The 72089-nt window shown below is 36.1% G+C and overlaps 2 protein-coding genes across 2 annotated transcripts; both read right to left on the bottom strand.

The window, feature by feature from the left end:
- Positions 1 to 26538: 26538 nt before the first annotated feature.
- Positions 26539 to 29548, bottom strand: LOC120079521 (GDSL esterase/lipase At3g27950). Its single transcript, XM_039033731.2, has 5 exons — positions 28904 to 29548; positions 27742 to 27942; positions 27437 to 27609; positions 27074 to 27341; positions 26539 to 26987 (listed from the first exon to the last, which is right to left on the bottom strand). Exons 1-5 carry the CDS (start codon positions 29169 to 29171, stop codon positions 26743 to 26745), a joined length of 1155 nt encoding a protein of 384 aa, XP_038889659.2. The 5' UTR covers positions 29172 to 29548; the 3' UTR covers positions 26539 to 26742.
- A 2299-nt stretch (positions 29549 to 31847) lies between these two features.
- On the bottom strand, positions 31848 to 36749 carry AO (L-aspartate oxidase). Its single transcript, XM_039034897.2, has 8 exons — positions 36299 to 36749; positions 35662 to 35802; positions 34534 to 34888; positions 34181 to 34423; positions 33941 to 33997; positions 33748 to 33828; positions 33323 to 33384; positions 31848 to 33065 (listed from the first exon to the last, which is right to left on the bottom strand). Exons 2-8 carry the CDS (start codon positions 35793 to 35795, stop codon positions 32057 to 32059), a joined length of 1941 nt encoding a protein of 646 aa, XP_038890825.1. The 5' UTR covers positions 35796 to 35802; positions 36299 to 36749; the 3' UTR covers positions 31848 to 32056.
- Between the last annotated feature and the right edge of the window lie 35340 nt (positions 36750 to 72089).

The following is a 72089-nucleotide window of genomic DNA, read 5'->3' on the forward strand; positions in this document are numbered from 1 at the left end:
TAACTATTAACTATAGATAGGACTTCTTTACAACTTCGATTATTGGAAGTTGGACTTTATTTTTCTTGACACTACGTGGAGGATATATATTCTTATGTTAGTTGAGCTTACTCATTTGAACATTAGAAGTTGGGAGTTGAATGACGCTCTTGAGTCGATAACTTCTTTACAACTTCATTTAATGTGTTATACATGATATATTTTAATATATAATTCTCAACTTGAACACATTTCTAAAAAAGAAAAAAAAAGTTCTCAACTTGATTACCACTGAACTAATTAAGATATGTACCATTGATCAGGAAGAGCCAAGGATTTTAACCCCCACCTTTCAAATTAAGGCTACGTTTAATTTGAAAAGTGACATCCATTTGATTACATTTAGTGTTGTTTCTTTGTGTTCCATATATGTACTGACATCTGAAGCCCACTTCCAAAACTATAATAATGGGCTAATGATTCTTAATTTAATTGCATTTGAAAATTATGTCGATATGATTGTGGTTACCGTCATTGTTACTATTATAGTATAAGAATTATAAATTTGTAGTCCATTATGATTGATTTATGAATGAAATCTCATTCCGATTACATCATTTTTTTATGAATTGGTAAACGTGACTTAAGTGTTCAATTAGAATGGTATTTTATGAAAATTGTTAAAAAAAATTGAGTGGATTTAAAACTGTTTGCAAGAGTAGGTGACTTTTTTTATTTATTGTAGGCACAGTGTTTTCTCATCAAAATGTTGCGCTTCTTTGACAAAAGCAATATTTTTTACAATTTTTTTAATTAACCACACTCTATTCTAATTAAAAGGATTATGGAGAGAAACATTTGATTTTCTCTTTTGCCTATTTTATTTGATAGTCATTGGAACATGTTATGTAATTTCACGTTTAAATCATTAAAAAAATCTCATTTTATCTTTAATACGTACTTCATATTAAATAAAAAGAAAAGAAATTTTTAAAAATCACATTTTATTCTCTAATATCTAATTCACGAAAAGTATTTTTTTTAGAAATCACATTTTATCTTTAATAGTCTCTACTTCTCTTTAAATAAAGGGAATTTAAAAAAAAAAAAAAAAAATCATATTCTATCCTCTATACTCTTATTCACAATTTTTAGCTAACATTTTATCTCTAATATCTACTCCAAGTTAAATAAAGGTACAAAAAAAAAAAAAAAAAGATAAATCACATTTTATTCTCTAGTTTTCTTATTCACGATTTTTTTTTAAAAAAACAACATTTTATTTCTAATAATCTCTATTTCACATTAAATAAAGGAGATTTTTTTAAAAAAATAAAATCAAATTATGATTTGAGATCTAATTTTTCTCTAATACCTAATTTCAACCTCTCATTTTCCATCAGTATCTCCTCTCTTTTTTTTTTTTTTTTTTTTTGAGAAATGTAGAAATTTTGTTGTAGGTAATTTTTTAAAATTTCGTTAATAGCAACATCTTTCCTAATTTTTATTTTCCTTCTTTAAGAGGTTTAATTTCTTTGTTTCAAGTATCTCTTTTATCTTATATCATCCCTCTCCCTCTCTTTTTCGTTTAGCGTATGTCTTCTTTTTGAATTTTTCTTCACGTTTGTATTTGTATTAATTTCAATATAGCGAGTACAATCTCTAACACATAGTCCTTTATGCTTTCAAAATAAACTTTAATCTTTAAGCTGGTTGATCTTCTTGGATGATCGACCTTTGGGCTTATTGATTTTCTTGGATGATCGGCCTTTGGGTTTGTTGATTTTCTTGGATGATGACCTTTGTGCTTTATGATCTTCTGGGATGATCGACCTTTGGGCTTGTTGATCTTCTGGATGATCAATCTGTGGGCTTGATGATCTTCTCGGATAATCAACGTTTGGACTTGATGATCTTCTTGGAGGAAGAGTGTTCGCACAAGGCTTCTGGAGAAATGTATTTCATGGAGTTGAACTTGTGTCAATGTAGATTTGACGCGAATGTGGTTTGATCTATAGTACTTAATCCTGATTCTCTCTTGGTTGAATGGATAGTTGGATTCTTGGAAAAATGCTTGTATCTCCAAAGGACTTCAGTTTTCAAATGTGGTCAGCTTCAGGAGTGAAAGAGTTTTCTGATTGTAGAGAATTTTCTTTAGCCTTTCTAGAGTCTTAAATTTTTGATCCCACAAATGAAGAGAACCCCTCTATTTATAGAGTTCTCTGATGGGTTTCGTCGACTTGGACTTGGATGGTCCATGGACCTGACCTTTGGACCCAATTAATTGAGTTTGAGCCTAATTTGACATTTGGGTTAAATTAAGTTTATTTTTGGGCTTAATTGGACCTTAGCCCAAATTATAATACCAAATTAGACCAAATAAATTTTATTCAATCCATTGGTCATGATGAAAACACGTGGCATCATCAAAGTTTGCTAATTTATGTCTTCTATTTTAATTTAGGACACATGTCACACTACAAGAATTTAGGTTTTTCCCGAGGCAGGAAAAACTGTCGGAAGATCTCATTTTTCCCGATGTTATTTCATGGCGTTGAGAGAAAAACAAATCCCGATGGAAAATTCACCAGCATTGCCCAATGTTTTTTTCTTTGACCGTCGGCATAAATTGCGTGAAATTAAGATTTGTTAGCCTCTTGCGACGCAAAAATTTAAGCGTCAAACGATAGTACCTAGCCCGATGGACTAAACTAGGTTTCCAAGTTTAAAGAAAGCTTGGAAAGTTTTAATTAGAGTAATCCCAATGGTACTTAAATAAACAGTCGGGACAACCTACCTATCCCGACGGTGTTCAAGCGCAAAAGCGGAGTAAAGTTAAAAAAGTTTTTGGAAAAATTGTATTAGTGTTATCCCAGCGGTTAGGGGAAAAACCATCGGGATAACATTATTTTGCCCGACGTTTTCAAAAGTGTCGGGAGTTGGTGAATATAAATTAAAAAGTTATCGAAAATTTTAAAGTTATCTCAACGGTATGTAAAACAACCGTCAGAATAATGTACTTCGTTGGGAGTTTTTAGTTGAGTTATCTCGACGGTATTCGTAACAACCGTCGGGAGAGTGTATTTAGGCTGATGGTTATACGATCATCAGGAGAGACTTAATTTAAAAAAGAAGCTTTGGAATTTTTATTAGAATTATCCCGACAATGGACCAAATCATTGTGAGGATAAGCTACTTAGCCCGACGGTTTTCCATACAACTATCGGGAAAAGGTCCTTCGATCGACGATTTTTTTAGCGTCAGGATAGGGTCGTTTAAAACCTACTTCTCAGTCGCCGCCCACAATTTTCTTCCTTATTCTTTCTTCTCCTTCATTCTCTCTTCTTCCAGTCTGCTCGCTTTGTGCTTCTGGTGTGCCATCTGTCATCGTTCGGAGTGTCGATTCTCGCCGTCCATCGTCATCTACAACCAACTTTTGTGTTTTTTTTTTCTTCGTTTTCTCAATTTTTTTCTTTTACGTTTTTTGTTTTTTGATTCTCGCCGTCTGTAATCGTTCGCAACCATGCTATAAAAAAATTCATCCAAAAATTCATCATCAAGCTTCCTTTTTATTCAGATCTCGTTAGCTTTAAGTAGTAACCCCTAGGCTTTTTTTATTCCTTTTTATTCAGATATGAAATTTAAGTAGTACCCCTTAGGCTTACTGTTCAACAGGGTAGAATAATTCACCAATGAAAAACATGCACACATCAATTGAATCCTTCGATGGTCAAAGCCTTTAAGCTTCGACATAGATAAGAATCCATAATTTCATTAGTCACAAAAATGTAGTCAATAATTTGCTTACTATGAACAACAAATTGATTGAGAGAAATTATTAAGGGGAACACTTGCTTAAGTCTTTCCCATAAAACCTTAAGCCAAAATTTTGTATATACAAATGATGAGGTTGATGGGTCTATAGTCGGAGACATTTTAGCAAGCCACCTGCTTGGAAAACAAGGCAATATAAATGGATTTTAGTGACTTATTCACAATATTGTACGAGAAAAAATCATGGAACAAGTTGGAGTTTTGTTACAATCAAGAAATTTAACATTATTGTATGCTTTTGCTTTTGGGAATTGAGTAATGAGCTCGTTAGCTTTAGTTGATGTTGATTTTATAGTCGTAGAAGGACAGATAATTCAGTGAGTTGATGATGACTTCATAAATGACAAGGAAGAGGATGTACAATCATCTTCTGATAGGAGTTTGAGTCTCGATAAACATCTTAATGATACAGAATAATCATGTAAATATGTATCTTCTTTTTCATTTCACAACTTACGTATTGTTGTATAACATATATATTTTTGTTTGCACAGGAACAATGGTAGGTCACACTAATGAGAAGGCAGTAATGAAGTATTTAGAGTCCGAGCATATCGGCGCCTCATCCTCTGTGGGAGATAATTCAGGTTATTTTAGATCCACATTTTATTTTCACAAAAAAATGTATAATTTGTATATAAACTAATGTTTAATTAAACTAATGACGTATAATTTCTTCAGAGGTTAATTGTACGACTAATAGGATGGGTTACTCTCGGAATGTTGATTTGGATAAATATGTCCAAAGATATGGGAGAATTCCTATTAAGATCAACCCTTTATGGGAGAAACTAATTTGTAACAATGCAACAAAGTTTAGTAATGCCATTGGTACCAACGTTTAGGAATCCTTTTCTGTTCATTATGGACCATGGAGAGAGGTACCAATAGAAACTAGAAAGCTAATTAAAAGTAGATTAATGATAAGATGGTTATTTGATATTTTACAAATTATACATATGCGTCTGCATGGATACTAATTAATTTTTCTTTTCTTTTTAATTCAGAACTATTTCTTGTTTCACTTGTCCAGTCAACTGGTCAATGATTTCATCGATGCACAAATGAAAAATTCATTTAAACAGTACTGGGGGAAGTACACAAACACTGTAAAAAATATGCAAGTCTTGAAGAGTCACGAGCACACCCACCTGATCGACTTAAAGACGCCATCGAAGATTGACACTTTTTATGCACCAACTTTGAATCCACTAAATGGAAAGTATGAACTTGTGTGTGTGTGTGTGTGTATGTGTGTGTTTTGTTTACTTACATTTCAATTACTCGTTTCCTCTTAATTTCTCATTTTCTTAGAAAGTGACAAAGACTAATCAAAAGAATTGTTCAGTTTTAAAGTTCATTCATACAACTGGTTCTAAGAGTTTCTTATGCATACGAGAATCCACGGTAGAAATAAAAGTATTTCTATATTTGATTTCTAAGAAATTATTATTGATATCTTCTATGTGAAATTGTTTTACAGAAAGGACTCGACGGTCAAACAATGGGCCTAGTAGACTTATTTAAGCATACACACGCTAAGAGTGACAACTCGTTTGTTAATCAGGCCCTAATGATGCATAAGTAATTTTTTATTCCACAATGTAACTTTATTTATATACAATTGTCACACAATTATTAGCCCTAATTATTGATGTAGAGTCAAATGGTCGAACTGAGAGAAGCTTCAACCCAGGAAGGATATGAACCAATATCGGAAGAAGAAATATGCGAGTAGGTGTTGGGCATAGGAGTGAGCCTTGATAGGACACCAAAGTGTAAAAGAACAAAAAAAAAAAAAATCATTGTCCAGTGCATTCTCCTCGAAAGTTATAGAGAAGCAACAATAAGAGATAGAAATTAAAGGCTAGATTGACTACATTGGACGAACTGGTTAAATAAGACAATCTGAGATGGATGATATGAAAGCTATGATCTTACAACTCATGAAAGATAAATCAAACTAGGTATGAGCTCTTCAACTTTCATAGTAAACTAATTAGAAGACTGTGTATGTTGTTATCCTCCAGTTATGGTCACAATATAAACGTATAGTTATGTAGAGTATAGTTAGTGTTCTAAAGTTGAGTTTGAAGTTGAGTTTATGGTTAAAATAAGTGGGGTTTTAAGTTAAAATAAGTAGGGTTTTCAATTGAGTTTTAAGTTCTATATTGAGATTGAGAATATTTTTTAGATGGGTATATGCTATATAGAGTAAACTTCATTTGATTTTTTTCATATTCTTATGTTGGGTTTAAAATTGGTAAAGGGGTAAATGTACAATTATGTTTAAGTTTAAGTTGGGTTTTAAGTTTTATATTGGGTTTGAGTTTGATGAGTTGGTTTGTTTCGATTTTTAATGTTTTTAGTTGAGTTTTAAATTCTATATGAGATTGAGAATAATTTTGAGATGATTATATGCTGGGGGTAGGGGGGAGAGGAGGGGATGATTGTCTAATTATGTTGAGATTGTTATTTGTATATTGAGTTTGAGCTTAAAATGTGTAAATACAGATTTGTTTGAATATTGAGTTATTTGTATATTGAGATTGAGAATAATTTTTAGATGGGTATATGCAATAAGTGGGAGGGAGGGGAAGGGGGTAATTGTCTAATTATGTTGAGATTGTTATTTGTATATTGAGTTTGAGTTTAAAATATGTAAATACAGGTTTGTTTGAATATTGAGTTATTTGTATATTGAGATTGAGAATAATTTTGATATGGGTATATGTAATAAGTGGGAGGGAGAGGAAGGGGGTAATTGTCTAATTATGTTGAGATTGATATTTGTATATTGAGTTTGACTTTAAAATGTGGAAATACGGGTTGGTTTGAATATTGAGTTATTTGTATATTGAGATTGAGAATATTTTTGTGATGGGTTGGTGAATTGCAGACATCCAATCCTCAATGAGTTATTGAGTTATTTGTATATTGAGATTGAGAACAACTCTCCTCAACGAGTTGTAAACATTCAAATCTTTACTGAAAAGTAAGGAGAAGAGGGTTGGTGAGGCAAATGTTGCCTCAACTTCAAAGAAGTTTCATTGAGGTTCGACCTTTGGGACTAAGTCTGCACCTTCTACTTCTAACACTACTAAGTGGAAGAAGAAGAAGGGTGGTAAGGGGAAGGGGAAGGCGCCTGTTAACCCACCGTCTGTCGCCCAGTGGGGAAGGCGACCAGCGCTCGGAGACAAAGGAAAGTCTTTGCATTGTAACCAGGATGGGCACTAGAAGATGAATTGTCCTCGCTGGATCAAGGAGAAGAACAAAACTAAGGCTAAGGCCAAGGCGAAACAAGGTAAATATGATTTACTGGTGTTAGAAATTTGTTTAGTGGAGAATGATGATTCTGCTTGGATTATTGATTCGGGCACCACTAATCATGTTTGTTCTTCTTTTCAGGGGATTAGATCCTGGCGATAGCTAAAGACTGGTGAGATGACAATGTGAGTACGCACAGACACGTCGTCTCAGTTGTGGCAATGAGAGGAGTCCAATTGACTTTACAGAAGAAATTTCTTGTTTTACATGATGTGTTTGTAGTTCCTGAGTTGAAAAGGAACTTAATTTCTGTAAAGTGCTTGTTACAGTGTAAATATGCTCTTGAATTTAATTTGAATAAACTGTTTATTCATAAAGATGGAGTTGAAATATGTACAACAAATCTAGAAAATAACTTGTATGTGCTAAGGCCGTTAGTAACGAGTTCCATCCATAACATAGAGATGTTTAAAACTGTCGTAACTCAAAATAAACGTTAACGGGTTTCTCCAAAAGAAAATATCCAATTTTGGCACCTTCGATTAGGGCACATCAATCTCAATAGGATTGAGAGGTTGGTGAAGAATGGACTTCTAAGTGAGTTAGAGGAAAATTCTTTACGGTGTGCAAATCTTGCCTTGAGGGTAAGATGACTAAAAGACCTTTTACTAGAAAAGGTTATTGAGCCAAAGAGCATCAAGAGTTAGTGCATTCTAACCTCTGTGATCCGATGAATGTGCAAGCCAGGGGAGGCTATGAGTATTTCATCACCTTTACTGATGATTACTCTAGGTATGGGTATGTTTATTTGATGCAACTGAAGTCTGAATCCTTTGAAAAGTTCAGGGAGTTCAAGGTTGAAGTTAAAAATACATTGGATAGATGGATTAAGACATTTCGATCAGATCGAGGTGGGGAGTTTTTTATTTGGGGTTCCAGGATTATTTGATGGAACATGGCATCGTTTTCCAACTCTCAGCGCCGGGTACACCTCAGTAGAATGGTGTAGTGGAGAGGAGAAATAGAACCTTGTTGGACATGGTTCGATCGATGATGAGTTACGCTTCCTTACCTGACTCGTTTTGGGGTTTTGCAGTGGAGGCTACAATGTATATACTCAATTATGTTCCTTCCAAGAGTGTTGCGAGAACACCTTTGGAGTTGTGGAACGGGCGTAAAGCTAGTTTACGTCACTTCCGCATATGGGGTTGCCCAGCACATGTGCTTGAGGCTAATCCAAAGAAATTGGAACCACGATCGAGGTTGTGCCTATTTGTAAGCTACCCCAAAGGTACACGAGGGGTTTACTTTTATGATCCAATGGAAAACATAGTGTTTGTGTCTACGAATGCTACCTTCCTGGAGGAGGATCATATTAGGGAGCACAGTCCACATAGTAAGATCATGTTACGTAAGCTTTCCAACGAAACTACTGAAACTTCAACAAGAGTTGTTGAAGGGTCTGCTTCGTTAGCAAGAGTTGTTAATGATAGTTCATCTAGTAAGTCGGCTCCACCTCAAAAGTTGAGGGAACCTCGACGTAGTGGGAAGGTTGCGAATCCACCTGTTCACTATCTAGGTTTCACGGAAATCCTGGCTATGGTAGCCGATGGCGATGTTGAGGATCCATTGTCTTATCAGATGACAATGGAGGATGTTGACCAGGTTGAATGGATCAAAACCATAGATCTTGAGATGGAGTCGATGTACTTTAACTCAGTATGGGATCTTGTAGATCAACCTGATGAGGTAAGGCCTATAGGTTGTAAATGGATCTACAAGAGGAAATGGGGTGCCGATGGGAAGGTGCAAACCTTCAAGGCTCGACTTGTGGCAAAGGGTTTACCCAAGTGGAGGGAGTAAACTATAAGGAGACTTTCTCGCCTGTTGCCATGTTGAAGTTGATCCGCATCCTCCTGTCCATTATTGCTTATTATGATTATGAGATTTGGAAAATGGACGTCAATTTTCTCAATGACAATCTTGAGGAAACCATTTATATGGTGCACCTGAGGGATTCATAGCCCAAGGTAAAGAGCAAAAAGTTTACAAACTGAATCGGTCCATTTATGGGCTGAAACTGGCATCTCAATCTTGGAACATTCTGTTTGATACTACGATCAAATCGTTCGACTTTGACCAAAATGTTGATGAGTCTTGTGTCTACAAGAAAATCATCAACAGTTTAGTAGTTTTCCTAGTGTTGTATGTAGATGATATCCTACTCATTGGGAATGATGTAGGACTATTGACTGTAGTTAAGAACTGGCTAGTGACCCAATTTCAAATGAAAGATTTGGGAGAGGCTCAGTTTGTTCTTGGTATACAGATCTTTCGGGATCATAAGAACAAAGTGCTAGCGCTGTTTCAAGCATCGTACATTGACAAGATGTTGCTCAAGTACTCGATGCAGAACTCCAAAAAGGGCCTACTACCGTTCAGGCATGGAGTTACACTGTTTAAGAAAAATATGTCCTAAGATGCCTCAAGAGTTTAAGAAGATAAGACGGGTCCCATATACATTTGTCGTTGGCAGTTTGATGTATGTGATGCTCTGTACTAGACAAGATATATGCTATGTTGTTGGAATAGTCAGTAGGTATCAGCTTAACCCAGGCCAGGGTCACTGAACTGCAGTTAAGAACATTCTTAAGTATCTTCGGAGAACGGGGGACTACATGCTCGTGTATGGAACTAGGGATTTGATCTTTACTGGATACATGGATTCTGACTTTCAAACTGATAAGGACTCTAGGAAGTCCATTTTAAGGTTAGTATTTACTCTTAACAGAGGAGTAGTAGTGTTGCGAACCACTAAGCAGTGGTGCATTGCCAACTCCACTATGAAGGCTGAGTATGTAGCGACTTGTGAAGCTGCTAAGGAGGTCGTTTGGCTCAGGAAGTTCCTGATTGATTTGGAAGTTATTCAGACATGTCTAGGCCCATCACCATTTATTGTGATAATAGTGGGGAGGAGATTGAATGGGGTTACATATGCCTGTGATTCCAAGAGAAATGGTACAATAAATCTAGAAAGACATATAGAGAAATGTAACCTCATAGTACTTACAAGCAGTCCTAGGATATTCAGGATCACATCCTTCTACTTTAATAAAAAGTTTCCATGCCGATGAAGCTGGTTTAAGACATTTTCTTTTCCCTAACAATCTTACTGGACTATGAATGACTTTGATTTGAAGTCTCATTCGCAAACAATAAAGTAATCCTATGAAAAATAAAATTTAAATTAAACACACAACTATTTTATTCTTTAAACAAAAGCCTCCACCTCCATCACACATCCCTAAAGCAAAAAAGAAAAAAAAAAGGGGTCTTCAAATGAACGTAAATCGAAATCCTTTTCTTTTCATGTTCATAAAGCATATAACTGTAGCCAAACAAATGAAAATTCCAAAATTTTGAAACCAGTTTTAAAATTGCAAAAATGAAAGAATTTCAGAAAGTGTAAATCTATAAAAATGAGTGTATGACCATTTCAAAAGTTCTCTAGGTATGTAATTCAAGATTGACCAAGTTAAAAGAGCTTAATTCAACAGAAATTGGCACGACTTTTCACTATAGAAATTAGTGGTTCGTTCCTCATCTCCATAGTTGTACTAAAAAATAATCATGAAGTAACTTAAGATATCCAGCATAGACTCTTAACTTTCCAACTCAAAATTATACTGCTCCAATCCGACAATTGACCCAATTAGTGTTAAAAGTGTAAAAATGGGTGGACAAAAACATAGATATAGACAATAGGTAAAAGTGTTAGCTTTGTCAAAGATGAGTATTATTATAGATAAAAAAAAGACGGACAACTAAAAATTTGAAAAAAAGAGCAAAAGCAAACTCCAAATTGCCTTAACATAATGGAAATCAATAAAGGAAAAAAAAGAACACAAAAACAAAATGAGAACCGACATCAAAACTGGAGGAAGAACTTGACCAGATGATGAATATAAAGAAGAGGTTCCATGATAAAATTCAAAGAACTGGAGGAAAAATACTTAGCACAACAAACAAAAATGTGCAAAGAAGTCAACAACACCCAAAATTTAGACATGCTTGATTTTTCACAAATCACAACCAACATCAAAAGTTACTACCACTTAAATGCTCAACACAAACAATGTATCTTATCAATTAGACTAAACGTGATTCACTTTCATTACCACTATCATCCAATCTATCTTTCATCTTCAAGCAGAAACCTACCATTCAATCTGCCATCATTGACAGAGTAATCTATCCAAGCCCTAAAAAGTTAAAAACAAATTCAATTAGTTTAACAAATCCTAGACCCTATAAATAGAAACTTGAATGAATCTAACAATTTCATGAAAAATCTCATTAAACCATAAAAAGTTCTCAATAAACCTGAAAACAATGTTTGGGCCTTTAACTATTCATCAATACATGAATCCCAACGCCAAAATAAAGATTACAAACCAAAGCATGAAAAAATCTCATGAATTTTAGCCAAGAATGGACGAAAATGAGCCTAATGATGTACAAATCGACTAATCTCTCTTCCCTTGACCTAGAATTGAAGGAAAATATTTATAGACAGTACGTAACGTCGCGGTGCTGATAGGAATCCTCACACGTATGGAGGTTAGAACGTCGCGAAGCCACAGGGCAACTGGCGTGGCGATGCTACACCAAATTCGGTGCTACAGGAAAAAGCGTTAAGCGCTAGCGTAGCTGCATTGTGCACTTCACCTCAAAGGGCATTTTGGTCATTTTGGCTTCTCTTTCTGGATTGATGCAATTAAGCTCCATTTTGAAGCTTTTTAGCTCCATTTTGTCATTAATGCCTCATTCTACCTCTTAAGTGCTCAAAACCTACAAAATAGCAAAATAAACACATAAAATCCAAGAACAATCCCGAATTAAAGTGGAGCCAGATAGCACATTTTCGGTACTATCAAACACCTCTAACTTAATTTCTGATCATCTTCGAGCTAGGTAAAATAAAACAAACAGTTATAGAAATGATCACTCAAATTACATGGTTTGTTACTCAAGCCTCAACAGTCTCCTAAGATTCAACTTGCACTCAACAATAAAATTAATTCATAATCAATCAATGAAACACAATTTAAAACTAATTCTAGACTTAATCATGTAGGAGTGAGTTCAAATCCCTTCTAATTAAGTTCTAGCACCCTAGAATGGCATTAGATGGCTCTCAATTTGTTCTCCTCCTACACTGGCTCATGTACTAACCATCAAGTACCCAAAAAAATCAAAGCAGTAATATGTCAATTGAGTTTCCTGAAATTAAGGTACCCTAAACTTGCATCTCTTTTACCTAGGAACTTTAGTTTTCACACATCGTTGCAGAAACCTATACTCATTGTTTTCTCACGAGTGTCTTAACTAATCACAGCAAATGTAGCTCTTTCTGCCCCTAGTCATGCATAACATTACAAGTTCTTTTTCTTTTTCTTTTTCTTTTTTTTATATTTTCTTTTCGGTGCAAAAATTATTCAGCTAAATTTTGAAGCAGGCATATAACTTATTTTTACTCCTCAGTATTACATTACAACCAATCATGCAAGATACTTCGGAGTGACAACAAAAATACAAGCTAAGTAATACAATTCTAAGCATGCACGAACATAGGCAGACAAAGATCTTAATTGTGCATGAAAAGTAAGAAATTTCTTTTTAAATGACTGTAATTCATGTTTGTTCATCTCAAACATCATATTACACAAGAAAAATATAAACCCCTAAACCTATTTTACTAATTAATTGTGTTTAAGTTTCTATGAGTACAAGTTAATGGTGTTTATGTAGTTGAATGTTATGATTGTGTATAATGTTTAAAAGAGAATAATTTTCTAAGTGTTAGGAAGATCTGCTCTCGAGTGAGATAAGAAAACCAACACTTAGATGGAAATCAGAGGACAAGATGCAATGAAGGCATATGTTACTATGCGGTTAAGGGTCCCAGGGAGGAAAATGAGTTAAGTCTAACAAGAGAAATGTATCAATGGTGATTTTTGGGTTTAACAAAGGCCAATATGGACATAACGTGAGTAGCTAAGTTTGCCCAAGTGAACGCATGCTAAGTGTTGAGTGATGCTTAGGATATTAGTGAGCTTGGTCCAAGGGCTATGCGATGGCAAGAAGCCTTGAGGCATGTGTATAGGTTAATAAAGATGTTGGAGCACTGAGGCACGTGTAAAGGTTAATGAAGGTGTTGATGAGTGCAGGCTTAAGCATGAGCACCTAAGACAAGTAAGTGTATGTGCGGGCTAATGATGCAGTGACCAAGGGTGTGCGACGTTGTTTGAGTATGCATTGGCTAGAAAGGAGACTTGCATGGACCAAGCCTATGCATTGGTAAAAGGCTGAAACACCCAGCTTAATCACCCAATTAGTGGGCTAAGTGGTCTGGTTAAAGGCCATAAGTGAGCTTAGTGAGCCAAATGTCATCTTAGGGATGTTATCTGATCATGCAACTTTTAATATAAAAGAAAGTTAAAAATGAGAAGCTCGGTTTGGGCATTTTACTCATGCTAAAGAAGGAGAGTTATTGCCAACCTAAAGGTTGAGCAGTGAGGAAGTTAATCGAGGGCTGCTGGAGGGAAATTCTTACAGAATTGAGCTAGAAGTTGAAGAATTCCTCAAGTGCTCGAGATTCTTAGGTTACTCGAACAGGTTGTAAAGATTGACAAATTTCAAGCTTGTGGAGAGTAATCAAAGGCTGGAATTTTAAGGTAAGTTAGTTAAGATGTATGGAAATAAGTTCTTCGAAGGAAGTTTCATGAGATTAAGTCTGGAATTTAAGTTATTCAAGCTGGAAATTAAATATGGAATTTTTGGTTGGATGAACAAGTAGGCAGTCGCCATCGAAGCAAGCAGCTGACCGGATGAGGCCAAGCATGGACAAACACGCGCATAGGTGAGGGTATGCTATAAAGTAAGTAGGCACTAGCCAAAGTGTACACGCAAAGTGCATGAGAGGCTGCATGCAATGAAAAAGGTGCGTTGAGAGTTGTGGCCACGAACGCCCATCGCATAGGCGAGGTAGGCGCATCCTAGTGTCATTGCGCACCCATGTACAAATTGTTACCTACCTAACTAATCGCAAGGTAAAATATAGTTAAGGATGGTAAAACCCTAAGTACCTATGTGTTAGGGATGCATTGAGTAAAAGGAATAGGATGATGCATTGAATTAGATTTGGACTTAGTATATGTTAAGGTTGAATAGTGAAGTTAAGCTCAAGAGGGAGCTAAAGGCATTAACCAAAGGCTCTTATTATTTTTACGGGGCAAATGCATATAAGGGAGGTTTACAACCCTTTGAGAAAGTAACTCAAAAACAGTGAATGACTAATTTACAAATGTTTATTAAATGTTTTACTAATAACTTACAACACATAGTTAGTTTTAAGTTGATTTCCTTAATACATGATTTAAGTATTGGAAATTGATGTTGAACACATGACCTATGGTTTAACGATAGATTTTATACATAACTTTCATGCATTCCATTTAAGCTTTTTGCCATATTTTAGCATGAGGCTAATCTTTTCAAGGATTTTCTATAGCATTGAGTATGTTATTTTACGATACAGATTCATGTAAAGTTAACATATTTTATGCTTTGTATGAAAAACCTACTCCTGAACATTAGTACAGAAGGTATGGTAAGGTACCCAGTTACATGGAGATCCTTGCTACCAATGAGTATGTTATTTTACAATACAGATTCATGTAAAGTTAACATATTTTATGCTTTGTATGAAAAACCTACTCCTGAACATTAGTACAAAAGGTATGGTAAGGTACCCAGTTACATGGAGATCCTTGCTACCAATGGTATGGTAAGGTATGCAGTATCCTAGTCAATTCTAAATGCACGTAACATCTATATTATCGACGTTGATGAGATCAAGAAAAAGAGCTCTCTCTCAACTAAGGTTATTATGAAGGAAATCAAAACTGAGATTTCCATGAGCAGCGGAAAATAGATCATTCCAAATTACAATCATGAATGAATATTACAAATTATAGTCGTAAACAAAACATACATTTATGCAATCAATATAGAAATTACAACATGAACAATCAAATAAACAAGGAGAATGCTATGAACGTATGTCAACTCGTCTCCACGCTCCTTGCTCATGAAAGCTCGAACACAGCAACTTCGAACGCTCGAACACACGACCGCAACACTGCACAAACACTTTGCATTCATCCTCTCGGTCACGAACTCTCTAGCAACATGAACGGCTTCCACAGAACCTCGAAGGTGTCGAGTTGAGTAAGACACCAACAAGAAGGTTATGTTGGTATTCTCGGTGTAAGAATCCAAAGGATGGGCTCTGTGTGGACTTGGAATGAGGCAAACAAAGGAGGAATAAACAATCATGTACACGATTGGGCAAGTGGGAGAAGACAGAAACCTATCACATAGGTCGATGCCCAATCGTTTAGCTAAAGCTAATCAATCGTTTAGCTCATCGTTTAGCTCAGTGTCTATTGCCTACAAAACACTACACGATCGTTTACTTACCTCAAGTTGTCGCTTAGTAAATCGGTATTTACTTGACAAGCTCCGTGAGTTTCTTTTTGCGAGAGAGAAAACTCAAAAACAATTTTTCAACCTTTTGTAAAAACTAACTAAAATTAGGAAAATAATTTTCGTTTTATCTCACGGTTACCATGAACCACCAATAACCTTCCACTTAATTGGTTATTAGAGAAAAAGATTTAATTATCCAATAACTAATATTATTATAAATATAAATGATAACCAACTTATCATATTATATTTATAACCTATAGTTTTAATATTTCATCTCATGAAACATATAAACCATAGTTCTTTTTCTATTCCATGGTACTTAATGTAAATCTCATTTACATCAATCCACCACTAGATGTATCTCATACATCATACCAATTATATCATATATAATCAATATACCTCTTGTTAATTTAAACATTTCTAATCAACACCAAGAATTGATCCTCAACTGAATCCATTGAGCTACCAAGGGAAATTTATGGACCTGTAGCTCGAAGCTCCAACGATACGTAAATAACTGAATAAACTCTTTAGTCACGGGATCCACCATCCGTTAACTGTCAGACACTCCACTAAAGATCGACAGTTGAACTCTCCTTACCATAGATATATTATGTGTCCATCTTAACCAATCAGCAGTGCGACAACCCTTCATAGATCCCTCGTAAGTACAACTCGGCCAATAATCGTTATGCCCCTGTAGTTACATCTAACTCCTTAAGTACCACTGATCCCTCTAATGAACATAAGTCATAGTCCTACGATGACTGAGTCTTCTCTTCCAAAGAGAAGCTGTGGCCACTATGTTCAAGCCCCGGAATCAGCCCTTAAGGGAACAATCTCTCTACTTATCCCAGCTTTAGTAAAGAAATGAATTCCATCTTGTGGATTGAGTTCCCAACTCCCAGATCAAACAAGTCCCCAAAAAGGTAGGCATGTTGAGTTGGCAATCTGGCCACTCTCACTCATACTAATTAAAGGACCGCCCTCAAAGGCAAGAGTTCCCAAAACACTCAAGATTAAGATCGTGTCACTTATGGTCATTTAGGTGAGATGTAAGTCTCTAGTATCAACGGCGTTATATACAGAGTCTAGTCATCTCGTGGTCCAGGTCATATACAAACTCTTGGTATAGGACACCCTTGCTCGCACGTCTCCACATGAATGGTTAGGATCTACCATCTGTAGTAGTTTACAACACTTGCAAACCTTTACAAAGCAGGCCGTATCCTAGTGTCACCAGGATCAGGTATTCCACCTTAATCTTTATACTACATACCTATTTTGGTTATCACTTAAGGCATGATCCACTTGTATATTACATATACATGCTTAAGTTCACATAAGATAAACAAGGAGCATTGTTTACTAGATATGAGTAAATGCCAAAATTAAATAACACTTATTTTATTCATTAAACAATGTGTATCTTTACAAAACAACAAGACTCCGGGAGAATTAGGACATCAATCCCAACATATTAGGGATTGAGTAAAAGGGCTCTCCCACATGCTTAGGCAGAGGAGTAGAGGAGCTTTGCAGGAAATGATGATGAGTTTCATTTTAGGATTTTTATATGCCATGTTTTCACTTTTCCAACTTTAATCTTAAATCCTGTAAATGGAATTGTAAATGTTTTATGAAAAACACGTTTATATTATTCTTGTATGAAAGCATGATTCTTAAAATAGTCACTAATTGGCCATTTTAAGCTCATTCTTTTAAATGTTCTCTCCCCATGTAGCGGTCAACATCCCGAAGCCTAGAAGATCCGTCAATCAGTCACTACTCAGGATCTTTCAAGAATTTTGAAGTTTAGATGGTCCATTTTTTTATGTTTAAATCCTAGGTTTGTTTGTGCATGTCATGAGGAAAAGGGTAGAACTTGTGTCGAACTGTTGTTGTATTAAACTTAAGTTTCCAGAATCTATTAATGTATGTTGGTTTGGTAACTGTTTAACAGTATATATATATAAACGTAGTGGAAATGATGATGAGACTATGGTAGGTTGTTGAGATTATAAACTACTAATCAAGTAATAGGTGCTAAAGAGACAGGTTTGTAGGAACAGGTTGGACTGTAGTTGTCATAAGAGGGTTAACGACTGTTGTCTTCACATCCCTTCTCGAATTTAGAGGATAATCTGGGAGGGGTGTTACAGAAAATCATAAGGGAGTGCGTAATCAACTAGTCATCATAATGAACCACTAACATAAGCAAACATGCAATTAAGCACACAAACAAAATAGTTCGAGCTCAAATGCTCAAGAGCTCCAACCAAAACACAGATATAGCACCTCTTAACTTAAAATGATACATTGTCCCTAATGTATCTCTAATCAAGGCATAAAAGAAATAAAAGCAAGGCAACAGAAAACCTCGCCTGATAAGGTTTACGTGCAGGGGTGGTGATAAGAGAGCTTCAGCTTCATATGATATTCCTTTTCTTCTAGGCAAAGGAGAGGCCTACAAAAGGAAAAAATAATCTAAGCAAAAAAGCAATATAAAAAATTTGTCACCCAATTGCCTTCAGGAAGTGCAAATTTTTAACGTTGGTTGCTTGACGTTGTTTTCCTGTTAGGGTATAGAAAAATACTCATATTTCTCAGGCTCTTTCTGAAGGAACTCTTATCAAAGAGTACCTATGAGTGGAAGCAAGATCGTTCCAAATTAATTGTGACAAAAATACCGCATTCACAAATAAACATACAAGTTATGCATCTAACAACAAATTACGACATGCTTAGAAACTTAAACAACAAAGAAACAAGAGACTTACCAGCTGAAGAACTCTTCTTCTCTTTAAATCTCGCTCTCGTTAAGCTAGCAACTCTCGTTGTCGTTGAGATCCTCAAGTCTATTGCCCACCAAAACTCGCTGTCATCTATCTACAAACAGACTTCTACTCAAACAAGGCAACAAAGGAGGACATTACCACTCAGAAACCTCGGTATTCTCAAAGTGAGAATCCAAGAGGTGTGGGCTCTGTTGGATTTGGTAGAGAGAAGGAAGAAACAACGTTTATTTACCACAACCAAAAAATTGAAAGATATCTGAAGTCTATCATATAGACGAATTCTTGATCATTTAGTAAAAGGTGCACGATCATGTAGTAAAAAGGACCTGATCGTTTAGTAAAATCGCTCGGGCGCACGATCGTTTAGAAAAGACTATGTGATCATTTAGGTAATCCGCGCATGTACACGATCGTTTAGGACAACTTGAGCTATCGTGTAGGCTCTCATTTACTAGACGATGGGCAGTGTACTAAATCGTGAAGCGATTAACTGACATCTTTGAAAAATGAAAACTATTTTCATTTTATCCTTCAGTTACGAAAACTGAATGTAACCTTCCACTATCTCGTGCGATTATGGAGAAAAACTAACAATTATCTTATAATTGTTTAAATAAAAAAAAAATAATCATATTATATTTATAATGTAATGATCCGACCCCCTAGGACTCAAGTTGGGCCGTTACTAAACACATGCATGCATGGAACTTAAAACGACATCATTTTATAGTTAAATAAATGTTAAATAAATAAGGTAAATTCAAAAGATCTTTATTAGATGCAAATATTAAAAACAGACGATAGGGTACCCATAAATCATAAATGATAATAAATAGGTCAGAAAACAAATCTTAATAGTAAGTTTCAAACATCAAAATTGAAAGTTGAAAAAACATGAAAAGAAATCTAAATATCATGAGCGGAAGCATAGAATTGGTCCCAATGGCTCAATCACGATTTCCACTTGCCAATCAATAGTGCATCTCTATCCTTACCTGAAACAACGGCATGAGAAAAGATGAGTATAAAATACTTAGTAAGTAACCCCACTACTGGGGTCAGGCTAGGCATCTATGTCCTCTAGATGCCTACCTCTGGTGGTACATATAAAGTTCTCTAGTCCTCATGAGGCACATACATACATGAAAAACTTGTTCTTGCCCTACTATAGTTAAGTATTCCCATTACCTCTAGTAAGTCCCATAAAACCCACAATCTCTGGTGAATCCCGAAGGAAACACAACCCCTGGTGAATCCCGAAGGATACACAATCCCTGGTGAATCTCGAAAGGAGCACAATCTCTGGTGAATTCCGAAGGAAACACAATCCTTGGTGAATCCCGAAGGAAACACAATCCTTGGTGAATCCCGAAGGAAACACAACCTCTGGTCAATCCCGAAGAAAACACAACCTCTGGTCAATCCCGAAGGAAACACAACCTCTGGTGGGCATCTAACTAATCAGTAAGGACATTATCACGATCTCAACATCACAAGTATCATAACATGGTTCTATAACATACATATACATGTCGTCATCCTAGTCCCATAACATACATATACATCTCATCATCCTCAGATTAAATATGTGCATCTAGTCTTTTAAATCCTCATATCAGTAAGGCATACTTAAACATTAAACCATCATAAAATCCTCAGTAACTTATAACTACATTGCCTGGCACGTGGGCAGTTCCAGTAGTAAATATACTTACCTCGATACTAGATTCAGATATTGATCCAAGTGGTAGTCTTCAATAATCATTCTTTGAATTCAATTCCCCAACGAAAGCTTGAGCAACAACCACCCTCAAGATTCCAATCTCTAAAATCTTCCTTCAATTAGATCCTGCTTCCAACTTTTAATCCTTTTCTCCCTTAAAATTTTCAATTCACAAAGAATTTAACTCACCCCCTTCCACAATGAAATTAATTCTTGACATTCATTTCAAATTAAATTTGTGTGACATTAAAATTCCGATTTCCATAACTTCCCTCCGATTAAACCATTAAATTGAAATACCTCTTCCTTCCAAAATGAAACTAATTCTTGACATTAACTTCAAAATTAATTTGTGTGACATTAAAAGTCCAATTTCCATAACTTCCCTCCGATTAAACCATTAAATTGAAACACCCCTTCCTTCCAAAATAAAATTAATTATTGACGTTAATTTCAAATTAAATTTGTGTGACGTAGAGTCCAATTCCCACAATTTCTCTATGATTAAATAATTAAATTGAAACATCCATTTCTCAATAATTGAATCTCAGTAATCCAATTAAATTTCCAAAATTCAAAAATAATCTCGAATATTACAACATATTGAATTTACATTACGAACAAAATTTTGGGATGTTAAATATAACCTATAGTTTAATATCACATCATATGCAACATATAAACCATAGTCCTTTTCTCCTCCACTAGATATAAATCATATTTATATCATTTTCCTCCAATTAATGTATTTCATACATCATGTCAACTATATCATATATAATTGACTAGTACAATCATATCATATATAATCAAACTCTCTCTTGTCAATTTGAACACTTCAAACTAACCCAAAAACTGATTCTCAATTCGAACCCATTGAGCTACCAAGGGGACCTTATGAACCTGTGGCTTGAAGCTCCAACGGTACGTGAATAGCTGACTAAACTCTTTAGCCATGAGATCCACTACCCGTTAATTGTCAGACATTCCACCAAAGACCAACAGCTACACTCTTCTCACCACAAATATATTTCTGTGTCCATCGGATATAACCAATCAACAGTACAATAACCCTTCACAGATGCTCGTAAGTACAGCTGGGCCAATTTACCGTTTCTCCCCTGTAGTTACATCTAACTCTTTAAGTACCACATATCCCTCTAATGAACAATACAACATAGTCTTACTATGTGTGGACACCTCTCGGGCCATGAAAAGGTGTGTGGTGTCACATCGTTCAAACGCCGGAATCAGCTCTTAAAGAAGCAATCTATCTACTTACCCTTGCTTCAGGGAAGGAGTGAATTCCATCTTGTGTAATTGAGTTACGAGCTCCCAAATCAGAAGAATCCCCAAAGTGGTAGGTTTGAGTCGATAATCTGGTCACTCGCACCCATATAAATCAAATGATCGCCCTCAAAAGCAGGAGTTTCCAACTCACTCAGGATTGAGGTCATGTTACCTATGGTCATCCTAGTGAAGTGACATCACTGTCATGAACGGCGTTATATAACGAGACTATAACACTTCGTGGTCCGGTCTTATACAAACTCCTTTGTATAGGATGCCCCCGTTCGCATGTCTTCACATGAATGATCAGGATTAGACTATCTATAGCAATTCACAACACTTGTAACTATTCTACAAAGCAGGCCGCATTCGTAGCGTTACCAGGATAAGGTTTCCCTCCTATATCCACATACTACAAACCATTTTGGTTATCACTTAAGACATGATCTACCTGTATGTCTCCACATACATGCTTAAATTACAATGATAACTAGGGATCTTAGTTTATTGGTTTGTGGTAAAGCAAATAAAACATCCCATTTTTCATAGACAATAGTGAAGAAAAATATCATATATTATTGCATCACAAGCATTTGTTCAATACAATGTTTACAAACTACAAGACGCAACAAAAGTTTAGGGCATCAACCCCAACACTTTCTTCCTTGAATGCATGAAGCTACTTAAGGGAATCAAGCTTTTGAAGCATTCAAGGGCTCCAGAGCCAGAAATACTTTTGAATTTTTGTGTTTCTAGAAAAAAAAAAATTAGACTCGACTAACTCAATTGAAAACAAAGACTTGAATTCGCGAGGATGAGATGAGCAATATTCTAAAATAAAAAAGATGTCAGAGGGAAGAATAATACCAGGCTTTGCAGCCTCTAACTCTCTCATCTATAGAAGGTATGCCTTGTCATCGCTTGATGAATAAAATCCCTCAAGGAATTCAGCCTCAATGGCACGGACAATGGGTAACTCTGGTTGACTCTGCATTATCGATACAAAACTTGCAAGCTGAACGATTAGGTCACCCACCACTTATAAAAAGGTTTAGGTCTCTAAGTGAGATTCGAGAGATTCCTGTAGGCACTGAAAAGAACATTGAGCAAGTTTATAAATGATAAAATTCTCAATCATCTTACTTTAGCCTATAGTTTGAGAAGTCAGTTGCTCAACTTGGTAGTCGATGTCAACTACCTCACTGCTGCACAACTCATTAGTTTTAGAGGACGGTAGCTAGGGCTCATTTAGCCTCCTAACTATTTTAGCCACCTGAGCAACAAGGTCACTCAGACTCTACAAATTAGTTCTAGTCTCAGATCCGGAATAAAGATTGTCTTGCTATAAGCTTAAGAACTCATGTTACTCATGCAGCTTTTGCAAAAACTCATGAGAGTTGTTAGAAAGATCCATAGCCAGTTCCTTTAAAGACTTGCATGAGTGGGTGGAAGAAGCATGCATCAACATCCAGATCAGGCTAGGCAACTCCCAGGGGGAACAGGCATTACACACCGAGCCATGAGATAGTTGAGGACATGTTTTGAAAGTGTGACCTTGAAGCAAACATATTCTGCATGTCTTGAAATCCTACAATTGCCTAGTAGACAAATCCCAAACAAAAGAGATTAGTTCAGATACTTGACTTTTAAACTCACAAATTTCTCTTACCTCTTCTTATTTCTGTTGAGCAGCTTGCTTCGCATGAAGCCATAATAAATGCATTTTTCATCTGCCATAATAAACAAGTAGTACAAGAAAAAGAAAAATATTTTTCGGGTTTTTAAAGTTCAAAGAGAAATTTAACAAAGAGAAATTAATTGGCTTCCCGGCAACGACGCCAACTTGATAAACAAAAAGTTGTCAAGGCTTTCTACCAATCAAATAATATTTATTTTCTCAATCAAACATTATAACTAATAAGCAGTCCTAATGGTAGTAAAAATAGGAGGGTTTGAGATTGAGTTGACAAAAAAATTAAATTGCATAAAATTAAAGTACATAAAATAAAATAGATTGAGAGAGATACACGAGATTACCTTTGCTGATTTAGAGGTTGTTGGACTTTCTATTGATTATCATGCAAGGTGCATGGGTTATCTAATTATCAAGCCTAATCAAATGTCTGGAAAAATCAGACAAACACCATAAGGAAAATCAGCGCATATATCGATTCCTAAATTTAAGTGTTGTCATACAAGCCTATTCACTTGATTAATCGCATTAAGCACTTGGATTGATTAGAACATTAGATCAAATTTGCTAAATCTAACCCAATGCACTATCCCCTAGGTTTTATTATCTTTTGTTACTGGGTGATCCTAGAAAAACTAGCAATCAAAACCATAACTATAACTAAAACCTATTGCTATTCAAATTAAGTATGTTATTGATGTAATTACGGATAACTATAACATACATAGCGTACGAATGAACATACAAGTATTTATGATTTAGTTGTCAATTAAATCTATATGCATACTCATCCTATAAATTAAATAAAGGAATAGAAAACAAACATAAACAGAGAACCAATAAAGGAATAGAAAACACACATAAACAGAGAACTTAAGAACATTACAAGAAAAATCTCATTAAACCATAGAAAGTGCCCAACAAATCTCAAAACGACGTTTTGGCATTTAGTCGTTCATCAGTACATGAATCCCAGCGCCAAAATAAAAATTTCAGACCAAAACATGAAGAAATTTCATGGGTTTCGACCAAGAATGGCTGAAATTGAGCTTAATAGTGTAAAAGTGGGTTGATCTCTCCTCCCTTAACCTAAAATCGAAGGAAAATATTTATAGACAGTGCATAATGTCGCGGTATTGAGGGTGCAGCGGCGCGGAGCTGACGGGAAGCCTCACGCGTCTGGAATTCGAAGTGTCGTGGTGCTGCACCAAATTCGGTGTTATTGGAAAAAGCGTCGGACGCTTGCGCCACTACACTGTGCACTGCACCTCCGATAGCATTTTGGTCATTTTGGCCTTCTCTTTCCCGATTGATGTGATTAAGTTCCGTTTTTACCTGTTTTAGCTCTATTTTGTCAGTAATGTCCTGTTCTACTTTTAAATGCTCAAAACCTATAAAATCGCCAAATAAACACATAAAATCAAGAACAATCCCGAATTAAGCGGAGCTAGATAGCACATTTTTTATGCTATTAGTTTTCTTTTTCTTTTTTTTAAAAAAAATACTTTTTGGGTTTTTAACTTTTTCTATTTCGTAAGTTTCATAATGTTACAGTTTTACTTGTGAGTTTTGGTTTTTGTATCTATTTGGTCCCTAGACTTGAAGATTTATACTTTTAACCTTGACTTTTTACTAAATTCCTACTTTTATTTTTTTTTTGTTTGAATATCTATTAATTAATTTTCATTAATTTTTTGTCACTATTAAAATTAATAGATTCCAAAGACAATATTTAGCATTGATAAAAAATAAAAAAAAAAAAAAAAATCAAAGGTAAAAGTGTGTAAAAATATTGAAAACTTAGAACCACCTGAAAATTAAATGCAAAACTCGAGCTAATGAGAGGAGGGTATTTTTTTTTTTTATTCTTTTTGGTCAGTCAAAGGGAGTTCTTTAGACTTAGAAAAATGTTGACTAGAAGAGGTTCTTCTTTGAAGATACCATGAAGAAAAAGTAATGAAAAGAACAAGCTGATTAAGGGAATTTTCTTTTTCCCATGAGATTATTGGTCTCATATCTCCTTCTCTCTTGCTTGGAAACCAATCACCAAAACAATAACTCCATATCCACATGCCCTATTGATTCTATGAAATGTCAATAAATATAATGAGGATATAATTTTTAATGAATTTTGTAATATAATCTTAATAACAATAATGAAAGAAATAACAAAGTCCATATTGAAGCCATGCTTGCCCTAAAAGTGAATTTGTTTTAAGGGCTAATGTGGTTTTGTGCTTGCCTTTTTTGCATTGTAGTGTAGAGCCCTAATGTGGAGAGGAATGGAAATTAATAATAATAATAATTAATTAATAATAAAATAAATAAATAAATAAACACTCTGGGATGACACACTCCAAAAGAATTTTACACAAAATTGATATGGCAAAACTAATAGTATGTTTGGGTATTCTTTTGAAATAAGTAATGTTAACAAAAGTACTAAAGCACTTTAGTAAAACCTATTTTATGGGGACAAATTATCTTGATGTTTGCTTTTTATATTCTTAAAATTGCTTTGACTATTTTCTTTGTAAACACATATCAAAAGCACTCTTGTTTGTAGTTTCTTGTAAAGCACTTCAAGTTCTTTTGACTTTTTGTAAACATTTATTACTTGCTTTCAAATATGATGATGATCTTGAGTTTGAGTGAGAAGTGCTTTTGGTCATAATAAAAGTATTTTTGAGGACTCTCAAACATAAACTAAATCTATATATTCCAAAGTGTTTTTTTTTTTTTTTTTTTTTTGTTCTTTTCGTTTTTGTTATTTGAGTGTGAGATGCCTAAGAGATTATTGTAAAGGATTTTATAGTTAATGATGATCTATGCCTTTTTCCTAGTTTACACTTAATAGTTTAAATTTTTTTTTTTTTTCATTTGCTAAGATACTGATAGTGAACTTTATTTTTTTTTCATTCAGTATTCGTTTAATTTTTATATATATTTCATACTGTTTGAATTTTAAAGAAATTTGATGCAATGAAAGCAACGTTGAGTTGTTTTAAATGGAAAGAGATTGACCTGCATAAAAAAAACGATTTTAACCAAACCAAATCAAGGCGATTTGGTTTAAAAACTAAAAGTGAAAGAATTTCAATTTTGGTTGATTCAACAAGGATGAAAATGCAGTTCGATTCGATCTATGGTTTATCAAACCAACCGTAAACACCCCTAATTTGAGTGATTATTTAGGGCGACTATATAATAGTTTTCTTGAATCTTCAAACTCGATACTCACTAGAATACATAGAATATGGGTTAGAAACCTAGAAAGCCCAACACAACAAAGAGTATTGAACCTTGACAAAAGAATATTGTACACACTGGTATATTGTAAAGAAATTAGTGTTTAATAATAGATGACAAGAAGTCCAAAATAAACAAAAGCAAAATGAGAGGAGAATCAATTAGGACCATAAATATTATTTTCAAAAAGTGTGGCTATATCATGCATTAATTGGAGCTTTGACAAGCTTTGTGCTCAAATGACAAAGTCAAAGCTTCTCTGATCAGATTGCTGACTAAATTTGAAGCAACTGTTCTACAAGAATCAACAAGAAAATTCATCAAACTAAAACTGTCATTATCATACATTATTAGGAGCTTTGACAAGCTTTGTCAATTGGCAATGGTGGGTCTGAAAATGAGCCATTCAAAATGTGGTTAGCAATCCACAAGTTTGCAGCCTCAGAGTAGTGTATGCCGTCCCAACTAATATGCCTTGATGGATCTTTGCAAGGATTATTCTCATAAACTGTTCCATTCACAATTTCTTTCTTCCCACAGTTAATGTGAAAACCATGGAAATTCCCACAGCAAAAGTTCACTGGACTAACAAAACCTGCACCAATTTCAATGGTAAAATCAGTCCTCTTTCATTTTCTTCCAATCAATATTTCATATCGATATTAAGAAAAAAGAAACAACCTTGAGTTTTCGCTGTGCTAACGAGAAGATATTTGGCTGAATACATGTCTACGTGCGTAATCCTAGCTAGAGGAAGCTCTTTCCTTAGCTTTAATAGCAGATTCTTAAGTTGCCGATTGAGTTCTTGAGCGACTTCATTCGCACTCTTCACACAGCCTATGCTGTCTATATTACCTGGCCTCTGGTTATCCAAAATAGCAAAAGGCAGACATCCAATTGGACCTGTATTATGCACCCAGAAATATCTTGCCCCCTCCTTGTATATTTGCTGAAACATACACCGAAAAGAACATCAAAGCTTTCATTTTAAGTTTTTGAAGTGTTTATGTGCATTGTTAAGTGAGTGATTTAGAATTTGCCTACTTGCACAGCTTCAGAAAATGTGTTTAGTATATCTGGAATGGAAGCTCTAACTTGTTCTTCAGATGAGTGTTGGAAACCATAGGAGAGATCGTTCTGTGCAATATCGAACATATATAGCGCCTTCAAAAACTCCTGAGGCCTTGCAATGCTGCTTTTGATAGGTAGAGATTTGTCTGTCACCAAGTAACCAACATTATAGTCATTGTTAAAGACATAATATGAGAAAATTAATACAACAAAGAGATGAAGCTTTGTTTGGTCCGTGTAATGTGCAAAGAGTAATGAATAAGAATTGAGAAACTAACTGTTGGACTGGAGTCTATTGTATAGATAGGTGGTGCGGGCTTTGAATTGGATGAACTGTGACACTTGGAGGCCAAGATGAAAAGGGCTGTAACCACCAGGACGAATCGACGAACCGCCTGTTGCAAAATTAGCTCCATGCCTAAAGCTTGTTCCTACTGAATCCAGATATGCACTCAGGTAAGGAAATTCCAGCTTCTCAGCTGCAAAAGAATCAGGTACATCAGTTGATAGAGCTGAAAACGACAAACTCACAGCCTAAAGAAGGCTGCCAAATACAGAAAATCTTGATTGATGCTTCAGAGTTCACTCTGTTTAATACTTGAATGTACTAATTGTATTATAAGCCATCTTCATGGTCAAAATCCTAGCCCTGTTTGACCTAATTAACATAAGACCAAACAAAAGACTGACAATGTCTTTGTGGCTTCAAAACAGAATGACACTGATAGTTTGTGTTCTTAATAACCTTTTCTAAAGTTGGAGTTTCATTTGAGTTAAAGAGAGAGTTCTTTCCTTTTATGTAAAAAAACGTACTTGGAGATTAGTTAAAGAAAATATTATTTATTATAGATTAAATTTTGAATCTAAATTTTTACTATAAATAGAACTCTTACAATTCTCTCACATCACAACAAGACGGAATACTGAGCAATTGGTCAAAAGAAGGGTGTTCTTAGTTGTGAAGATTTGAGCTCAACTTTTTAGTGTAGAGTGGTTTGAGTTACACAACGTTGAATCTTGGATAGACTAGAGAATATTTACCGCACCGACGGTTAATATAAAGAAATTCAATACACACCACATAAGTCTTGAATCTCCGTAATGAGAGCGAGATATTATTTAGGTCTTGAATCTTCTTGGAGAGAGCAAGATATTGTTTAGATGTTTGCTTCTCAATATTTACTTCAATGTTACTCTGTTATTTGTAATTCTCTCAACAGTTTGATATTGCAATTGTATCTAAACTGGCATGGTTTTACTTCTAAACTAAATTATACTGAAAGGCCTCAAGTCTCAACAATCTAAACAATAATCAAAGACCATCACTAATCTTAAGAGCTCAAACATAAGTTATTGAACCATAATTTACAAACCCAGATAGTAATTTCTGCACAATCTTCACAAACAGAGATATATGAGAGAATTTGGTAGCTTACTTACCGATAAAGTCTACAATAAGACGGCCATCACAGGCCCTCCCAGAAGGATGTCCAAAGAAGGTCATGCCATTGGGTGATTGAATCACATTGAATGCAGCCGATATTCCTCCAGTGTCCGAGTTCGAGTCACCGAAGTTATACACTGCCGGAAATCGACAACTCCCCGAACCCCCACCGCCCCCAGCGGCGGCGCCAATCAACGACATCGGCCATCCAACAAAACCCAGAAATAGAAAAACCAACACACGGCGGAGCTTCAGTGGGTCCATGATTTTGCAACAGAGCAAAGCAAAAGCAATCCGTGGGAGCTTAGATTTTCAGTGGTTTCGTACCCATTTTGGGAAATGGGAAGAGAAAGCGGAGTAAGAGGAAATGAGGGGAAAGTGGGATTTGAGCGAAAGGGTACGACAAGTTGGTGGGGTTGAAATTTGTCATTTCAGCGTCGTTCTATGAAAGTGTTGTCGTTGACGGCACTGGCTGTGGCTTTATTCTCATATAGTATGAGAAATGTTTGGATTTTTATGAAGATGATAATCTTCTTTGCACATGACATTGACAGGGATTGTTTATCGTTGATCATGGCGGAGAAATTGGCTTTCCCAGGAACATGCTCAAGAACCCAACCCGTGACCAGCTCTTTATACATAATACAACGATTCTCGAGCAAGGAACTTCAAATAATTTCTTTTAAAAAAAAAACAAAAGAAAAGAAAAAACAAAAAACAAAAAAGAAAAAACAAAAAACAAAGGTTAAACTACACCCTACTCTGAAATTTGTTTGCTTTTAATTCATCTACTTTCGATTATTCAATTTTTGTTCCCGTAGTTTCATTAAATCTTAAATTTAGTCTTTAAAATAGTATTTTCAAGTTTTCACTCTCCGAAATTAACATTTTTTTTTAAAAAAAATTGATTGCAATTCTTCTTAGAATCTCAAAAGGTACTAAGTTAGAATTTACCAATTATCCAAATGAGTCTCAACTGATTTGATTGTATTTTGATTTTTAAATTTTGGAAAAGATATAATTTTGCAAAAAAAAAAAAAAAAAGTAAGATATGGAAAATAGATAAAATCTTGGGCAGATTAACACGAGATCCTATATATTTGAGATTTCTCAGTAAATTTCTAGACATACTAACACCGAGTTTCTATATATTTTTCATATTTTACTTTTTTTTACTTTTTATTTTTTCTGTAAAATTTGATCTTTCTCAAAATTTAAAAATCACAAGTCAATCACTTGAAAATCATCGGATAATTTGGAAATTCATATATAATTGAAGAACAAAAATTGGGCTAAAAATTTAAAAAGTTAAGTAAATATATGACATAATATTCGATAAAGATAATGAATATAAGATTTGAAAGTATTACATAATATTTGAAAAAGAGTAATAGAATCTCAATGTATAATCTAACTAGATGTATTAAGAAGATACATTCTAATGAGTTTTTATAAAGGTTGCTAATTTTGAAAAGTGAAAATTCGAGGAGACTATTTTCGACCATTTTTCCAATTGTGGTTCCTTGATGGTTGTTCGTATAAATGGAGAATATTCTTCAAATTAATACACTACAACTCCTTCGCATTACAAAACACAATGCTAAGATGAGAAATCAAACCATGTTTATTTGCTTGCTGAATCAAATGAGAAAAAGCTTCAGCTATAATCAGTAATAGATAGGGCGAAGAGGATACCCTGTTTGAGCCCTTTGTTTGGGATAATTGATCCTCTTGCTTCCCCACTAACAAAACCACTTAAGGATGAAATCAATTAACTTCTTGTCAAACCCCAACTTAATCATGGTTGGTGGTAAAATCTGGTCAAATAATCTCATGGATTGTCACGTGCTTTCAATCGTGAATTTGTAATTTGGAGAAGATGTTATCTGCAAAAACAATTAAAATTAAGAAAATAACACATTATTGTGGTGTTTGTCATAGACACTCTCATGCTTGAGTCAATATTTTGAATGGGTCAAACGAGTAGTTTTTAGGGAGGAGTTGAACTTACCTTTTACCATGCTCTATTTATAACTGAACTTAGAGGTCCTCCTTATCTCTTTCAGATTAGGAATTCTATTTCTTTTTCCTCTTTTGAAATCGAACATTCAAGAGTTAGATTGGGCTGTTATAGATGTTCCAACTAAGAGGGTCAACCCTGATTGGCCTCTCTTTATGGGGCAGATAGGCCTCGGCCTCAGCCTCCGAGATCGAGGCGGACCAAGTGGGCTTTTTTGGGCTCATTTGTAAAAACTCTCTTGGACTTGTTCTGGACCGATTTCAGGTTCATTCTTTAGGGTTAAGCAACTCTATTAGTCCAACTTTTTCCTTTAACTTTTTACCATTCAAAGTTAACAGTAACAATCATCATCATTCCCAAGAAACACTACTCCACCCTATCATAAGCTTTACTCAAAAACTATTGATTTTTATTTTTAATTAGTTTAATTTTAACAAATTAATAAGGCAAACAAGGAAATATAACCAAGCTTTCGAATTCCCCACTTCTAATTTGTTGTATGGAAAGCTTTATCATTTGACATATTTTGCATAACTTATTTTAATCATTTAAGTGTTTTATTGATTGAATTTTGATATTTTTTTTAGTCGGTGGAGCTCGCCACTCTCCCAATTCCAACTCATTTAGCCATTTCGCCATTTCGCCAAGTCTAAATTAAGCTATGACACAGAAGTAAAATTCAATAAATTAAATATTAATCTAATATAGAGTAAATTAATAATACTTAACAATCTTGAGAATATTATACTATCGAGTAAAATGGAAAGAATTCTAAAAAACATCATTGATCCCTACTATAGTCCAATATTTTTTTCCTAGCATATTTAGATTGAAATCATGTTCCTATTCAGACCAATTAACTAACTATCCTCAAGGTTAATACTGAAACAATCTTACGATTAGAAAGACAAACAAAATAATAACTGCCAACCAGAAGAACCTCCCTACAAATCTATAACTTTTGAGCAGCACAACGCTTGTATGCAATAAATGCTGCAAAGTGCATACAAGACATGTAGCCTTAGGCTAATGAGACTACACAAAAGAATGATAATTCTGTCCTATAAATACAAATATTTAGGCAGCACTAGATTTGCTATAAGCAGAGACATCATTATTTACTACTACACTACACAGGTTGCCAGTGAAGCTGCCTTGAGCTCCATGTACTCTTGGTGGGTGAACAAGGAAATATGATGGTTGGAAGCCTCTTACTCTCCTCAAGATGAGGAAAATCGATTGTATAATGAAGTCCACGGCTCTCTTGCCGAGCAAGGGCGCTGCTTACGACCAGCTTCGCACAACAAAACAGGTTCCTCATTTCACAAACCTCCAGAGCCACCATGGTTGGCTCCCATCCTTGATGAAACAAGTACTCTTCCCATGTTGCTTCTAGCTCACTGATCTTTCGCTCTGCAGTCTCGAGCCTGGTGGTCGACCGAACAATTCCAACGTACTTCCACATGATTAGTTGTAACTGTTTCCTTACGTCCTTTGTCATTGATATGATTCTGCTCATGAAACCATTTCCAAGGGACGTAGGCACAAAAGGTCTAGCCCACCTATTTAAGGCACCAGAATCAAGACTAGAGCTCTTCATATGATCAACAGAGGGCTCAACTGCCCTTCGTGCGAAAACTAGAGCTTCGAGCAATGAGTTGCTAGCTAGACGGTTGGCTCCATGTAACCCTGTGCATGCAACCTCACCTGCAACATATAGACCCTGCACATTAGTCTCCCCTTGAAGCCCCGCACGAACGCCTCCACAAATGTAATGAGCAGCTGGAACTACGGGGATTGGCTGGCATGTAATGTCCAAACCATGTTTGAGGCACTCAGCAGCAATGTTGGGGAAATGGGAGAGAATATTTTCCCTGGGTTTGTGACTGATATCTAAGAGCACATACTTCTCATTTCGCTTTTTCAGCTGGTCATCTATGCTTCTAGCCACAACATCTCTCGGGGCAAGCTCAGCTCTCTCGTCATACAATGGCATAAATCTTTCCATACTTAGATTATACAGGATACCTCCATCACCCCTAACGGCTTCAGTTATAAGAAAAGCATTTTCTCTTGGCTTGTCTAGTCTGATTGGAAGGCCTTCATCAGCTAAGGCAGTTGGGTGGAACTGCACAAATCTGCATTAGATAACAAAATATTACAGCCATAACTCCTATCATCCTCTTAATCATTCCCCAAATCCACCCCAGGAAATGAAACATAACTAAAAATTAGCCAATGTCACATGAACAAAGCTACACCTGCATCCTCTAAAGTCGAAGAAATGCTAGGAATGTCAGATGATGTATTTTGTATTTTTATCCATCGACCAAATTCAGCAATAATCATAATAATAGGCATAAACTAAATCACCATGATTGAGACGGTTACTCACTCCATGTTGGAAATTACAGCTTGAGCTCGATGAGACATGGCAATTCCATCTCCCGTGGCAACCTTCAAGCAGATGTTGACCAACATTAGAGAAAATATATCCACCATACAAGATTTGACTGCATGCAAGGTTCTGATGGGAACCAATGAGCTATAACGGTATTGAAAGATAAAAGAAAAGAATTAAAAGTACAATAACCTCAAGTATTGGAGGTACTTGGAGAGTCCCTCTCTTGAGGAGATCATCCAAATCTGAACTACCAAATAATTGCCTAATACTATCTCTTCCCATCCCTCTATTTTTTACCAAGTTCTTGGCTAATTACTACTGTGCCCCTTCTATTCTAATAATAGTCCTAGTAGATTCTAACTCAAATAGACATAACTAGTTTCATTTAGAAGGTTAGATTGGGAAATGAAAGGTACCGGGGGGTTAGTTGTTGATGGATACATATGACCAGCTCCACCTGAGGCAAGTAAAGTCACCTTTGAAATAAACCGTGTTACCTGGAGGCACACAAAAGGAAAGAAATTAAAAGATGGAATATATGAATTGTTTTATGACTTTAAACTGTGTCCTGATAATTTGAATATGTTTGGGGATGACTCGAGATATCACCTCTAGTGTTTCAGCATTCAAAGTATCAACACCAACGCAAACTATGTCAGAACCATCCTGCAATATTAGCATCATCATTTCACATTACTGCAATTAAAGCATTCGATTTGTACTCTTGATATTTCTGTGATGTCTAAATTTCTCATATTTTATTCTAATACAATTGCTAAACTCAGCAGAAACAAGAGTAATGTATTAGAACAAAAAATTTATTATTGATAGTAACAGGGAAAAGCAAACCTCGGAAGTAAGCAAGTCAATTGCAAAATGGTGCTCAAACACAAAAATATTAGGATCCCTGACAACTGCCTCCAAAAGAGCCCGCTCGATTTCCCTTCCAGTCATATCTGCAGCATGAACAATCCTGCAATGAGAGTGTCCCCCTTCCCTTGCTAGATGCAAATTACCATCTTCCCCGTGGTCAAATGATGCACCCATAGCAATCAACTCTCTGATTCTGTCAGGTCCTTCTGTACATACAACCTAAAGAAAATAGGCATTATCAGATGAAAGCAAGAAAAAAAAAAAAAAAAGCTAATGAACTTTCAAAATGTGTGAAGGTATGGTATACAAGATGGAAAATAGAAACGTACTCTAACTGTTTCCTCATCACATAGATGAGCCCCGGCTACGATGGTGTCCTGCACATGACTTTCAACAGAGTCTGAAGGACAAAGAACAGCACTAACACCACCTTGAGCATAATTCGTATTGCTCTCATGAGGCTCAGCCTTGGTGATCACAGCTACAGATCCATGCTTTGCAACTTCGAGAGCATAACGAAGGCCAGCAACTCCACTACCAATAACAACAAAATCAAAAGACTTTGTTGAACCGTCACTCAAGCATGCTGAAGTGACTGCTGTCAGAGTTCTCCATTTCTCATTAATTATAGATTGGGAAGTCTTGCTTCTTTGTACATGTGAGAACTTACTTAACCCACATGACCTGGATAATGTGCCAAACAATAAGTAAAATGAAGTCCATGGTGTTAAACTGTAAGAGAGTGAAAAATTCTAAATGCCTACCCATGTAACACACGAAAATGTCTTCCTAATATCTTCAAATGCCTAAAGAGAAGTAGAAATTTGCATCCCACTATGAAGTACTTATTTCGTATGTACAAAGAATTCTATTCTTCACATATTTTATTTGCTTATAGGACAAGAAAACGAACACATATCTCAAAAATTCATCTTACAATAGTAGCAAATCAAAATTGTTCTCAGTTTGTTGATGTGCTTGTGCATCTTCTGACATAACAGATGCAACAGTTTATGATTTCAATTTGTCCATATTCTAACATAACAGATGCAACAATTTATGATTTCATCGAACAAGCATAACCAGATACGAGAAAATAAAAGTATCAAACAAAAAACCAAAAGATTGTCTTATATAAAGTTCTTTAGTGTAATGTCAAAGTTTAGTGGACAGAAAAGTCACTCCCTGACCAGTGACCCCATTATATTTGGAGGATCAATTCTAATATCAACTTTAGAACTGTGAAATCCAATTATTTTCCAGCTGGACCCCATAAACAAACATGATTTTGACAAAATGGTAGAAGTGATCCAGGCAGGAAAGCAGTAACTACAATTTATCTTTCTGCATCTCACCAAATTGCCTAATCATAATTTGTCACATGAAAAATTCTTCCCACTTCTTTTTTGAAATATTTTAATTCATGATAATCTATGTTCGGTATCTATGTCCTCTACCTTGAGAACTCATCCTGCAAGCATCTTTTAAAAGCTATACTAGCATCCCATTGGGCTCTTCTACAACCTTGCCCCTTCCAGTCTACCGCCCGGCAGAACAGTTTGCAGCTCCCAACAGGTATACATATCGCCATTGTAGCCCTGCAGCCAACAAGGGTAAAAGAATGTCATGCATCTGTGCTTTCAGTAAGACGCTTCATTTCAAAATCTTATTTGATTCTGAGTGATATACGCCCGGTTCATAGAGAAACGTAAGAGAGAACAAGAAACAATTGGGAGCCTTAATCACTTGCAAATATCCTAAATGTCTAAAAAGATGAAAACACGGTTTAGCTAATTTTCTTCATTGCATGCACCACCTCTTCCATTCATTCACGAGCTTCTTTAGCCCCTAAAATTACCCACAACCCACATCGCGTTCTACTTTGAAATTCATACAGAAACTGACCCAATTCAAGTAATTATGATCTCGACCCCTCTAAATTGGAAAAACTACCAAAAAAGGAAAAAAGAACAGAAATTCCAAAGACCAAAAAATCAACATCCACCGAGCTTAAACAGCGTTAAAACAGATATGCATCTGGTGGACATGGAAAAGTCAAATTTCCTTCAACACAGATGAAATTGTTATCATTACCTGCGAAAACTGCAAGAAGACGTTCAATCAAACAGCTAAAAGGGATGGTAGCTAAATCCCAATATGGGTTCTGTTGTTCTTGATGAGACAATCAAGAAACGTAACGAACAAGAAGAACAAGAGAAACACAAGAACAGAGAGAGAGAGAGAGATTTCGAGAATCTTCTGGATAGAGAAATTGCAGGTGTTAATGGGAAGAAAATAAATGAGTGGAAGGGGAAATGGAGTTGAGAAAGGAATGGCAAAGAAGCAGAGGCGCACAAAACTTTGCCCACTATTTGCTCGATGCGCCACACCCATAAAAATGGCGCCATACCATTCTTAAATGCAACAATCCCAATTCCCCAATGCCATATTCTTCTTCAGCTTTGCCTTCCATCTTTCTTGTCGTCTTCCTTTTCACTGAGAATCAAAATAAAAAAGGAGCCGTCTTTTTCTGTTCTTTTCTTCTGTTTAGTTCTGTTCAACCAGACTTTTAAAGAAAAGCTTCTTTACTTTTTTTCCCCCTTTTTTAACGAGAGAAATAGCTTGGGCGAGAGAATGCGATTTTGATCTTTAACAAATAAATTGTTTTTTAGTGACTAAAAGTGTATTTTAAAGTGATTTTAAAATTACAAAAATGCTTTTAACGATTTTAAAATCTCAAATAGGTATAAATTTTTCTTTTATTTCTATTTGTCATCATTATTTTTTTAAAGTAAAAAACTTCAGTTTAGATAACGAGTTTAAATTTTATTTGATAAAATGAATGCTAATTGACATATATCAAATCAAGGTAAATATCAATTTATATTTCTAGGCTTTAGAAGTTATATAAATTAAAATCTTGAACTAATAATTGTATTAATTTAAATCCTTAATTTTTCATCCATTTTTGTATCAGGACTACAATAGACATAGTCATCACTAAAGCGATACGGTATAAAATGCAATTTGTGCTTTAACCTAAGCATATGGTTAGATTTTACTTGTTTTTCGGGTAGGACATTAATTATTTAGTGGGCTAAAAATGGGTCATACATACAAAAATTTCTAATTTATGCTCTCCTCCAAATTTCGTTCGACCAAGTGAAATTTATAATTTGAGTCAACTAAACGTCTAAATTTTCATAAGCCAATCAATTTAGATCATTTATTACGATTAACTTTGAAAATCATCTATACATTCATTTCAAACGTGTGTAGACTTCAAGTGTCAATTTTGTAAAATTAATGGTTATAGTAAATGTATAGACAATTTTTTAAGAAAACTATATCTAAGATTCTAAATTAATTCATTTATGAAAGTTTTGGAGTTTAATAATGGTACAATTATAAGTTCCACACAAGATTTTTTCCAAACAGAACATAATGAAAAGGTAAATTGATACGTTTACAAAAATTCCAAGTTTAAATTTATACACCCCTAAAGGGTATAAAATTGATATTTTACCCAAAAAAAGAATTATGGTTTAGTAGTTATTTAGCTATATGGTCATTATCTTATTTTTATTAAGGTTCAATTACAATGTGTAGTTATTAAAGTCCCATTTGATAATCATTTTTTTTAAAAAAAAATTAAGTCTATATCATTCACATTTCTTACGATGATTTACATTTTTTTTTTTAAATACAATGGTTGAATTCTTAGCCAAATTCCAAAGACAAAATTTTTTTTTTGAAAACTACTTTATTAGTTCTAAAAAATTGGGTTTATTTTTTAAACCATTAGTGAAAATTAGATAATAAAGGAAGAATTTGAAGGTAGAAGTAGTGTCTATAGATTTAATTTTAATAAACAAAAATAAAAAATAAAATAATTACCAAACGAGTCTAAACTTTCATGTTTATATTTATTTAGTATGACGACTTTTAACCGTGTAATAATGTTTTAACTTTTAAATTCATTCTGTTTGGTCAATAAAGTTTAAAAGGTGTCTTAGACTTTGAATTTAAGACAAAAGTAACATAAACCCTAATTAATGAATAACAAATTATGTGGTAAATAAACTTAGAAGAAAGAGGTGTTGGCCATCCAACATGGGAAGAGTCAACTTAATTTAATTGGGCAAACAAAAGAGAAAAACAAAAGAGCATATATTATGGGGATGGCATGCATGGAGGCTTGTAAACCACAATGATGAAAAGGGGATTTGGAGGCTAATAGAAAGTCTTGGGGGAAATAAATAAATAAAGTCATTGGTGATGAACTCTCTAAACCTAGCAGCCCCATATATTCAAAAATTTCAATGCCATCTTTTTTTAATGAAAGTGACAAATTATTTTCCCAGGTTAGAAATGCCTATAATGTAAGTGAGGACCACTTGCACAACAAAAGATAAGGAAGGGTTGGACAAATTTCATTAACCTAATTAACCTCACAAATTTTGACATGCATTTAATTTAAGGGGATATAACTGTTCACACAAGGTTTCCAGAGAAACTTTAGTTGGTGTTGGTGTTGATGTGATGTGGTTCGATCTCTAATACTTGATCTTCTAATTCTCTCAGTTGGGTGAATGTGGAAGAAAAGCATCGGAAGTCTTGAGGAGTGTTTGTGTCTTCAAGGGTCTTCTGTTTCAAATGAATTCTCTCTGGTTCTAAAAATGTTGACCCCACAAATGAAAGAACTTCTCTATTTATAGAGTTCTTAAGTGGGCTTCGTGGACTTGTACTTGGTTGGTCTTGGCCCTAAACCTAAATAATAATATCAAATTAGGCCAATTTAATCTCATCTGATTCAACCGCGTGGCATTACCGAAATTTGTCTTCAATTCAATTCGAGACATATGTCAACTTCTAATTTGACCCAAATTTAATGATTTAGAATTTCGTCATTAATTTAGTAAACAACATGGCAACTTGTGATTGGTCCAAAATTCTATGGGTAGATGAATCTCGAAAAATATAAAGTTGAAATCAAAATCCAAATACATTTATTCGTGAATTTGATCTCAATTGATGTGTCAGTCATACTATGAATTTAGTACATAAGTTTAACTTGAATTCGGGATAAATTTTGGAATATGCCCAAATTTTAATTTGAGATTTTATCCTTAATAATTTGGCTTGAGGATAAAATGTGATGATTTGGATTTTGGGATAAAATTGGGAATATGTCCAAATTTTAATTTGTGATTTTATCTACAATTTAAATTTGATTTTGAATAAAATTTGGAATATGTCCAAATCTTAGTTAGAGGTAAATTTAAGGACAAAATCTAATAAAATCAAATTAGATAAGAAATTTGTTTAATTTAATTTGACATTAGGATAAAATCAAATTAGGAAGTCTAATAAAAAAATCTAATATTTTGAATCAAATCTTTATTTGATTTGGATTTCCTAATTTCTTATGAAACCTAAGAACCTCTATAAATAGAACCCTAAACCCCTTTATTATCCTCATCCATTTCTCTTCTTCTAATCTTTTCTTTATCTCCTTTTCCACTTTTTCTTTCAATTTTTCTTTCTTTCTTTCTTCCCTTTTTTTTCATTATTTATTTTTGTAATTTTCTTTCCCCTCTTTTTTTTTTCTTTCTTTTTTTTTCCTTTTTTTTAAAGAAAATTTCGTATTTTTTTCTTTTTTTTCTTCTTCTTTTTTTTACTTGCCCCATTACTTTTTTTTTCTTTTTTTGCGTAGGTTTACTAACTTGTCCCCCTTACTCTTTTGTAAGCATTAAAGCACAACTCAAGGGAGTACAACCGTTTTTTTTTGGCTAGTCGACCCGTCAATAATCTCGAATGGTGGGTTTCTCCTCTCATAAGCTTGGTTTTATAACAACAATTCTTTTTTTCTCTATTTTTTTTTTTTTGTTGTAGAAATGTTTGGGCACATGACTGAATATTTACTGCACATAAGGATGACAACTCTCTCATACTTTCACCCTAGGGAGGATCCCGATAAGGTCTACCTTGTAGCACCGTTCGCATATCCTGATCGTCGTGGGAGGGGCCCCACCAAGGCTTACAGCTCTCCCATGCTTTCACTCTAGGGAGGATCCCGATAAGTTCTACCTTGTAGCACCGTTCGCATATCCTAATCGTTGTGAGAGGAGCCCTGCCAAGGCTTACAGCTCTCCCATGCTTTCACCCTAGGGAGGATCCCGATAAGTTCTACCTTGTAGCACCGTTCGCATATCCTGATCGTTGTGGGAGGGTCCCACCAAGGCTTATAGCTCTCCCATGCTTTCACCCTAGGGAGGATCCCGATAAGGTCTACCTTGTAGCACCGTTCATATATCCCCATCGTCGTGGGAGGGGCCCCACCAAGGCTTATAGCTCTCCCATGCTTTCACTCTAGGGAGGATTCTGATAAGGTCTACCTTGTAGCATCGTTCGCATATCCTGGTCGTCGTGAGAGGGGTCCCACCAAGGCTTACAGCTCTCTCATGCTTTCACCCTAGGGAGGATCCCGATAAGGTCTACCTTGTAACACCATTCGCATATCCTTATCGTCGTGGGAGGGGCCCCGCCAAGGCTTACAGCTCTCCCATGCTTTCACCCTAGGGAGGATCCCGATAAGGTCTACCTTGTAGCACCGTTCGCATATCTTGATCGTCGTGGGAGGGGCCCGCCAAAGCTTATAGCTCTCCTATGCTTTACCCTAGGGAGGATCCCGATAAAGTCTACCTTGTAGACGTCTCTGCAAACTTCTCAATTCATGTAGATTTCTTGGTCTTGGCATTTTCTAGATGGCATCAATCTTGGATTGGTCTATCTCTATCCCTCGATGTCTCACAACAAAGCCCAGAAACTTTCCTGAAGTTATGCCGAACGCTCATTTGAGGAGGTTCATATTTAACTTGTACTTTCGCAGACGATCAAACACGGTTCTTAGATCTTTCAAATTGTCCTGTCGTAGCTTGGTCTTGACCACAAGGTCATCCACATAGCACTCCACGTGTTTATGCAACATATCGTCAAACACCTTCTGCATGGCATGTTGATAAGTAGCGCCAACATTCTTCAACCCGAAAGGCATTACCTTATAATAATATATCCTTTTTGAGGTTCGAAATGCCGTCATTTCCTCGTATGCGAGGGCCATTCGTATCTGGTTATATCCAGAAGATCCATCCATGAAGGATAAGGCTTCATGTCCCGTTGTCGCATCGACCATGATCTCTGTGATGGGCAATGGAAAATCGTCTTTCAGGGATGCGTTGTTTAGGTCGCGAAAGTCTACGCAGACATGAAGTTGTCCATTCTTTTTTCTAACTGAGACAATGTTGCTATCCATGTTGGATATTTAACTTCATGAATGAACCCGACCTTAATCAGCTTATTGACCTCAACCTCAATCTGGGGGATAAGTTCTAGCCGAAAGCGTCGTTGAGCCTGCTTAATGGGTCGACACCCCTGTTTGATCGCAAGATGGTGGACTGCTACTTTTGGATCTAGTCACGGCATCTCTTTGTATGACCAGGCGAAAACATCCCTGTATTCGATGAGCAAACTCATGTATTCGTCCTCTTCCCCTTCCGAGAGGGATGCATTGATGAAGGTTGGACGCGACTCTTCTACGGTGCCTAGATTCACTTTTTTTAGCTCGTCCACCGTGGATTGACCACCGTCCTCTAGACCTTGCGGAGAGTCTTCCACTTCCTCTTCGGTCATACCTTCTTCGGATTCTTCGGTGATGGTGATGTGGTGGCACGAAGCTTTTCCTTCCTTTTGTTCTAAATTTCCATTTTGAGGATTGGTGAAAATGACGTCGCGCCTCTTTACTTTAAGCATGCCCTTACTTGTGTTTAGAGTAACGAAGGTCTTTCTCTTCATGCGTGAAGGGACGATACTACGAATTTCTCCATCACTTCTTGCCTTTCCTGATGGCTTCTGGTTCGATGACCTTTCAGCATTTTTAAGGTCAATTCGTCGCCAATGGACGCTCGAGGTATCGGCCCCCTCTTTCTTATAGTCATTTTGGGGGCATTAAGGCAGGCTTTTCCCTTCCCCTTTGTCTTACTAGGGACATATTGGTCGAGGGGATCTTCAACCCTCTCGTGCTTCAAGTGATAAAAAATGAGAGCGCGGGGTTTTCCTTTGCTCTCCTTTGGAGCTGCGCCTAGTCTCTCGAAGGTTGACGGTCACTCCACCATCGATGATTGAAAAATGATTTTCTCATTTCCTTCATTCGGTAGAGTCAACCATCGAAAGACTGAGCGTCGAGTAACTTTGGGAATAGTATGTGGGCTTCTTCTTTTTGCTTCTGTCATGCTTAACCTCTCGAAGACCAAGGCGCGTGCGGCAGACGGTCTAATACGGTCGAAGGCTAAGGCTCTTTTATCTTTGCCCTTCTTTTTTCCTGTATCATCGACTTCTTCTGCAGTGATATGATTGTTGTTGGCCACTTTCCCCTTTTCCTTTATGATTATGCAAATTGGCTTTGACGGCTCATATCTGAGTCCCGCCCTCGATGTGGGTATAGCGTGTCTTTCCTGTAAAAGCTTCTTTTGGGTTGGTGAGAGTCGGGGTTGCTCATAAATCTTCAAACTCTTGAACTCAATGTGAGTTGTGAAGTCATAGCCTGCCTTCGCCAATAACTTGTAAGCCTTGGGATCGAATCCGTCTTCAGTTCGCCTCTCAGGCAGCTTTAACCCCATCACTTCCGCCTCCGGCTCATGGACTTCTTGCTTCGTTATCGGCGTGAGGGGTGTGATGAAACTCTCATTTAGAATTTCTATGTTGCCGACCTGCAAACCTTTTGAGCATTTCATAAAAGGTGATTCACCCTTTTTTCGACTCGACAAAGGGTCATAGTGCAGAATCAGAGGTTTTGAGGCTTTCTCGCCTCTCACCACGAGTGTTTCTTCAATGCCAAGGGATGTCCTATTCTCTTTTGGACTAGAGACTTGTACCTTGCTACCCGCCTCTTTCTCTGTGTCTATTGGTGACCTCGACCGGGATCTACATGCTTTCTTTGCCAACAAGTTCTCTGCTGACATAGTCTCACAAGAGTTCTCGCTCTTTAAGTAAAATTTTTCGTCTGCGAAGTAAGACTCGGCCTTGGAGAATGGATTAAAATCTGCTTCAACCCTCTTAATCCCGTCTTGGTAAAACTTGCAACTCTGATGTAGTGTCGATGTAATCACACTATTCCCATGAATCCAAGGGTGTCCCAATAGCATCTTATAAATGGTCTTTGAGTCTACCATATGAAATAGCCCGTCAGCCTTCAGATCGCCAATGAGGAGTTCCAAGCGTATCATGCCTATCGCCCTTTGGTTGCCTTGATTGAAACCCTGAATTACTAATTTACTATTTGATAGCTCTTTCATGAGAATGCCCAACTGTTTCATAGTCGTCTTAGGCATTATATTGACGGCGGATCCGTTGTCGATGAGGATTCAACCAACTCTCTATTCTCGAATGTATCTAGAGACGTACAAATGCCTATTATGCAATTTGGATCCCAGTAGCAGATCTTCGTTTGAGAAGCCTATGGATGTGAAACACGAGGCATAAACATGTGCTGCGGAGGTCGATGCACCAGATGCGTTGGATTCTAACAGTGCCTCAATGAAGGTCATCTTAGCTTCTCGCAGAAGTGAGAGCAGGTCGTCTATGTTGAATGGTGACGAACCATCTGGTTCTTTTGTCGACTTTAATGGGCCTGGAATGGTATCTTCTTCTTCCATGGTACTAATAGCATGACATGCAGCAACCTCTGACATCTCCTCTGAACCCCAATTGCAGAAGTTCTTCAGAAGAAAATCTGTTAACATCATCTGTTGCCTATGATGAGGAACATCCTCGTCTCTCTCGTCGACAGCCTTGAGCCTTCAAGCCGTCTTTCTATCATTCTTTTTTTGTGTCTTTCTCCCTCTCTTGTAGCTTCTATGAGAGTGTAGCTCTTTTTGGGTAAAGTTCAGTCTTTCCTTCTTACAGCGCGCCACAAGGATCCAACCTTCGTTATCGTCATCGTCAACGTCCTCTCCTCTGTTTTGAGGATCTGTAGCTTAGACCTCCTGCTGAAACCGCACTACCACAGGTTCGAAGGTCCCAAACTGGACCGAGCTCTCCCTATCTTCATAATATATGATCGGTGCCGCCACACTTATTGTGATCGTCACTGCAACATGATTTATTTGGACCACCTCGTCCAGATCCAACTCCATTTTCCTCTCACGGGCCAATTTAAGGATCAATTCCTTCAGTACAAAACATTTTTAGACTGGGTGGCTAATGACCATGTGATACTTGCAGTAATTGGGATCATCCACTTTGCCAGCTTGTTTTGGTAGTTTACATTCTGGTAGCTGGATAAGGTAGTTCTCTAGTAGTTGCTCAAGCATATCTGCAACGTCAGAGTCAGGGAACCGACAGACTTTTTCCTGTCACTCCTTTAGGGTTAGGCGACGTCTTTCGCCTCCTTCATCTTTCTTTTCTATCTTCTTTTCTTTTCCTTTTGAAGAGAACTTCAATGGGGTCGTATTAATGACTATTGATTTTTTTGTGGCACCTTTCACAATTGTCTCGGCGCCCTTCACCTTCTTCTTGTCTTTCTTTGGTTTGTGGCTCAAGAAGTCCCTCATTCGGGTCGCCAATTCTTTAAAGGTACGGGGCTTTCCCTGTAGGATATAGAGGAGTTCCCAGTGCATACCCTGCGTGCATATTTCTACAGCAGATAATTCGGTGAGTCGATTTTTACAATCCAGACTCAGAGCTCTCCATCGGTTGATATAGTCGATGACTGACTCCCCTTTCCGTTGTTTGGCATTTGTTAGCTCCATCATGCTGACGATGCGTCTAGTGATGTAGAAGGAATTCAAGAATTCTCTTTCAAGTTACTCCCAACTGTCAATCACCTTAGGCTCTAAGTCTGTGTACTAGTCAAAAGTGTTTCCTTTGAGGGTTCTGACGAATTGCTTGACTAGTAGATCTCCCCTTGTTCCCACATTCTCGCATGTTTCTATGAAGTGAGCGATATGTTGCTTTGGGTTACCCTTTCCGTCAAATTGTTGGAACTTTGGGGGTTGATACCCTGCAGGCATTCTCAGATTGTCGATCCTCTGGATTTATGACTTGGAATAGATGAAGGAAGTTTGAGTCGGTCCTCTATATTGAGCTCTTATGGAGGTCATGATCATATCTTGTAGTTGTTGGACCGACAGAAAGGCCACCGAGGCTGACTGTTGCAATTGGTTTTCTTGCAGTACCGTCTTCCCTCTTGTCAGTTGCTTTGACCGTGGGTCTTGGCTTGATTCAGTAGCCTTTCGAGACTGCATTTGTTATCTCAGGGCAGTGATCTCATGGTCTCTCTCCTCGACGGCTTTCATCAGAAAGTTAATCTTCCTTTCCATTTCTACCATGGCCGCTTCCGCCATCACATCTACCATCATGACAGAAATCACATTTGGCAGTGAATCTTTTTTCGGCTTGCTAGAGCCAGAAGTAGAGATATCAAACAAGGGGTTTTCCTTGATGACAACCCCACTTTTTGGGGGTTCCATCATTTTCCTCAAGATGTTGTGGGCGATGATGGAGCTCTGCTCTTGCTCTTGTGTGACTTCTCTTGAACGGCTATAGGTGACAGGTCTCATGTATGAGCCGTTTGTGGAGGAAGCTTTGGATGCCATCTTCTTAGGTGTCATTTGCCTTGTTTGTATACTGAGAGAGATGAAAGGTAGAGAGGTCCCACTGGGCGTGCCAATTTGTTCACATGAGGTTTTCAGATAAACTTGTTTTGTGGAGTTGAACTTGAGTTGTTGTTGATGTTGAAGTTGATTTGATGCGATGTGGTTCGATCTCTAATACTTGATCCTCTAATTCTCTCTCAGTTGGGTGAATGTACTTGACTTGAAGAAGAAAAATATCGAACGTTCTTGAAGTAGAAGTCTTGGAAGAGTCTTTGTGTCTTCAAGGGTCTTCTGTCTTCTGCTTGTTGATGAATTCTCTCTGGACTCTCTGAATGTAGAAAATGCTAACCCCCACAAATGAAGAGAACTTCTCTATTTATAGAGTTCTCGAGTGGGTTTCGTGGGCTTGGGCTTGGTTGGTCCATGGGCCTGGCCCTTGGGCCCAATTAGTTGGACTTAGGCTTGGTTGATCTATAGGCCTGGCCCTTGGACCCAATTAGTTGGTTTTGGGTCTGATTTGAAATTTGGGTCAAATTCAGCCTTTTTCTGTAGTTTGGACTTTAAACCCAGATAATAATATCAAATTGGGCCAATTTAATCTCATCTGATTCAACCGTATGGCATCATCGAAATTTGCCTTCAATTCAATTCGGGACATATGTCAACTTCTAATTGGACCCAAATTTAATGATTTAGAATTTCGTCATTAATTTAGTAAACGACGTGGCAACTTGTGATTGGTCCAAAATTCCTCATTCAACAATGACATTTCGATAGAATAATATGGAGATCATGCTTGTCATCTATTTCATACTTCATTGTAATTTTATGTTCATATGATGAATTTTTTTACTCATTTTTTTTATTTTGAAAATGAATTTATTTGTGTTGAATAATCATCCATTCAAATTTCATCAATTATAGAGTTGAAAATTATTTTTAAGAAGGAAAATTATATGGAGAAATATTTTTTTCTTTTTAGTATAATAAATATGGGTTAAAATATTATTTTGAATATCTAACCTTAAAGGAAGGGCGCGTGTGTAAATATGGTTAAGTTATGCTTATGTTAGTGGGAGAAACTGTTTTTTTAATGGAGATTGAAGTGGGAATGTAATGTTTAAGTATAAAATCAAGTACCATGAGGTAATTGAAAATTTATTTTCATTTCTTTTGCTTTTTTATTTAAAATTTTAAGAAAACAATAAATAAAAATTATTTTGAAACATTTTTTAAAATAGAAAGAACAATGAATAAGAATCTACATAATTTAATTTCTTATTAAAGAGAACAATAAATCGTAAAATAAAAAACAAGAAAAACAAAGAACAATAAACATATATGTTACCGAGTCTTAAATTATTAGAATTGAGATATCAAATATCAACTATATTAGGTGTCATTATCATTAGTATTCTTCAACGATTGAGAACATCGAAAATGTCATAAGGTAATTTCTCTCTACCTAACAATATGCTTCAAATTTTCATATAAAAGTCTTAGAATATATGTGAAGGACCCTCCTCAACGGTTAAAAAAAAAAAAAAGTCAGCATGCCGCAAACAAGAGCTTAGCTCAATTGGTGTGGGTACGTGTTGAGGTCCAAGAGATATGTGGTTCAAGTCTTCTACTCCCAATTTGTGCTTGAAAAAAAAAGGTCAATATGTCAAAATATACTTTCATTAAAATATAAAATGGGGTGAAAAGACTTTTCACAACTATGATATATAATATCAATGTAAAAGATCTTGGGGAATTATGTTGGTTAATCTAATTCAATCATTGACTTAATTGTACTAATGAAATTTAATTGTTCCATAACCCATTAGAGAGAAACCCTAATGTCTCAATTAGTTAATTAACCTAAAATTGTCAATTAACCCTAATTTAGTTCTAAGATGCTTCCTAATGACATTTTACATCAAATTCCTAAATTAAAGTCAAAATTTTCATTTAAGATTTCTAGTTCTTACAACTTCATTCCAATTATGCTATAGAGCTATGAAATTTTGCATGCAAAAATCCAACAAATTTGAGCTATTAACTCATTTCTATAAGATTTTATTGAAATTAAAATCAAGAACATTCAAGAACAAGTAATTACACAAGATGAAAATACAAGAAAAAGCCTCAAGAATTTACTAACCTAACAATATCCCTAAGAAAGAAGATTACCTAGCCATGAAGTGGTAGATTCTTGAAGAAATCCATTGAATCAAACAAGAAATTGATACAAGAATTAAAGAAATTACATAAATTTCTCTCAAAATCATGAAATTGGGTTTCTCCATCATTCTAAAAATTTATTTATCTCTCTGCATGAATTTCTGAAAAATTGGTTTCCAGTGGTTGTAGGTCGCAACGTTGCAACCTTGAAGTGACGCTGGCTTGACGCTCTCTTGCGAAAAGGTGCGCATGAACGCGCAATTTTTTATTTTTCCATCAATGTTCATAGCATTGCAACGCTGAAGGAGAGCGTTACGATGTTGTCCTGTATATCAGCATTCTACCTTTCAGCGTCAGGCAAGTTTCGGGCGTAGGCTTAGCGTGAGCGTCGCGACACTGCGGTTTTGAGTTGAGGCATGCGGATTTATTTCAACTGAGGGGCAAAAGTGTAATTTTCATTGGTTTTTTTCTTCTTAATTGATTCTTTGCTAATTTTAACTCCTTTTAGCTCCAAATTTCTTCTAAGGACTCCAAAAGTGTCAAGATTAGATTTTACCTATAAATTGACATATAAAGCAAATTAATAGTACAAAATTGAGGGATTTATGCACTAAAATGTAGTTCTTTTTAAGACCTATCAACATGCTACACCAAAAACTAAAATTCTCCTTTATTCCCTTAAAATTCCTACTCATTTTGGATCCCACAATCCAATCTAAGGTCGTAGAGAATAATAGGGAAGATCAAGTGGTGGTCTACAACTTATTGGTGCTTTGAAGGATTGAAGAGTTCAACGAAGGTATAAATTCAAAACCCTATTTTCTCTTATTGAACTTTCTTGTTTGCTTGAATTAATGGAATTAGAGTGCTTAATATCCTAATTTCTTCCGCATGTCGAATGTCAACACCATTAGGATGCTTATGACCGATGGATAAAGGCCAACAAAAAGGCCTGCACCTTCATCTTGGCAAGCTTAACTTCTTGTCTAAGAAGCATGAGACCATGGAAACAACAAGGGAAATTATGGAATCTCTACAGGAGATATTTGGACAACCATCCTATCACCTCCACCATGATGCTCTCAAATACATTTAAAAGTGTTGGGTCAATCTGTTCGAGTACATGTCCTGAACATGATGGTTCAATTTAACGTGGCAGAGGCAAATGGAGCGGTCATAGACGAGCACAGTCAGGTTGCGTTCATTGTGGAATCTCTTCCGAAGAGTTTCCTACAATTTCGTAGCAATGCGATGATGAACAAAATCCAATATAACCTAACAGTCTCCTTAATAAGCTACAGACTTACCAGTCTCTTATGAAAATAAGGGACTGGTTGAAGGAGAGGCAAACATTGCCCATTCTAAAAGAAAGTTCCATAAGCGTTCATCCTCTAGAATTAAGTATGTTCCTCAATCTTTTGGTTCGAAGAAGATTCGGAAGGAGGGAGGAGATAAGGGGAAGACTCCCGTCGCTGCTGTTCAAGGCAAGGGAAAGGCCAAAGTTGTGGTTGACAAGGGCAGGTAATTCCACTGCAACGTGAATGGATATTGGAAGAGGAATTTCCCTAAGTACCTCGCTGAGAAAAAGAAAAAGAAAAAAGGTAAATTTGATTTACTTAATTTAGAAACATGTTTTATTGAACATGATGAGTTCGCCTGTATACTTGATTTAGGAGCAACTAATCCTGTTTGCTCTTCTTTACAGGGAAATAGTTCCTTTCAGCAGCTAGAAAAAGGTGCAATGATGGTTAGGGTCTAAACAGGACACACCATTTTAGCCTGTGCAGTGGGAGCTGTAAAGTTATTTTTTGGAGATAAAATTTATTTTTCTTAAGGATTTGTACATTGTACCCAAAATGAAGAGAAACTTAATTTCTATCTCCTGTCTAATCGAACAATCTTACACTATTTCCTTTGAAAGTAATGAAGTGTTCATTTTCAAGAATGGTGCTCTTATATGTTCAGCTAGATTAGAACTGATGGAAAAATAGGCATGCGCAGCGGAATTGAGGATCAATTATACTCTTATTGCAAAAAAAAATAACATACAACCCTAAATTAATTAATTAGGGTTTTTTGAAATATTACTTTTAAAGCTCCCGAAATGCTTCTATCTCCACCCGAACATGAATCGGACAACCACTAGAGCTGACCTACTATCCTCTGGACTCAGAACCGGGTTGTGGGACCCAATGGATGAAGAAATCGAGAGAGAGAAAGAGATGGAAATAGGAGATGGATTTTTTTGGGTTGGGTTTTTTTTCAGCCCAATTTAGAAACTAATTTTTTTCAAAATTGTCAAAAGTTCTCTATCCAAATTGAAAGCCCAAATTTATAGAAAAAACCATGCAAAAATTGCATGAAACAAATTCATAAAAACCCAACACCTCAAAATTCACTATCTAAGTGGGTTTAATGTCTCCACTATAAGCCAACACCTAGCCTACTATCTTGTTAGTGGAATTATCCAACAAAAGTTTGGATTTTCCCACTAACTTTAGTCAAAGGGCAAAATGGTCATTTTGTCAAAGTCAAATTTTGACCGAAAAGTCAACATTTTGACTTTTTATGATTTTTTTCGGGTTGACTAATTTTGACCTCCCGAGCATGAATCCTATTCATTTTCTCGAAATTCAAATCACATTTGAATATAAGGCCGGTCAAAGTTTGACTTTTCAAAGTCAAAAGTCAATTCTTTGACTTTTTACATCTTTGACCATTTCCATTATTTTCGAGCTTCCGAATATGAGCGTATTCATATTCTTGATATTCAAATCACATTTAATCATTAAAGTTGTATCTCTAAACTAAAAACCGACCACTATATCACATATACTTGTTGGTTTCTCTCTCTTCACCTAATTCGAACAATTCGAATCATTTTATCATACTGTTCTAAGTTTATTCCATATGAGCTAGTAGGGGAACCTAATAGACCTATAGATCATGGGCTCCAACGATCCGAGATTAGCTGGCTAAACTCTTTTAGACGGAGTTAATCAACATTCGTTAATTAACGGGTCATTCCACTATAGTCCCGTAGTTGCACTCATCTCATTATAGATATATTTGTGTCCATATGATATAACCATGATTAGTAAGCTAATCCTTCACAAGTTATTCATAATTTCGGCTGGGTCATAAAAACCGTTTTACCCCCAAGACTACATCTTTTTCCTTAAGTTCCACTGATGAACAATTGGTTTAAGGTCCAAGCTATAAACCGAACCCCTCTCGGGCCAAGGAGAAGGTGGGGCACCTTGTTCAAGACCTAGATTCAGTACTAAAGGAAACAACCTATCTACTATCTCTATAACGGGTAGGAGTGAATTCTTCTATGTTCCCAGCTATCCACATGATCTTACCCCTGAAATGAGAAGCTTATTGTGCCAGCGATAATCACCTGCCCTCACCTATGAAGATCTAAGGATAATTCCAAATGAACAGGAGTTCATAGTTAGCTCGGGATTAAGATTAAGTTACCTAGGTCATTAATAAACGAAATAGTCAGTTTTATACATAAAACGGCGTTTAGAAAGTAAAAAGTGACTATTCCATGGTTCAGTCTTATGTAAACTCTTTACATAGGATGCCCCCATTTTCATGTCTCCACATGAACGATTTAGGATCACATCGTTTGTACTAACTACAAAATGGGCCGCATCCAGAATAAGGCGTCCAACCTTATTCATATACTATAGATCATTTTGGCTATATATTTGAACTTGATCCACATTTATGTCACTACATAAAGTTCAAACTTAAACTTAATAGCCTCGAATCCTTAGTTTATTGGATTCATGAATATAGAATTTAATTTTACTAAAGATTTTCAATAGCAGCTTTATTGAACAAGAATATGATATAACAAACTACGAGTTTTAGGACATAAAATCCAATAAGAACATAACTTATATGTATTAAGACCAACCAAAGCAAAAACAATTTTAAATCATGAGATGTTTAAAACTGCTGAAACTTAAAGTAAAAGGCAATGCATTTCTCCTAAAAGTAACAACACCTATCTTTGGCACTTAAGAATAGATCATAAAAACCTCAATAGGGTCGGATGTTTGGTAAAAATGGACTTCTAAATGATTAAAAGATGATTCATTACCACAATGTGAATCGTGTCTTAATGCAAAAATAACCAAAAGACCTTTTAATGGAGAAGGTTATAGGGCCAAAGAACCCTTAGAGTTAATACAATTGGATCTCTGTGGTCCAATGAATGTAAAGCTTGAGGCGGATATAAATATTTCATTTATTTTATAGATGATTATTCAAGGTATGGTTACTTATACCTATTAGGGCGTACGTCTAAAACTTTTGAAAAATTCAAGGAGTTTAAGGTTGAGGTTGAAAACCTATTAGGTAAAACTATTAAAACACTTTGATTTGATCGAGGTGGAGTGTATGTGGATAAAAAATTCCAAGGCTATATGATAGAACGTGGAATCCAGTCCCAACTCTCAGCTTCTGGTACACCTCAGCAAAACGTTGTATCAAAAAGGAGAAATAAAACCTTGTTAGACATGGTTCATTCAATGATGAGCTATACTCAGTTGCCTAGCTCAGTTTGGGGTATGCAGTAGAGACTGCAACTCATACCCTAAGCAATGTTCTTTCAAATAGTGTTTTTAAAACACCTTTCGAGTTATAAAGGGGGCGTAAACCTAGTTTGCACTAGTTCAGGATTTGGGGTTGTCCAACACACATGCTTGTGATACATCTTAATAAACTAGAACCTCGTTCAAGGCTGTGCCAATTTTTTGGATACCCAAAAGAAGCTAGAGATGGTATTTTCTATGACCCACAAGAAAATAAAGTACTTGTATCGACAAACGATACTTTTTTGGAGGAAGACCACATGAGGGATCAAAAACCACGTAGTAAGTTATTATTAGAAGAAGCTACTGAAGAATTAACAAGAGTTGTTGATGGAGCTAGTCCTTCAACAAAAGTTGATGAATGAGCTAATTCTTCAAGTCTGTATTGTCCTTCTCAATAATTGAGAGTGCCTCAATGCAGTGAGAGGGTTATATCACAACTTGACCGCTATTTGGATTTAACTGAAACTCAGGTCGTTATACCTGATGATTGCGTCGAGGATTCATTGTCAATATAGGAACTTGTAGATCTACCTGAATGGTTAAAACCCATAGGGTACAAATGGATCTATAAGAGAAAGAGAGATTGGGAAGGTACAAACCTTCAAAGCTAGACTCGTAGCAAAGGGTTACACCTAGAGAGGGGGTTGACTATGAGGAAACCTTTTCTCCCGTTGCTATGTTAAAGTCTATAAGAATTCTCTTGTCCATAGCCACATATTATGACTATGAGATATGACAAATGGACATCAAGACTGCCTTTTTGAACGATAACCTTGAAGAGAATATCTTTATGTCTCAGTCTGAGGGATTCATAGCTCAAGATCGGGAGCAAAAACTTTACAAGCTGAATTGATTCATTTATGGATTGAATAGGCTTCTAGATCTTGGAATATTATATTTGATATTGTAATCAAAACTTTTGGTTTTGACAAAAATGTTGATGAGTCTTGTGTATATAAGAAAATCAATAAAAATAAAGTAGTTTTTCTAGTACTTGATATGGACGTTATCCTACTTATTGGAAATGATGTAGGGTACCTTACTGACATAAAGAACTGGCTAGTGGCCCATTTCCAAATGAAAGATTTGGGAGCGACGCAGTATGTCCTTGCGATCTAGATCGTTAGGGATCATAAGAACAAAATACTAGTATTGTCTCAGACAACATATATCGACAAAATGTTGATTCGATATTCGATGTAGAATTTCAAGAAGGATTTATTACCTTTTAGGCACGGGGTTCACTTGTCTAAGAAACAATGTCCTAAGACACCTTAAGAAGTTGAGGATATGAGACGCATTCCCTACACCTAAACTATGGGCAGCTTAATGTATGTTATGCTTTGCACTAGGCATGATATTTGTTATGTAGTGGGAATAGTCAATAGGTACCAGTTCAATACAGGGTTAGACCACTGAACAACAGTTAAGAACATCCTTAAGTATCTTCAGATAACGAGGGACTACATGCTAGTGTATGGGACTAAGGATTTGATTCTTATAGGATACACCAACTCTGACTTTCAAACTGACAAGGATTCTAGGAAATCCATGTCAGGGTCGGTGTTCACCGTTAACGGGGGAGATGTAGTTTGAAGAAGCATCATGTAGGGATGCATAGAAGATTCCACTATGGAGGCTGAGTATGTAGTTGCTTATGAAGCAGCTAAGGAAGCCGTTTAGCTTAGGAAGTTCCTTACAGATTTGGAAGTTGTTCCAAATATAAACTTTCCCATTACATTATACCGTGACAACAATGGAGTTGTGGCCAACTCAAAATAACCTCGTAGCCACAAACGAGGAAAGCATATAGAGAGGAAGTATCACCTAATACGGGAGATAGTGCAATGAGGAGATGTGATCGTCATGAAGATTGCTTTGAAGCACAACACATCGCTGATCCATGTGCGAAGGCTCTCTCGGTTAAAGTGTTCAAGGGTCATTTAGAGAGTCTAAGTCTATAAGACAAGTATATAATATAATTTAGGGCAAGTGGGAGGTGTGTAATGTGTCACACCCCCTCCCAGAATCCCTTTCTATCGAAGGTAGGAACCGTGATTGATGCAAAAAATAAGTGATCGCAACTCCACTGCCATATCAAATTACAAGGCATGAGTTAAGACTAAAAAAAGCATCTTGCTCATAGTTAGATGTCCGCATGACACCCGCGGAGATAAGCCAAAATGAAGGTAAGACACTCAGATCAGCACAAGATCAAACCTAATGGATATATAAAGGAGAACTTTATTTTGTTTGAAAAATCTCAAACCAAAGCACATTTCTAAAAAATGAAATATAAGACGGTTTTGGAAATGAGTAAGGGACTTTCGAAGAATAAAGCTTGCGGCATCTTAAGACTAGAAATATTTTCATAGGGAGAAGAGTAAAACTCAAGTAAGCTTTGGTCTAGCAAAATGAGTTGAGCATTTTAAGATGTCTAAACGATGTAACAAAGCGATCGGATTTGCTAAGAGTCCTAAGTATATACTTGAAAACAAACTTTGTTTTGAATTTGGGGGTGTGATAACTTGTAGAAATACAAGTTATTTTGCCTCCTTTATCTAAAATAATTAGGAAAAAGCTCTAAAAATGCGATGATTTGCTAAGAAAATTCATAGAACTAATTGCAGCATGTGATCGCATGCACTCAATGCTTAATCTGTCTATTTTAAAGCTAAATCATTTTGTTTAAGTGCAGAATGACTGATGATGTGATCAAATGAGAAATCTCAACACTTACACATGATCGCATAGCAAGGCGAGTTGGTGACTCTAGGTGATGAGATATGGCGCAACACTTGGGCAGTAGAGGTCAAATCAGAGATTGAGTTGGTGGCTGATAAGAAAGCTTCGCTGTAGAGCCAATGAACTTCTGATGCGTGTTAGGAGATCACATCAGGGTATGAAATTTAATGCACCTTATCAACACAATCATAAGTAAGAGAAGAAAAGCTATCCTCGTCGCCTATAAATAGTCATGAAATCGCCATGCGAAAGAAGAGAGGATGAATGTGCGAAGAGAAGAGTTAAAAATACAAATTCTGTCAAATGAACCCTTTCTCTTACATCCATTCAACAACCTTAGTTAGAGCTTCAGTTTCCTATGGCAGTAGAAGAGGAACTCCATCTTTCAATACTTACAGTCAAGCAATCATCTAAGAAGCCGAGGGAAACAAGAGATTGTGTACCACGGCTTGACTCCCTTCCTTTATTTTCTGTCTTAAAGTGTATTTGTATTGTTTAAGCATTGCAAAGACTTATTTCTTTAGTATGAATACATATTCATTTCAACTTTCATCCATAATCTCCTTATTCATTATGAGCAGTGTTGGGTCGTGTGTTCTAAAACTTGCAGTTTGTAAAGTTAAACACATTCTATTAACAATAAAGATGTTATTCAACATTTCTTCAATAAAATTGTTATTGAATTTTTAAATTGCATTCGTAAAGACTAAATCCAATAAACTAAGATCCATGGCTATTACATGAATACTTGAAATTTATGTAGAGACATAAAGATGGATCAAGTTCGAGTATATAGCCAAAATGGTATATAGTATACGAATAAGGATGGGTGCCTTATTCTGGTAACACTATTGGATGCAGCCTACTCTGTAGCGGTTATAAGTTGTTGTAAGGGTGCTACAAATGAAATGATCCTGATTTGTTCATGCATTGACATGAAAAGTGGGGGTATCCTACGTAATGAGTTTGCATTAAGATCGGACCAAGAAATAAGCCACTCTTACTTTATAATGTTGTTTACCGTTTAAAGACTGACTATTTCGCTTAAATAACCTAGGTAACTCGATCTTAATCCTGAGCTAACTATGAACTCCTGTTTATTCGAGATTATCCTTAGATTTGCATGGGTAAGGGTTTGCTTAACAACACAGGCTGAATAAGCCTCCCATTTCAGGGGTAAGACCAGGTAGATAGCTGGGAACATAGGGTGCAATGAGGAATTCACGCCTACCCGATTTAGGGATAGCAGAAAGCTTGTTCTCTTAAGTACTGAATCCAGGTCTTGAACAAGGGGCCCTACCCTCTCATTGGCTCGAGAGGGATTCAGTTTAGTGATTGGATCATAAACCAATTGTTCATTAGAGGATCAGTAGGAACTTAAGAAGAAAGACGTTATATCGAGGGTAAAACAACACATTGACCTAACCGTTATTACAAACAACCCGTGAAAAGTCGACTTACTGGTTATGGTTATATCATGTGGACACAAATATATCTACAGTAAGGAGAGTGCAACTATCAAGCTATAGTGGTGTGATTTGATGTTAACGAATACTGATTAATTTGGTCTAAAGAGTTTTAGCCAATTAATCTTAAATCGTTGGAGCTCATGATCTGTAGGTCTATAAGGTCCTTCTACTAGCTTGTAAAACATGAACACTTTGAATTATTAAATTGAGTGAATTTAGAACAATATCGATTTGAATTGTTCAAATTGAACATCCCGGAACACTATCAATTTGGGTTTGACTGAAGCCCGGAACATCATTTCTGATGATGGGGTCGAGGATCCATTGTCTTATAAGCAAGCAATGAAGGATGTTGACAAAGATGAGAGGATTAAAGCCATGAACCAAAGAATGGAGTCTATGTACTTCAATAATGTCTGAGAACTTGTGGATCAACCTGATGGGGTAAAACCTATAGGGTGTAAGTGGATCTACAAGTGAAAACGAGGTGTAGATGGAAAGGTGCAGATCTTTAAAGCTAGACTCGTGGCAAAGGGTTATACCCAGGTTGAGGGAATGGACTATGAGGAAACTTTCTCACCTGTTGTCATGTTGAAGTCTATCAGGATATCCTGTCCATAGCCATATTTTATGATTATGAGATATGGCAAATGGATGTCAAGACTGCCTTTCTTAATGGTAATCTTGAGAAGACCATCTACATGGCTCAACCCGAGGGGTTCATTATTCCAGATCAAGAAAAAAGAGTTTGCAAGCTTAATAGGTCCATTTATGGGCTGAAACAGGCATCTAGATCGTGGAACATTAGATTTGACAGTGCGATCAAATCGTTTGGCTTTGATGTGAATGTTGATGAGCCTTGTGTTTACAAAAAGATCATCAACAGCTCAGTAGCTTTCCTGGTACTGTATGTGGATGATATCCTACTCATTGGGAATGATGTAGACTTTCTGACTGACATTAAAAAGTGACTAACTGCCTAATTTCAAATGAAAAATTTGGGAGAGGCGCAGTATGTTCTAGGGATTCAGATCATTCAGGATCGTAAGAATAAGAGGTTAGCCTTGTCTCAAGCATCATATATTGATCAAATGTTGATCAGGTACATGATGCAGGATTCCAAGAGGGGTTTATTACCCTTCAGATATGGAATTATATTATCTAAGGATCAATGTCCTAAGACACCTTAAGAGATTAAGAAGATGAGATAGATTACCTATGCTTTGACTGTTGAAAGCTTAATGTATGCAATGTTATGTACTAGACCTGACATTTGCTATGCAGTAGAGATTGCTAGTCATTATCAGTCCAATCCAGGATTAGATCACTGGACAGCGGTCAAAACGATCCTCAAGTATCTTCGGAGAACGAGGGACTACATGCTCGTGTATGGAGATAAGAATTTGATCCTTACAGGATACACAGACTCTGACTTTCAGACTGATAGAGATTCTCGAAAATCGACATCAGGGTCAGTGTTCGCTCTGAATGGAGAGGTTGTAGTTTTGCGAAGCATCAAACAAGGATGCATCGTGGACTCCACTATGGAAGCTGAATACGTAGTCACTTGTGAAGCTGCTAAGGAGGCTGTTTGGTTTAGGAAGTTTCTTACAAATTTGGAAGTTGTTCCAAATATGTCTTTGCCAAAGTGTTCGTAATGCATATGAGATGTGGATGAAGGCTAATACATTGGCCCGACTTCACATTTTAGCTAGCACACCAAATGCTTTGGCCAAAAGGGTTGAGAACATGGTCATTGCACGCGAGATCATGGACTCATTGCAATAATTGTTTGAATGTCAGTTCTTACTTTTTGGGCATAAAGGAATGGATGACAAAGAATTCAGTAGTGTCAGTTCCCCCAAATAACCTCAAGTTAGAGAAAGTAAGTGTTGCTGACTCTGGTGAAGTTCATCGACGATAAGTGTTCTCTGAAATGGAACTTGAAACTTTTTAGGTTTTGATACTGATCTCACTACTCTCCAAAAGAGGAGGAAGTCTAAAGACAGTAAATATGATTTATTTGTCTTGGAGACGTGTTTGGTAGAGAATGATGATTCTGCCTGGATACTTGATTCAGGTGCTACTAATCATGTCAGTGCTTCTAGATTTAGTTCCTAGCAAACGTTGCCACAGGGAGAGATGACTCTTCGAGTTAGTACTGGTGAGGTTGTTTCAGCTATTGCTGTAGGCAGGCTAAAGTTATTTTTGTTCAAGAAACATTATTTGTTACTGGATAATGTTTTTGTAGTACCCCATGTCAAGAAGAACTTAATCTCGGTTTCTTGTCTTATTGAACAAGCCTATATCGTCTCCTTTTCTGAGAGTAAAGTGTTTAATTTCAAGAATGGTATGGAGATTGGTTTTGGTTCAATGGAAAATAACTTGTATGTACTAAGGCCGTTAGTCATAAAAGCCCTACTTAATACTGAAATATTCAGTACAGCGACAACAAAAAAAGACCAAAGGTTTCTCCTAAAGAAAACGCCCATCTTTGGCATCTAAGGTTAGGTCATATCAACCTCAATAGGATTGAGTAGTTGGTGAAATGTGGACTTCTAAAGAGTGTAGAAGAAAACTCTTGTCGGTGTGTGAATCATGTTTTAAAGGCAAGATGACCAAACAACCATTTACTGGAAAAGCTTATAGAGCCAAGGAAACCTTGAAGCTTATACATTCAGACCTCTGTGGTCCGATGAGTGTTAAAGCTCGAGGTGGATATGATTATTTCATTTATTTCATAGATGATTATTCAAGGTACAGGTATCTTTACCTAATACAACATAAGTCTGAAGCCTTTGACAAGTTCAAGGAGTATAAGGCTGAAGTTGAAAACTTGTTAGGTAAGAAAATAAAACCACTACGATCTGATCGTGGTGGAGAGTATATGGACCTCTAATTCTAGAACTATATGATAGAACATGGAATTACATCCCAACTGTCGGCCCCGGGTACACCTCAGCAAAATGGTGTATCAGAAAGGAGAAACAAGACCTTGTTGGACATGGTTCGGTCTATGATGAGTTATGCTCATCTTCCAGACTTGTTTTGGGGATTTGCAGTGGAGACTGCATGTTACATTCTGAACAACGTTCCTTCGAAAAGTGTTTCTGAAACACCTTTTGTGCTGTAGAGAGGCCGTAAAGGTAGCTTACGCCACTTCAGAATTTAGGGGTGTCCAGCCCACATGCTTGTGGCTAACCCAAAGAAGTTGGAACCACGTTCGAAAGTTTGCCTCTTTGTAGGCTACCCCAGGGAAATGAGGGGTGGATACTTCTATGATCCGAGTGAGAACAAAGTGTTTGTTTCTACAAATGCTATCTTCTTAGAAGAAGACCACATAAGGTATCATAAACCACGAAGCAAGCTTATTTTACATGAGATTTCTAGTGAGACTACTGAGGGTTCAACAAGAGTTGTTGAATAGATCGATAGATCAACAAGAGTTGTTAATGTCGGTACATCTAGTCAAACATCTCAAGAGTTGAGACTGCCTCAACGTAATGGGAGGGTTATGAACCGTGGGGTAGAGGATCCATTATCTTATAAGTAAACAATGGAGGATGTTGACAAAGATAAGTGGATTAAAGCCATGAACCAGGAAATGGAATCCATGTACTTCAAAATGTCTGGGAACTTGTGGATCAGCCTGATGGGGTAAAACCTATATGGTGTAAGTGGATTTACAAGCAAAAACAAGGTGTAGATGGAAAGATGCAGACCTTTAAGGCTAAACTTGTGACAAAGGGTTATACCTAGGTTGAAGGAGTGGACTATGAGGAAACTTTCTCACCTGTTGTCATATTGAAGTCTATCAGGATACTCCTGTCCATAGCCATATATTATGATTATGAGATATGACAAATGGACATCAAGACTGCCTTTCTTAATGGTAATCTTGAGGAGACCATCTAAATGGCTCAACCAGAGGAGTTCATTGTTCCAAATCAAGAGCAAAAAGTTTGCAAGCTTAATAGGTCCATTTATGGGCTGAAACAGGTGTCTAGATTGTGGACTTTGGATTTGACAGTGCGATTAAATCGTTTGGCTTTGATTTGAATGTTGATGAGCCTTGTGTTTACACGAAGATCATCAACAGCTCAGTAGCTTTCCTGGTACTGTATGTGGATGATATCCTCCTCATTGGGAATGATGTAGGCTTTCTAACTGACGTTAAAAAGTGGCTAGCCGCCCAATTCCAAATGAAAGATTTGGGAGAGGTGCATTATGTTCTAGGGATCCAGACCATTCAGGATCATAAGAACAAGAGGTTAGCTTTGTCTCAGGCATCATACATTGATTAAATGTTGATCAGGTACAGGATGCAGGATTCCAAGAAGGGTTTATTACCCTTTAGGCATGGAATTGTATTGTCTAAGGATCAATGTCCTAAGTCACCTCAAGAGATTAAGAAGATGAGACGGATTCCCTATGCTTTGGATGTTAGAAGCTTAATGTATGCAATGTTATGTACTAGACTTGACATTTGCTATACAGTAGAGATTGCCAGTCGTTATCAGTCCAATCCAGGATTAGATCATTGGACCCTAGTCAAAATGATCCTCAAGTATCTTCGGAGAACGAGGGACTACATACACGTGTATGGAGGATTTGATCCATACATGATACACAGACTCTGACTTTCAGACTGATAGAGATTCTCAGAAATCGACATCAGGGTCAGTGTTTACTCTGAATGGAGGGGATGTAGTTTGGCGAAGCATCAAGCAAGGATACATCGCAGACTCCAATATGGAAGCTGAATACGATGCTGCTTATGAAGTTGCTAAGCTTAGGAAGTTCCTTACAGATTTGGAAGTTGTTCCAAATATGTCTTTGCTGATCACTCCCTATTGTGATAACAGAGCGGCTGTGGAAAATTCAAAGGAACCTCGAAGTCATCGTAGAGGCAAGCTATAGAACGGAAATATCATTTGATCAGGGAGATTGTGCATCGCGGTGATGTGATAGTCACGAAGATCGCGTCGGAGCACAACGTTGCTGATCAGTTTACAAAGGCCCTCACGGCTAAAGTGTTCGAGGGTAATCTGGAGAGTCTGGGTCGACGAGACATGCAACATCTTGGTTAGGGCAAGTGGGAGATGATATTTGGGTATAGAGTATCCCCTAGTTTATTGTATATTGTACTTGTCTTTTCCTGTATTGTACATTAGTCTCTCGAGGCATTATAACAAGTGGGAGATTGTTGGGATTGGTGTCCTAATTCTCCCAAAGTCTCGTAGTTTGTAAACATTATATACATTGTTATTAATAAAATAAGAGTATTTTATTTGCATTTACTCATATCCAATAAACAAAGATCTATGGTTATTTTATGTAAACTTAAGCATGTATATGAGATATACAAGTGGATTATGCCTTAAGTAATAACCTAAAAAGATCTGTAGTATAAGGATAAAGTAGAGATACCTTATCCTGGTGACACTACGGATATGGCCCGCTTTGTAGAAGTTTATAAGTGTTGTGAATTACTACAGATAGTCTGATCCTGACCATTCATGTGGAGACATGAGAGCGGAGGTGTCCTATACAAAGAGTTTGTATAAAATCGGACCACGAGATGAGTAGTCTATTTATATAACGTCGTTGATACTTGAAACTTACATCTCACTTAAACGACCATAGATGACATGACCTTAATCCTGAGTGTTTTGGAAACTCCTGCCTTTGAAGGCAGTCCTTTGATTAGTACGGGTGAGAGTGGCCAGATTGCCAACTCAACAAACCTACCTTTTTGGGGATTTGTTTGATTGGAGAGCTGGGAACTTAGTTACACAAGATGGAATTCACTTCTTCCTTGAAGCAGAGGTAAGAAGATAGATTGCTTCCTTAAGGGCTGATTCTGGGTCTTGAACATAGTGGCCACATCATCTCTTTGGAAGAGAAAACTCAATCATAGTAGGGCTATGACTTATGTTCATTAGAGGAATCAGTGATACTTAAGGAGTTAGATGCTACAGAGACAAAACGGTAAATTGGCCCAACTATACTTACGAGCGATCTGTGAAGGGTTATCGCACTGTTGATTGGTTGATATGGACACCGAAATATATCTGTAGTGAGGAGAGTGTAGTTTTCAGTCTTTAGTGGAGTGCCCAATAGTTAACGGATGGTGGATCCCGTGACTAAAGAGTTTAGTTAGTTATTCACGTACCGTTGGAGCTTCAAGCTATAGATCCATAAGGTCCCCTTGGTAGCTCAATGGATTCAAGTTGAGAATCAGTTCTTGGGGTTGATTAAAAATGTTCAAATTGACAAGAGGAAATTTAATTATATAAGATATAATTGGTGTGATGCATGAGATACATCAAGTAGAGGATTAATGTAAATATAATTTACATTAAGAACCATAAAATAGAAAAAGAACTATGGTTTGTATGTTTCATGAGAGGAAATATTAAAACTATAAATTATAAATATAATATGGTAAGTTGGTTATCATATTTATTTATAATAATATTAATTATTTGATAATTAAATCTTTTTCTCTAATAACCGATTAAGTGGAAGGTTATTGGTGGTTTTATGGTAACCATGAGATAAAAGAAAAAATGTTTTCCTAAAATTAGTAGTTACTTGATTTGGAAAGTTACACACGGTGACAAGCTATTAAGTGAAAGAGTTGCACTAAACGATAGCTATAAAGAGACTAAACGATCGTGGAGTATGACTATACGATAGTTCATTCAGCTGATCATAGCTAAAAGATTGCATGACTTTGTCTATACGATAGTTTGTCATTTACTACACGATCGAGTGCATCGTCTATATGATAGACTGTGTTATCTCCCATTTACTCGATCGTTGTCCTCCAATCTCTTCCTCAAGCCAAGATCATACGGAGCCCACAACTCCTAGATTCTCACACCGAGAATACCAAGGTAATCATTATGGTGGTGTCCTCACTCTCTTCGAGAGTCAAGTGTGACTCAATTTGTTCGTGGAGGCCATTCATTGGGTTCGTGATTGTTGTGTTCGTTGTGTTCGTGCTATGCACCGATTGTTGTGTTCAAGGGTTGTGTTGTTGTGGATGCTCGTAGATTGATTGAGGGATTTTGAAGAATGGTTCTTGAAAGGTATGCATACTCTATCCCTTGATTCTATCGTTTAGCATGTTGTAATTTCATGTTGTGCATGACCAGTTAGTTCCGTTCTTGTACTGTAATTGTTTATGTTCAACTCGAATGGAATTTGGAACGATCCTTCCGCTGCTTATGGAAATCCTCATGCTTGATTTCCTTCATTAATGATCCTGAATTCTTCTGCTGATTACTTGTTAAATCCAACAATTGGTATCAAAGCGTGATTTAAGCACTCAATTCAAGTTAATTTTAGCTTGGTGGGTGATTTTCATAGGATGTATGAAAATGGTGGATTGATATGGTTTTTTCTAGTTTTGGAATTAAAATTCTTTTCAATTAAGTGTTAATTGTTATAATTGGCTCTTTTTTTATGGGTCTTAATGTGTGATTAAGAGTCTGTAAATTTTTTAGAGTCAATAGAGTTGTAATTAGGCGGTAATTGAAGAAAGAAACGAGGAAGGCCAGTTGAAGAAAACCAACTTTGATGCTATTGCTAGGCAGCGTTGCAATGCAGCCCTTAGAGCATTACAACGCTAAAAATTGGCGATCATCCAGTGGCGTCGCTACACTAGGATGGAGTGTTGCAGCGCTACTCATTCCAGCCTAAAAAGCGCGCGTGTGACTCGACCGACAGTTAATCAATTCAACTGGTTCGAGTCAAGGAGGTCTGGTTCAGCCCACTTTGGCTGGTTCAACCTATTTTAAAGCTTTGGGGGTCTGGTTTGGGCGGTTCGGGTCGGTTCGAGCGGTCCAGAAGCAGATTGAAGCCATTTCTGATTATTATTGTAATAATTTAGGCCTTTTACTTGTTTGAAATGCCGAAACTGGTTCATATTAGTATGTGTTTAATTATTTATGCATTATGAATGTATGTTATAATTAAATAAATTTTGTATGTGCATATAGAATTCCATGTAGATTTAAAATCCTACTATAGGAAGCATGAAGTATACATTGAAAGTATGTAATAAAGAGTTATAATATATAGTATGCATGTTTAGGGTTTCAAGTATTTAATATAAAGTGTTATATTAAATCTCGAAATGCTTGATGAATGTTATGGTTGATCAGCATGTCTATTGTTTTATAATTATTATAAAAACTAGATTAAACATTTAAAATCCATAATAAAGATAAAAAAATTTTGCTTACCTAGGTTAAGAAATAATAACTTATTTTAATAGTTAAAATAGGTCGTTATCTAGTAAAATTTGGTTACAAATTCAATCGGTCTATAATCCTATCTAAGGCTAGAGGTATTTAAGTCTACGATTTACGAAACACCTCCTACCTGGGGATTATGACCAGATAATTGAACGTCGTTAACCCAATTTTATGAGTATGCGTGAGCGATGTGAGATTTTAAAAGTGGTTTATCACCTAGACATCATAGGCTAAAATCCAAATATAAACGCTATACTTGGATGATCACCTAGACTTAGGTTGTTGATTAGCTAAAAAAAACCTAAGTAAATGTTTACCCCAAAAAAATATAACACTTCAATAGGAGATTAATAACATATACGATATGTTGTTCTTAGCTCTTATGTCCCTAAGAGTTCACACTGTGAGATTCATGCTCGACTTCGTGTCACCCTAGAAGTGACCTCCATTCGAAAAGTGTTTGCATGGGTCAATAGTAAGGTGAATAAGGGAAGTAGTGAAAGAGTAAACATGCAAAATACGAAAGCTAATAGAATCATTAAGCACTCTAATTACAATTAATTTGAGTAACAAGCATGCAAACACAGTTTCAAAGCAATAGGGTTTTAACATTACTACCTTTGTAAATTTTCACTTGCTCTTTGCAATTTCCACGGAATTGACCTTCAATTTCTTCAATAGACTACCAAAAGAATTTTCTCTACGAATCTCAACCTTGGATTGAGTGGTGGAACTCCAAATAGAAAGGGAATTTGAGGTGGATTGGAGAGAGTTTGAGAGAAAGAATTTTAGCAGAATTTTCTTTCTCAAAATCAGAAATGCCCTGCTTTAATTTGAGAAAATTGAAGAATTTATTCAAAATAAACATGCAAGCACTTCGTGATTAAGCCATATAACACTTCAAATGGCACTCAAAAATTGGGCTAGGTGTTTGAAGAAGGAAAAATCCACTCAATCTTACAAAATTGGGATAATTCTAATTTCAAATTTTATTGATTTTATTTTAAAAAAACAAATTAAATTCAAATTCAAATTCTGAAATTGAATTTGAAAATTGAAAATTAATTTAATATTTAAAAATTAATTAAACAAATTTAATTAATTAAATAAATAATATTTTAATATCAAATATTAAATTAATAAAACACCTAATTCAAAACATGAATCATATTCATGTAATTAATATTTAAATAATTATTTAAATACATTAAACTCTCCAAATACTTTTAATTATAATAAATTTAAATGTTAATTATATCGAATATAATTATCCAAACCCTAAATTAAAGTTGAACATTTCAAATTCAAACACTAAATTTTAGTCCAAGGTTTAATCTTTTACGAGCCAATAGAGAGACCTTATGGATCTACAAATCATGAGCTCTAACAATTTGATGTTAAATTGGCTCTTTTTAAACCAAATTAATCAATATTCGTTAACTATCGAGACATACCACTATAGTGCAATAGTTGCACTCTCCTCACTATAGATATATTTATGTCCACTTGATTTAGCCATAATTAGTAAATTGATTCTTCACAGGTCTTCGTATTTACAGCTAGGTCAAAATCATCATTTTACCCTTGTAAATACATCTTGCTTCTTAAGTCCCCACTGATCCTCTATTGAACACGTGGTTAATAGTCCAACTAATAAACTATATCCCTCTCTGTCATGAGAGGGAAATACCCTTTTGTTCAAGACCAGGAATCAGTACATAAGGGAACAACCTATTTGTTAACCCTAAAATGAGTAGGACTGAATTCCATCTTGTAGAACTATGTCCCCAGCTATCTATCCAATTTTATCCTCAAAATGGGAGGCTTATTGAGTGGTAATGTTGAACCACTCTCACCTATGCAGTTCAAAGGATAATCCCGAATAAATAGAAGTTCATAGTTAACTCAGGATTAAGATCGAGTTACCTTAGGTCATCAATTTGAAATAGTCGGTTTTAATAGTAGACAGTTGTTATAAAGAAAAGTGACTATTTCGTGGTCCGGTCTTATGCAAACGTCTTTTGTAGAATGTCTCCACTCGCATGTCTCCACATGAACGATTTCGGGATCACATCGTTTGTATCAATATACAAAGTGGATCGCATCCATAGTGTCCTTAGGATGAGGTACCCAATCTCATCCATATACTTATAGACCTTTTTGGCTATATACTAAAACTTGATCCTCTTTTATGTCTCTACATAAAGTTAAAGTATTCATACTATAGTCATGGATTTGTTTATTGGTTTCTATAACAGAATGCAATTTCAATAACATTTTTATTAAATGAAGTCTCAACAATACTTTTATTTAAAATAGAATATGTTTAGAAATTACAAATTGCAAGTTTTCGGACATTCCCAACAATCTCCCACTTGGACTAAAACTCCAGTGATTTATAAATAGATACAAATATACAATGTTGAGAAGGAGGGAGAGAAAATACAATAAACTAGGGCATATATATATCTTTGATATTCTCTCACTTGCCATAGATTTATGAAGCTCGTAGTCCCAGTTCTACTAGATGACCCTCGAATACTTTAGCCCTGAGGGCCTTCATAAATGGATCAACAAGATTATCTTCAGAGGCCATTTTCGTGACTATCACATCTCCTCAATGTACTATCTCCCTAATGAGATGGTACTTTCGCTCAATGTGTTTTCTGCGTTTATGGCTTCTAGATTCCTTTGAGTTGGCAACTGCTCCATTGTTATCACAATACAAGGTGATCGACAGATGCATATTTGGAGCTACTTACAAATCTGTTTGGAATTTTCTGAGCCATACTGCTTCTTTAGCTGTTTCACACGTAGCTACATATTCTGCTTCTATAGTGGAGTCCGCAATGCAACTCTGTTTGATACTCCTCCATATTATAGCTCCTCCATTTAGAGTAAATATTGATCTTGAAGTAGATTTCCTAGAATCTACATCAGTCTGAAAATCAGAATCAGTGTATCCTGTAAGGATCAAATCCTTAAGACCATACACGAGCATATAGTCCTTCACTCTCCGAAGATACTTGAGGATGTTCTTAACAACAGTCCAATGGTTGTGTCTAGGTTGGACTGAAACCTGCTGACTATTTCGACTGCAAAGCATATGTCTAGGCGTGTACACAACATAACGTACATTAAGCTTCTGATTGCTAATGTATAAGGAATTCTTTTCATTTCCTCAACTTCTTGAGGTGTTTTAGGACATTGTTCCCTAGACAAATGAATTATGTGTCTAAAAGGCAGCATACCCTTTTTGAAATTTTGCATATGATATCTTGACAACATTTTGTCAATATAAGATGCTTAAGATAGTGCTAGCATTCTGTTTTTGCGATTTTGAATAATTTGAATTCCAAGAACATAATGAGCATTTCCTAAATTTTTCATTTGAAATTGCGATGCTAGCCATCTCTTTACATCAGCAAGGAATCCTGTCTCATTCCCAATGTGCAGGATATCATCAACATAAAGTACTAGGAAAGCTACAGTCTTGTTGATTATTTTCTTGTAAACACAAGGTTTGTCAACATTCTATTTAAAGCCATAAGATTTGATCACAATGTCAAATTTTATATTCCAGGATCGAGATGCTTGTTTTAATCCATAAGTGGATCTTTTAAGCATGCAAACTTTTTGCTCTTGACTTTGTTAAATGAACCCTTCTGGTTGAGACATATAAATACTTTCGTCAAGATGACCATTCAAAAAGGCTGTCTTGACATCCATTTTCCATATTTCATAATCATAAAAAGCTGCAATGGATAAAAGTATTCTAATAGATTTAATCATGGAAACAGAAGAGAAGGTTTCTTCCTAGTCTACCTTCTCTCTTTGGGTAAAACCTTTTGCCACGAGTCTAGCTTTGTAGATTTGCACCTTACCAGTTTGATCTCACTTTCTCTTGTAGATCCACTTGCAACAAATAGGTTTTATCCCATCTGGTTGATTTACAAGTTCCCAGACAGAATTGAAGTATATTGACTCCATTTTTAGGTTCATGCCTTTTATCTATTGGTCACTATCTACATCTTCCATTGCCTATCTAAAGGTCAATGGATCCTCTAAGCCATCATCAGGTATGATGACTTAAGTTTCTATTAAACCCATGTAGCGGCTAGGCTGTTGAACAACCCTCCCACTATGTCAAGGCATTCTCAATTCATGAGAAGGATGTGACGAACCAACAACTTTTGTTGAAGGACCAACTTGATCAACAACTTTTGTTCATTTATCTGTAGATTCTCTAGACATCTCATTTACTACCAGTTTACTGCAAAGTTGATGATTTCTTATGTGATTTTTCTCTAAGAATGTAGCATTTGTTGATACAAATACTTTATCTTCTCGAGGATTATAAAATATACCACCTTTTATTTCTTTAGGGTATCCTACAAATAAGCATACTTTTGAACGTCGTTCCAATTTCTTAGGATTTTGCACCAACAAACGTGCTGGACATCCCCAGATTCTGAAGTGATGTAAACTGTCTTTATGTCCTCTCCACAACTCATATGGTGATTCTGAGATACTTTTTTAGGGAACCATGTTCAGAATATATACAGCAGCCTACACTGCATACCCCCAAAACAATTGACATAACTGGGCATAACTCATCATTGAACGAATCATGTCTGATAGGGTTCGATTTCTCCTTTCTGCTACACCATTCTATTGTGGTGTATCAGGTGCAGTGTGTCAGGATTGAATTCCATGTTCTACTAAATAGTTCTGGAATTGTAAATCTGTATACTCGTCACCTCGATCTGATCGAAGGGTTTTAATCCGTTTACCTAATAGATTCTCAACCTCAGTCTTGTATTCTTTGAATTTTTCAATAGTTTCAATCTTGTGATGCATTAGGTAAACATAACCTTATCTGGAATAATCATCAATAAAACTGATGAAATACTTAGATCCTTCTGGAGCTTGAATATTCATCGAATCACAAAGATCTTAATGTATAAGTTCTAGGGATTCTTTGGCTTTAAGACTCTTTCTTGAAAAAGATCTTTTAGTCATTTTTCCCTTAAGACATGATTCACATGGAGGTAAATATTTGTCTTCTAACATATTTAGATGTTCATTCTTTACTAATCTCTCAATCCTATTGAGTTTATGTGACCAAGTCTTACGTGCCAAAGATAGGCATTAGGAGAAATCTTTCATTTCTTACTTTGAGCTTCGGCTGTTTTAAACATCTCTATATATAAAATAGCTTTTGCTTCAGTTGGATTTAACACATTATTGTCAAGTTTAGCAGGACACATTTGAATGCCTCTTGAATTAATGAACACTTCATTTATATCAAAAGTGACTTTATACATATGTTCCAATAAACAAGATACAGAGATTAAGTTCCTTTTCATCTTAGGTATATAATATACATTTTCTAGTAAAATGTAGGAATCTCCAAAACATAACTTAATGTCTCCCACTACTTCTGCTGAAATGACTTCACCTGTTCCCACTTTGAAAGTCATTTCGTTTTCCAACAGCTAGTTCCATGAACTAGTTTCCTGAATGAAAGTGCAAATGTGATTAGCGATGCCTAAATCCAGTATCCAAGTCAAATGAGAACTTTCCACTAAACATGTTTCTATTACAAGTAAATTAGGTTTACCTTGGTTTTCCTTTTCAACCTTCTTTTCCACAAGATATTTTGGGCAATTGCGTCTCCAATGCCCATCTTCATTACAATGAAAACATTTTTCTTTTGCAACCTTGTTCTTGCTTTTCTTAGCACGAGTAGTCTTTTTCCCTTTTCCTGTTCTCTTCAACTAGATACCTTTATCCTTTGAAGGGCCAGACTTCTTGTCGGAAGGTTTCGAACCAGATGTTGATCCCTTCTGAAACTTTGTATTGTTAACAACATTTGCTTCCCTTTTTTTTTTTATTTTTCATTAAAGATTGACAAGTCTAAAGTTCATTTAAGAGAGTTGTCAAATTGTAATCAATCTTATTCATTATAGTATTAGTGCAAAAAGTTAAGAAGCTCTTCGAAAGAGACTCCATGATCATACTAAATTGACTTTTCTCATCTATGACAGTGCCATTAGCTTCCGTAATATTAAAATGGACCATTATGTCCATGAAGTGTTTCCTAACAAAGGTCCCTTATTTCATGCGGGAATTATAGACGTATTTTATCGCATCATGCGTATCGATGAGGACGGTTGTCCAAACATCCCTTGTAACGACTCCATGATCTCTCTAGCAGTGACTATGATTTCATGCCTTTTAGTAAGCACATCAGATATGCTTGCTAAAATGTAGTCTCTGGCTTTTTCGTTAGCCCTGACCCACCTGTCATAGACATCCCGAACACTTTGGTTTGCATTTGAATTGGGAAGAGGAGGACATTCCTCCATTAAAACAAATCTCAGATCATCAACAACTAGTACTGTATTTATATTTGACTTCTAGTTCGATTAACCCTAACCATTGAATTTATCAGAAGCTAGGAGTTGAGTTCGACATGTTGAAAAATGAACAAATTCTATTAGAAAATTGCATCTAAATCCAATTTTTTTAGCAAAATTAATAAAGTACTCATATTTCTTTACAATAAAACAAAAACAAGTTATGCATTTAATTAAAATTACAATATGCTTTAAAACAAATACTTAGGGTTTTAGAAACCCTTACCTTTGAAGAACCCTTTCTTTAAGAACTCATTCGTACAAGCCAGGAACAGAACTTCTTCTCCACGCGGATCTCCTTCTTCAAGAATGGACACCACCACATGAGAACCCTTTGTATTCTCTTGGGAAAAAAGATTCAAGCACGAGTTATGGGCTTTGATTGAATCCTTGGAAGAGGGAAGGAGATGGAAAGGAGGAGAAGGAAGTTTCTGCAGAAAACTTTTCTCTTGAAGAGAACTCTTCCTCCAGAGTGAATTGAGGAAGTAGAATCATCTTCAACCAACTTGAATCTCACGTATATTAATTGAGAGAATAAGGGGAAGGAGT

Source organism: Benincasa hispida, chromosome 6 (assembly GCF_027475165.1).
Source record: "Benincasa hispida cultivar pf3 chromosome 6, pf3_genome.v1.1, whole genome shotgun sequence".
NCBI lineage: Eukaryota > Viridiplantae > Streptophyta > Magnoliopsida > Cucurbitales > Cucurbitaceae > Benincasa > Benincasa hispida.

Excerpts from the sequence above, each read along its gene's own strand:
- LOC120079521 (XM_039033731.2), bottom strand. The coding sequence starts at position 29,171 with ATGGACCCACTGAAGCTCCGCCGTGTGTTGGTTTTTCTATTTCTGGGT. Across the intron at positions 27,943-28,903 it reads TCTTATTGTAGACTTTATCG|CTGAGAAGCTGGAATTTCCT; the intron begins GTAAGTAAGCTA and ends ATTCTTTTGCAG. Across the intron at positions 27,610-27,741 it reads CAATAGACTCCAGTCCAACA|ACAAATCTCTACCTATCAAA; the intron begins GTTAGTTTCTCA and ends ACTTGGTGACAG.
- AO (XM_039034897.2), bottom strand. The coding sequence starts at position 35,795 with ATGGCGATATGTATACCTGTTGGGAGCTGCAAACTGTTCTGCCGGGCG. Across the intron at positions 34,424-34,533 it reads GTGATGAGGAAACAGTTAGA|GTTGTATGTACAGAAGGACC; the intron begins GTACGTTTCTAT and ends TATTTTCTTTAG. Across the intron at positions 33,998-34,180 it reads TTGACTTGCTTACTTCCGAG|GATGGTTCTGACATAGTTTG; the intron begins GTTTGCTTTTCC and ends CTAATATTGCAG.